General features: G+C 43.9%; 1 long non-coding RNA gene across 3 annotated transcripts; it reads right to left on the bottom strand.

The window, feature by feature from the left end:
- Positions 1–28,529: 28,529 nt before the first annotated feature.
- Positions 28,530–35,594, bottom strand: LOC145721683 (uncharacterized). Of its 3 annotated transcripts, XR_014145522.1 has the most exons (4): positions 34,841–35,594; positions 34,407–34,580; positions 31,444–33,387; positions 28,530–29,978 (listed from the first exon to the last, which is right to left on the bottom strand). It is a non-coding gene; the product is annotated as an uncharacterized LOC145721683 (long non-coding RNA). The 3 variants fall into 3 exon arrangements; XR_014145520.1 differs by having other exon boundaries at positions 34,407–35,594; XR_014145521.1 differs by lacking the exon at positions 34,407–34,580 and having other exon boundaries at positions 31,444–31,608; positions 34,841–35,583.
- Positions 35,595–72,089: the final 36,495 nt, after the last annotated feature.

The following is a 72,089-nucleotide window of genomic DNA, read 5'->3' as shown; positions in this document are numbered from 1 at the left end:
AGTCCGCAGCCAAGGGTGATGGGGGGTCGGGCCCCAGGTGTCTGCTAGCGGGCTCCGTGTTACCAGCACACCCTGTGCTGGCTTCTCTCCCTTCCCAGTCTGACTCGCCCACTTCCCCGTTGGTGCTTCCTGAAATCATTTCTCTGATAAATCAGTCACGCTTCAGTCCTTGTTCCAGGGTCTGCTTGTGGTGAACCCCGCCCACGACACAGGCCCTGGTAGAACAGACTCTCAGCAGCCGAGGAGCGAGACACTGTGTCTTTGGGGCAAAGAAGATACTGAACAGGCTGTAGGAAGCGCCCATGGCCTCCAGCTGCCTCTTAAGAAAAGTTGTCCAAATCGATGCTCTCCTGGATACACGGCTCTGGCTTGTGCTACTCATGATAAGGGACACCACTCCTGCCACCGTCCCCGCAGGTGACAGACCGGGGATTGCTGTCTGAGTCAAAGATGGTGATGGCACGAGTGAGACACCTCAGAAGTGGGTGATGCCAAGCTGCCAAATCAGAACACTCCAGACTGTGTGATGACAGAAGACCACCGTCTCTGGAACATAGTGCCGGGCCGACAAAGAGAAGGCGGGTCACTCCCTGTCTCTCCAACACCACGGCGTTATGGCTCGGATTCTCCATCAGCTCTGCAGCGCACCCCAGGTGGGACGTCCGGCAGTGGGTGTGTGGCTGCTGGGAACCCCTCATTGCGCATAACCTGTCACAGGGGGTGAGCTCGGCATCTGTTGGCCTTGCCCTTTAAAGAGCCCCTGAGATCCCACCACACGGCCTCCTGCAGCACATGAGGGTCATCATGTTCAAACCAAGGTCTGTAGCCAGAGTCCCAAGATTACACGCGCCCCTTGGGTTCACCAGCGTGAAGCACCATTACCTCGTGTTACCTTACTGACCCTAGTGCGGTGGTTCTCAACTCCGGCTGCCTTTGCTCTCACTGAAGAGTTAAAAAAATACATATACACACACACACACACATACACACGTATATATATATGCATATATATATGTATACACACACACATATTTACCTGGTTCCCACCCCTGGAGATTCTAATTCAACATGTTCTGGTTTTTGTTTTTGTTTTAAGGTTTTCTTTATTTGAGAGAGAGCGTGCATGAGAGAGAGAGACAGAGAGAGAGAGAGAGTGCGCTCCTGCGCACACAAGCTGTGGGGGGGGGGGCAGAGGAAGAGGGAGAGGCAGACTCCCTGCTGACCAGAGAGCCACACCGCTGCTCGATCCCAGGACCCCAAGATCATGACCCGAGCCCAAGGCAGATACTTAACTGATTGAGCCTCCCAGGTGCCGCACACACGTTCTGTTCGGAGGCGCAGGCACTGGCCTGTTTTAAAAACTCTTCAGGTGATTTTTTTAAAACACTTTTAATTTTGAAATAATTATAGATTGGCAAAAAACCAAAAAACAAAAAACGCTTTGTGTACCCTCAACCCATCCTTCTCCAGTGGTAACATTTTGTATGACACAGTAGATTATCAAAACCAGGAATCTAACACTAGTACAATACACAAAGGTTATTCAGCTTTCATCAGTTATACCAGCGTTCTATGTGTGTGTGCACATCTATGCGTGTGTACATCTGTGTATGTATGTGTGCACGTGCATGCGTGTGTGTGTGTGTGTGCACGGGCATGCGTGTGTGTGTGCACGTGCATGCGTATGTGTGTGTGTGCACGCATGTGCACGTGCACACATAACATCCACCCCATCTCTTACTTTGGGGCAGACAGCCTTGAACTTTCTGTAACTTATTTCCCTCATTTCTAAAGCCAGGGAGTTGAGTTTTATTATCTCCAAGGTCTCTTCCAGGTCCATCATTGGGAATCAGGCAACTTGGGTTGGGCCTGAGAGGTGAGCTTTGCGCCTTTCAGGAGTTGGGCAGGGTGGAGAGTGAACAAAGCAGGTCCTGGCTGTGGAGGGGCGGGGGGCCTGTGGAGGGGCATCGTGAGTGTCTGGAGGAGTGGGAGTGGCAGATGGGGGCAGACATCGTGCGTGCTCACTTCCCTTCTCATTGCTGCCAGATTTCTCCTCACCCAGGCCTTTCCAAACTATGGAGAATGGCCCATGGTATAGCACTGGCTGATGAACCACGGCCAGAGTCCCTGAGTGGCCCAGCAGCCAGTTTGACATGTATTTCTGAGGCTTAGCTTCTGAGAGAAGATGTTTCCTAAAGCTACCCACCTGCTCCTGGGCAGCACCAGGACTGTGGTTGGGGTGGAGACTGGGGGAACCCTGCTCTGGGTGGGTCTCTGCAGATGCATGGGAGGGAGGGGGCAGGGACATGAAAGAGAGAAGTGGGTGACTGTGAGATCAGTAGTGCCCAGGGCTGAGGACACTCTAAGCCCAGCATGGGGCTGGGGACAGAATCCTAATAGGCTGGTCAACGCTGCTCTGAGTTGCCTGAGTAGAGCAGTGTGTGCAGGGTGGGTGTGGGGTGTGACTATAGGGGATCTTGCTGGGGCCTGGAACTTGGTGATCATGGCCTTAGAAACCTGTGGTCTTGACCGTTTCATTCTCTGCTTGACCAAATGGACTACAACCTCATTGCTCATTGGCTTTGTGGGCAGAGCCCTTGGGTAGAGGTTCAACCCCCTGGTAAGGAACTAGGACCAGAAATCTGAGTTATATGGGTCCCAGGGAGACTAGGTAGTATCCAGATGTTGGAGAACAGGAAAGGGCAGGGAGTACCCAAGCCTTCAAGGCCAAGGGTCAACAACCGTGATATGAGTTACATTCCCTCCTTTGGTAGAATTAATGTTAGAGCTTCTTTGGAAACCACTTAGAAAACTGTTTTGGAGTCAGACCAGATTTCACTATGTACTTGTTCTGTGACATTGGTAAAGTTGCTTCAGTCTCTGGGCCTGTTTCCTCATCTCTTCCTCCTAGCATTGTTGGGGCTTAGGAGACATAAAACCCAAGTACAGTGCCTGGCATACAGCAAATGCCCTGCTGCATTAACCATGTCTTTTTTCCCCCCCCGTAATCTGGTGCTTTGACATCTGGGAGTCTTGCTGATCGGCCTGGCCAATTCTGGCTAGCCAATTCTTAGAGATAGTGAACAACTTGCCGGCAAGCACACCCTACAAATACAAACCAACCAATCCAGAGCCGACACACCCAATCACTTCCTTATCAGGCCCTAATTTCTCTAAGGCCTGGTATTAGGCAATGAAGGACAGCCCCTATGGCTCAGAGCCTGCCGAAAACTAGCCAGTCCTCAACTGCTTACCCCCATCTTCCTGTCCCTTCCAATGAAACCACAATAAGGGCTCTTGCCCACGTTTCCTCTCGCTCCCTCTGCCCCCTGACTGGTGCTTCTTTGTGTGGCTCTCTGAGCCATGCCTCCTCCTCTTGAGAACTGTGACAAACTGTATTTCAATGGCAACCACCTCCTGATCTACTGGCCTCAAATTTTCTACTAATATACTATATTTTATTTGACTTTGCTTTAAGGGCATTTTTAGGCTCGTAGCAAAATTGAGCTGAAGGTATAGAGATTTCCCACATACCCCTTCCCCCCACATGTGTAGCCTCCTAGCAGAGTGGGTACATTTGTTTTATTTCTTTTTTAAGATTTTATTTATTTATTTGAAAGAGAGAGAGATAGAGTGAGAGAGGAGAGGGTCAGAGGGAGAAATAGACTCCCCGCTGAGCAGGGAGCCCAACGTGGGACTCGATCCTGGGACTCCGGGATCATGACCTGAGCCGGAAGCAGTCACTTAACCAACTGAGCCACCCAGGTGCCCCTGGAGTGGGTACATTTGTTATAAGTGATGACCCTACATCGATCCATCATTATCTGTACATTATATTTTAAAACACCTAAATATGCTGAGTACTAATATTATTTATGTAGTACTTTGGGCTTCCTGGTTTGTCCGTGGATTTCTATGACCTTCCTGGGCTGACAGATACCCAAAGCAGAGGTGGTTTCCTTCTGGGTCACCAATATCAGGAAGCGTTAGGGGATGAGGACAAAGTGCTGTTACAGAGACAGGGCATGCTGGCAGCCAGCACAGGGCAGTTCTCCCTCAAAGGAGAGACCATCAGAAAGATCATCCCCCATTGGAAAAGGCTACAGCTTACCAGAAAGATACCACAATTTGGAATCTTTATACATCTATATTCATCTAACCCGTAGCCTTCAGATATCTAAAGCAAAACCTGGCAGAGTCACAGGAAAAGTTGACAGATCCACATTTATAATGGGAGAATTTAAACTTTTTTTTCAAGCACACATGAAACATGATCACATACTGGCCCACCAACACACCCTGAGAAATTACAACACTTCAGTACCATCTAGGCCATGTTCTCTCAATACAGTGCAATGAAATGAGAGAACAAGATGGTAGGGAAAAAATTCCCCAATTTTCCATGTTCTTAGAAATGTTAAAATACTTCTGAATAACTCATGATAGAAGAAGAAATCATCTGGGAAAGGGGCAGTAGAGGGTGAGTGGCGGCAGGGAGTGGAGGCAAGGAGACTGGCGAGGGAACCGTTGGAATGGTCCAGAAAGATGATGGCGGCATGGGTTACAATGGCCATGAATTAAAGAAAGAATTGTGATCTAGATTTGTGATACACTGAGGAAGTAAAATTGTTGGGCAGAAAAAAAAATGCGCTGTGGCTCTCTCTCCCACCACCCTGACTGAAGCATTGATTCTTTATTCCTGCCATCTGCCTCCAGTTTTCACTGCTGGTTGTCAGTGGTATCGCAGTCATGCCCAGGGAGATTCTGGTCCTCTGGCATTGGGTTGGGCAGACCACCCTCTGTCCTCAGCTACTGCAAGCCTTGAGCAGGACCTGGATATCTCTCTTCCCCCTGCCTTGCTGAATGCAGCTCTGGGGTGGGGAGAGGGACACTAGCTCTACTCATTTCCACGGTGCATTCCTGGAAACCAACCCAGAGCTGGTTGCTTAAAGAAAATCTTTTTCCCTGCTGAAACAATGCTGTAATTAAGGGCTACATCCTGTCCAAGGACTTAGCAAATAACTCAGACGTTGATGCCCTCCCCATGTAGATGCTGTGCAATGAATTACAGAACTTAGCTGACCTGATCCAGTCTCCTTATTTTATAATTAGACTAAATGTTCCATAAAGATAACCATGATGGTTTCGCTGACTACATTTTCAGGACCTAGCACAAAGAATAAGAAAGATATAGAAGAGGTTTTAGTTGTGTTTTCTTAGATTTTTTTGTCTATTTGCCATCTATTCATCACTGGGCCAATTTTATTAACTATATTTTCTTTTTTCTCTCAACTTTATTGAGGTATGATTAACAAATAAAAAAATGTACATATTTTCATATACATTGGGAGATGGTGACCATGATCAAGCTATTTATTGCATCCATCACTTCATATAGTTACTGTTTGCATGAGTGTGGTGAGAACACTTAAGATTTACTCTGTTAGCAAATTTCAAGTATGCAATATAGTATTAATAACTATAGTCACCATGCTATGCATGAGATGTCTATTTCATTTATTTCTGCTCTGATCTTTATTATTTCCTTCCTTTTGCTAACTTTGGGCTTAGTTTGTCCTTTTTCTAGTTCCTTGAGGTATAAAATTAGGTTGTTTATCTGCGATCTGTTTTCTTAATATAAGAATTTATTTCTATAAGCTACTGTCTTGGAGCTGATTTTACTATATCTCTTAAGTTTTTGTATTCTGTGCTCTATTTGCATTTGTTTCGAGATAATGTTTATTTTCCTTTTGATTTCTTCTTCATCCCATTGATTGCTCAGGAGTGTGCTGTTAATTTCTACATATTTGTGAATTTTCCAATTTTGCTCCTATTATTGATTTCTAGTTTCAAACATTGTGATATGAAAAAAAAAGATACTTGATATAATCTCAACCTTCTTAAATTTGTTAAGACTTGTTTTGTGGCCTAACATGTGGTCTATCCTGGAGAATGTTCTGTGTGCACTTGAAAAGAATATGCATTCTGCTGCTGGTGTTTGGGATGTTCTGTCTATGCCTCTTAGGTCCATGTGATCTAAAGTGCAGTTCAAGTCCAGTGTTTCTTATTGATTTTCTGTCTGGATGATGTATACATTGTTGAAGTGGGGTACTGAAGTCATCATTTATTATTATATTGCTGTCTATTCTTCTTTTCAATTCTGTTAATATTTGCTTTGTATATTCAGGTACTCCAATGTTGAGTACAGATGTATTTACAATTGTTGTGTTTTCTGGGTGAATTGATCCTTTTATCATTATATAGTGATCTTCTTTATCTCATATGACAGTTTTTAACTTAGTCTATTTTGTCTTGATATAAGGATAGCCACTCCCATTCTGCTTTGGTTACCATTCGCATGGAACATCTTCGGTCCCTTCACTTTCAGCCTGCGAGTGTACTTAAAGCTAAAGTGAATCTCTCATAAGCATATAGTTGAATTGTGTTTTTAATCCATTCAGCCACTCTGTGTCTTCTGATTGGAGAATTTAATCCATTTTCATTTAAGGTAGTTATTGATAGGTAAGGACTTATTATTGCCTTTTTGTTAATTGTGTTTTGATTGCTTTGTAGTTCCTTTCTTCCTCTTTTGCTGTCTTCCTTTGTGATTTGATGATTTTTTCTTTTTTGGTAGTGGTATCCTTTGATTCCTTTCTCTTAGTCTTCTGTGTAGGTTTAGGTTTTTTAATTTGTGATTGCCATGAGGCTCACATAAAATATCTTATAGTTATAAAAGTCCGTTTTAAGCTGATAACAACTTAACTTCAACCACATACAAAAACTACATTTTTACTTCTCCTCCCATATTTTGTGGTTGATGTCACAGTTTACATCTTCTAATATTGTGTATCCATTAATGAGTTGTTGTAGCTATAGCTTTAAAAAAACACTTTGTCTTAACTTTTACACTAGAGTTAAGACTAATTTATGCACCACTATTACAGTACTAAAGTATTTGAATTTGACTATATTCTTCCTTTTACAGTGAGTTTTATACTTTCATATGTTTTTATGTTTACTAGTTAGTATTTTTTCATTTCAACTTGAAGAACTCCCTGTAGTATTTCTTGTAGGGCAGGTCTACTGGTGATGGACTTCCTCAGCTTTTTTTTGTCTGATAGTCTTTATCTCTTCTTCATTTCTGGAGGACAGCTTTGCTGGGTATAGTAATCTTGGTTGGCAATTGTTTTCTTTCAACACTGACTATATCATCCCACTTTCTCCAGACCTGTTTCTGCTGAGAAATCCACTGACAGTATTATGGGGGTTCCCTTGCATGACAAGTCACTTTTTTCCTGCTTCTTTTAAAACTCTGTCTTTGTCTTTTGACTTATGAGAGTTTGATTATAATGTATTTTGGTGATGGTCTCTTTATGTTTATTGTATCAAGAGTTCTTTGGGCTTCATGGATCTGTACCCCTTCAGATTTGGGAGTTTTCCTGTCATTATTTTTTAAAATACATTTTCTGTCCCTTTTTCTTTCCCTGCTCCTGCTGGAACTTTAATAATGTGCATACATCTTCCTTAACTTATGATGGGGTTATGTCCCTATAAACCCATCCTAAGTTGAAAATATTGTAATTAAAAATGCATTTAATACACCTAACCTACCAAGCATTATAGCTTAGCTTAGCCTACCTTAAATATGCTCAGGACACTTATGTTGGTTTGCAGTTGGACAAAATCACCTAACACAAAACTTATCTGATAATACAATGTTGTTCTTCCTTCTGCTTGATTGAGTCTACAGTTGAAACTCTCTTCAATTTTTAAGTTCAGTCATTGTCTCCTTCAGCTCCAAAAATTATTTGGTTCCTTTTTATGGTTTCTGTCTCTTTGTTGAACTTCTCATTTTGTTCATGTATTATTTTCCTGGTTTTGTTTAGTTATTCATCTGTGTTCTCTTGTAGCTCACTGAGTTTCTTTATTTTGACAATTATTTTGAATTCTTTGCCAGGGAGTTTGTAGGTTTCCATTACTTTAGGATCAGTTTCTAGAGCTTTATTTTATTCTTTTGGTGTTGTCATAGTTCTCTGATTATTCGTGATCCTCATTGCCTTGTGTCTGTGCATTTGAAGAAATAGTCACTGGGAGCCTCTGGGAGCTGACCTGGAGCCTAAGTCCATAGGGGCAAGCCAGGGCCTGGGTTTAGGGGTTGGCTTGGCACTTGGGGTGAGCTTGGAGACTGAGGCTGCATAGGCCAGCTTGCTGCCAGGGTTCACTGAGGCAAGCTTAATGCTGTGGTCTATGGTAAAGATGGGTGCTCATGTCACTCTCCTGCCTCCATGAAGTGGGTATCTTTCTCCATGCTGTACTGTAAGGGGTTGGGGAGGGGTGGTGTGGTGTCTCAGTCTGTTCAGGCTGCTATAATAAAATACTACAGACCGAGTGGATTATAGACACAGAAATTTATTTCTTACGGTTCTGGAGACTGGAAGTCCAAGATCAGGGTGCCAGCATGGCCAGGTCCTGGTGGGGACCTCTTCTGCATTGCAGAATTCTGACTTTTCACTGTGTCCTCACATGGTAAGAAGGGCAAGGGAGCTTTTGTGGCCTTCTTTTATAAGGGCACTGATCTGATTCATGAGGGCTCTGCCTCCCAAGGTCCCCCAAAGTCCCCACCTCCTAATGCCATCACAGGGGACATTAGGTTTCAACACATGAATTTTAGGAGGACACAAGCATTCAGGCCATAGCACGTGAATAATGTGAAACTGTCCTTCCTACCCTCTTCAATGCATTTTCTTATTTCTGTGCTCTTCCCGGGTGCTGCAAACTCTCACCTGGATTCCTCAGCTCTTATGAAGGTATTTTCATGTGAATGGTTGTTCAAATTGATGTTTCTGTGAGGGACAAGTCCTGGAAACTCCTATTCTGCCACCTTGCTGGCATCACTCCTATTAACTGTATTTTCTTATTTTCTCCATTCTTGATACTCTGGCATTTGGGAGTCTTGCAGACCCTGGGAGAGATTGCCCTTCCCAGGACTAGCTAATTCTTAGAGCTAGCACATGACTTGGCCAGGAGCATCTTTGTCACATGCAAACCAAACTGTCCCAGGTCTATGGCCTTCACCACCTCCTCATCTAACTCACACAGCTCACCAACTCTTCCTCTGCCCTATATCACCCTAGAGCCAGATACCAGGTAACTAGAGACTATCCCTATTGCCCAAAGCCCCCTGTAATTATTCAATCTAGTCAATCCTAAATTCATTACCCTGCTTTGCCTTTCCTGAGGGAGCCTCAATAGAGACTGACTCAAACTTTCCCCTTGCTTTTGTCTTCTGCCTCTTGGCCAGCCTGATGCTTCCCAGGTGGCCCTGCTTGGGGTGGTGTGTCCCTTTCTCTTGGGAAATAGAATAAATTCTTCTTTCTATAGCATTGGCCTCTCTGTGTCACCTCCATAAATTAAAACTACACAGTATATATTTCAGAACAGAAGAAGCCTAATAAATATTTGACTGTCTTAATGAAAGAATGAATGTACAAATTAAAAATAATAATTAGTGATCTTAAGTGGCTAACCCAAAGTCACCCAGTTAGGCAGCAGTCAAACACTGAAACCCTTAGTCTCTCAACTTTTATTTATTGCTACCTTCCTTTGGGGGTCTCAAAGTACTTGCTGTATTAGTGTATAGGAGCTGGTATATAAACTAAAGAATATAACAGCCAACAAAATACAACTCTGTTGTATCATAAATTTGACCTCCCAAACCATTCTTTCAGGCCATTGAAAATAAAATATATATTTTCTTCATAACTGGATTTGCTTTTTCAGAATTTAAGAGGATTCTAGGGATGATTCCTAATTTTTTTATAGCTGTTTCAGGGAAAGCTGATGAGAGCCCTATTTTCTTGTAGTAAGTTGCCCTACAGGAAGCAGAGCCTTACAGAACAATCTCATCGATCAGTCTTCTCAAGACAGTTATTACATCTTGGGAGTTTTTGAAGGCTTTGCTAAAGGACTTTAGCTGGGAGGCCAAGGAATGATGATAGGCCTTTGGAAACTGCTCTTCTCTGAGATAATTTGTGTTGGAGGATGAGAGTAAGATTGTCTATATACTGTGATGGCCAGACTTGTGTTTGAACTCTACCTGTATAACCTTAAATATGCAGATTAATCCTCGGTAAAATAGAACTAAAAACATCTAAGTTCCCAGATTATTCTTAGAATTGGATGATACAGTCACATAGAATCAATTACGTATTCACCAAAAGGAAGCTGTTGTTGCATTTCATAGGGCAGGTCTATGGAGAGGTGATGATTTCACAGAAAGCCTTGTGTCCATGTTGCTAATGTGAGGGCTGGTACCATCCAAGTGCCCAATCACCCTAAATGCCCAGACTTAGAGACTTCAAGGAGGAGGAAAGACTTGCAAATCTGGACAAACTTGCAGACTCCCTCATTTTTCTAAGCTGGGAGATCTGTCAGTGGAAGCCCAGCAGAGGCTGAACTCATTTGGGTGTTCCCTGTGTACATGCTGGTCACTAGCTAGCACCACAGTGAAAGGGATGTGCTCAGTTCCAGGAACCTGATAGTCAACAAACCAATCAGACAAACAGTGAACAGACTGTACTGATCACCTACTGTGTGGAATGCACTAAGCTTAGAGAATCTATTCTTGTTCTTCCTCATGAAGCAAATGAGAAGCTAAACTTCCCTGGAACTGAATAGGCTGGAAACCACCTGCTCCTGTCAGGGCTTGAGGTTTTCCAGAGCACTGTGGGAAAGAGTCATTGCTGACCTTAAAGTCAGTGACTGTTTTGGAATGACTGTTTTGGACTTTCCAAAACAATTCAACAAAAGCCTAATTGCAAAACTTAGGAAAAGTTAAAACAATGTGATTTTCTTTTTTAATTAAAAAAATTTTTTTAAAGATTTTATTTATTTATTTGAGAGAGAGAGAGAGATTATGAGCAGAGGGGAGGGGCAGAGGGAGAGGGAGAAGCAGGCTCCTTCTCGGGGAAGGGGACTTGGACTTGATCCCAGGATGCTGGGATCATGATCTGAGCTGAAGGCAGACGCTTAACCAACTGAGCCACGCAGGCACCCCAACGATGTGATTTTCAAAGCTATGAGTTTCTATAGCTTTGAACTATAGTAACTATTCAAGGGTAATTTTTGAAAGGTAGCCATATCCTGTTGAATGACCTACAATATTTGAAAATAATTTTATGTCTTTAGTAGCGTCTATTTTTATTGAAGTATGGTTGACATACAATGTTGTATTAGTGTCAGGTATACAACATTGTGATTCAACAACTCTGTATGTTATGCTGTGCTCACCACAAGTGTAGCTACCATCTGTCACCATCAACACTATTACGATATCATTGACTATATTTCCTGTGCTGTACTTTTCATCTCGTGACTTGTTCATTCCATAACTGGAAGCCTGGACCTCCCATTCCCCTTCACCCATTTTACTCATCTTGCCGTCCCCACCCCCCAGCAGCTATCAGTTTGTTCTCCGTATTTATGGGTCTGTTTCTGCTTTTTTTTTTGGTTTGTGTTTTTGTTCATTTGTTTTGTTTTTTAGATTCCACATATAAATGAAATCATATGGCATCTGTCTTTCTCTGTCTGACTTATTGTGAAATTTAGCATAATCCTCTCTAGGTCCACCCATGTTGTCACAAATGACAAGATCTCATTCTTTTTTATGGCTGAGTAACATATGTATATATAAACAGATGTTTATTTTTAAACTTTAAAAGTCATACATGTGATTTTATTTTATATCATATATCAAAAAATATATGATCAAAGACCTACACATAGAGCTAAAATTATAAAAACTCTTAGAAGAAAGAGTGACATTGGATTGGCAATAATTTCTTGGATATGATACCAAAGCTTAGGCTACAAAAGAACAAATCTATAAACGGACTTCTTCAAAATGAAAACTTGTGTATCAAAGGATACAATTAACATAGTGAAAAGACAACCCATGGAATAGGAAAAATACTTGCAAATTGTATATCTCTTAAGAGATTACTATCTAGTTAAAAATCTTTCTGGAAGGTGGGGCTCAATCGCTTAAGCATCAGACTCTTGATTTCAGCTCAGGTCATGATCTCAGGATCATGAGATCAAGCCCCACATCAGGCCCCACAGTGAGCGTGGAGTCTGCTTAAGATTCTCCCCTCCCCTCCTCATGCTAGTTCTGTCTTGGTCTCTGAAAAAAAGAGAGAGAGAGTAATATCTAGAATAAATAAAGAACTCCTGTAATTCAGCAAAAAAAAAAAAAAAAAAAAACCCAACCAAAACTGGATCTAAAAATCAACTTGAAAAAAGGATTTCAATAGACATTTCTCCAAAGAAGATATACAAAGAAGATATAAAAATGGTCAACATGTGTTCAACATGAAAAGATATTTAACATCATTAGTCCTTAAGGCAATGCAAATCAAAATCATGATGAAACAACACTTCACACCCATTAGGATGGCTATTATCAAAAACAAACAAAAACGCAGAAAATAACAGTTGTTGGCAAAGATGTAGAGAAATTGGAACCCTTGTGCATTACCAGCGAAAATGTAAAATGCTGTGGAAAACAGTTTGGTAGTTCCTCAAAAAGTTAAACATAGAATTACCATATGATCCAGCAATTTCACTCCTAGAGATATATCCAAAAGAATTATAAGCAAATATCGAACAGATACTTGTACACCAATGTTAATAACAACATCATTCACAATAACAAAATGGTGGAAGCAGCCCAAATGTCCAACAGACAAATGGATAAAAAACATGTGTTCTATACACACAATGGAATATTATGCAGCTTTAAAAAGAAATGAAATTTTGACACATGCTACAACATGAATGAATCTTGAAGACACCATGCTAAGTGAAATAAGGCAGACACAAAAAGACAAACATTGTATGAGTCTACTGATATGAGGTACCTAGAGTTGTCAGTTTCCTAGGGATAGAAAATGAGATTGTGCTTTGCAGGGGCTGGGAGCAGAGGGAATGGGGAGTTATTGTTTAATGGGTACAGAATTTCTGTTTGAGAAGATGAAAGAGTTCTGGAGATGGAAGTTGGTAAGGGTCGCACCACAATGTGAATGTACTTAATGCCACCGAGCTGCACACTGAAAAATTGTTAAAATGATAAGTTTAATGTATATTTTTCCACAGTAAAAGAGAATGAAATTCTGATACATGGATGAACCTTGAAAATATGCTAAGTAAAATAGCGCAACATTGTGAATGTACCTAATGTTACTGAACCGTACACTTTAAAAATGATTAAAAAGGTAAATTTTATGTTATGTATTTTACCACAATAAAAAAAGTACTATGTGCACAAGTTCAAGGCATCACATAATGTAAAATAGCATAAAATGAGAAGGGAGTCTCTCCTCCTCCTAACAAATACTTGTGTTTCTAGTGGTTACCGCTATAATTCTAAATCACCGATGCGTATCTCTATGCCTTGATCTCCCCACTGTAGATAGTGTCTGGGGCCTCCTCCCAAGGATGGAAGAGGGATTGAGAATACATCCACTAACTGCCATCAACCCTCCCGCTCTGTCTCCTGATCCTCAATATTTCCATGAGACTTTTGGACTTTCTAGTGGTTAATTTTTAGCTTTAAATAACACACAACACTTGATCTTCTGAAATTTTTTTTAATATGGAAATTTTCAAACATATGCAAAAGTAGAGAGAAGAGTATAGTAAGCTGCTGTGTATCTAGCACCTAGCTGCTCCTATGAACCCGTAACCAATCTTGTTTCATCCATGTCCCCACCCACTCCCCTCTACTGATTATTTTGAAACAAATCTTAGACATTGTATCATTTTATCTGTAAATATTTCAGTATATATTTCTTAAAAATAAGAATAAAAAACCCCACAATATAATTGCAATCAATACCCTTACCACACCTAAAAAAAAAGGAACAATAGTTACTGTTGATATTTTAATCTTGGTTTGGTTTTTTTTTTCAGTTTATTCAAATCAGGATCCAAATAAGGTCCTCAGATTGCAATTGGTTGACATGTCTCTTTAGCCTCTCGATCTATTGGTCCCTCACCCCACTTTTTCTTCCCACTGTAATGCAATTTGTTGAAGAAACTGGGTTGTTTGGTTTGTAGAGTTTCCACTGTTTGGATTTCCATGATTACATCTCGATGGTGTCATTCAACATGTTTTCCCTTGCATTCCCTTGTGTTTCCTGTAACTTGGTAATTAGATCAGGAGACTTGCTCAGATTGAGATTTGATTTTATGGCAAGAATACTTCATACATAGTTTTATTAAATTCCTGCCAGGCAGTACATCATGTCTGGTGGTATCTTTTTTAATGATTCCTGCAGCCATTGATGACTATTGCCTGGATCCTTTAATTCGTTAGTGGTAGTGATGGACTCAGTTTTTATTCACTTAATAGTTGGGATGCTTCTAGAAAAGAGATTTCACCTTTGCCTATTTGATAATCCTCAGATATAGGAAAAGTAGAAAGGATTGCTTAACTCTTAATTAGTTTAAAACATGCTTAATTACCAGTTTTGAAAGTGATGAGTTGATTCCCTAACATCCTATAATGGTTAGTGTTGAGTTTCTTTTTCTATTAGTATCATGGTGAACCCATACTTGATGTGTTTCAAATCACTGTATTTCAATTCTTATTGATGTTGAAATTGTCTTGTTTTTCAACATATATTTTTAAAAGATTTTATTTATTTATTTGAGAGGGAGAGAGAGAGAGCTCATACATGAGCAGGGGGAGGGAGAAGCAGAGTCTCTGCTGAGCAGGGAGCCCGATGTAGGCTCTATCCCAGGACCCCGAGATCATGACCTGAGCTGAAGGCAGATGTTTCATTGACTGAGCCACTCAGGTGCCCCGAAATTGTCTGGTTTTTCACCAATGAAAGTCTCTTCAAATTTGCTCCTGAATCCTTTTGATCGGATTCCAAGAGTCTTTGGTACCTTTCTCACTTTCTAGTATGAGTAGGTGTTCCAGGCACATGTGACACATTTGCTGCCCCAGGCCTGGATTAATTATTTCTCTGAGGAGTTCTGGTTGCTTGCAGTAGAAAATGGTATTTGGAGATCATCGTTTGAGCATCTGAGTGTTCGTTGCTACTAGTTTGGTCATTGTTTTGTTGTGTTTTGTTTTTAAATTGATAAGTTAATTTTTTTTGAGAGAGAGTGTGCATGCGTGCATGTGAGAAAGAACATGCAAGAGGGGCAGAGGGAGAGGGAGAGAAAGAATCTTTTTTTTTTTTTAAAGATTTTATTTATTTATTTGAGAGAGAGAGAATGAGAGAGAGCACATGAGAGTGGGGAGGGTCAGAGGGAGGAGCAGACTCCCTGCCGAGCAGGGAGCCCGATGCGGGTCTCGATCCAGGGACTCCAGGATCATGACCTGAGCCGAAGGCAGTCGCCCAACCAACTGAGCCACCCAGGCACCCCGGGAGAGAAAGAATCTTAAGCAGGTTCCATGCTCAGCACAGAGCTCGGGGTGGGGTTCCATCTCAGGACCCTGAGACCATGACCTGAGCAGAAATCAAGAGTTGAATGCTTAACCCACTGAGCCACCCAGGCCCTCCTAGTTTGGTCATTGTTAAATCTTTACTTCTAAATCCATAAAATTCAGACCATATTTCTTAACTCCTTTCCTCAGATAAATGAGAAATTTAGCGCACCTTCATTTTTTTCTTCGACTTTCTCAATTTCTGTCAGCTATAACATTATTTCACACATCTTCAAGACTTATAACCTCGACATTTGGTTCTTTGACTATAATTAATCTTCCTGATTTTGTCTATAGACTGATTATAAAAACCGCAAACCCAAAACCAGAATTTGTAAAGTTACAATTATATAAATATCATCTACTGATGAGCCTCAAAAAAATATGACTAGATCCATGGCAAAGGAAATGTAATCCTATTCCACTACCATGGACCACTGGCAGGACAACTTTGTAAACCTCATGGTTAAATGGATTCTTTTTTATTTACAATTAACAACTATTTGCTCAATGTCATGCCACCTTTTATTCTGCTTTATATTTGTACCATGGTGTTGTATGGCTATTTATTTTCTCTGGAATTTGTAGCTGTTTTATTTATTGTTGTTGCTGTTGACAGAAGCATATGCTTTCATCTGATTAAAAATTTCTAGGTTCCTAATCATAGAATTGTGTAATGGAACCATTTGGATTTTGAAGACATACAGGGGGGAGTCCTTTGATACGTCTCATTTTAATTTTGGCTATTGTTTTCCAGGCCTGTTGCAGCGTTTCAATCTAAGATTTATTTTCATTGCACTCCTGAGTTAATTTCACTTTGCCTGGATCACAGATACTCCTCTTTCTTGGATTCCTATTTGCTCTGATGGAAGATGGAATACATCTTTAAATGGTTTTTTTAATTTTTAGAAAGGTTTATGGGAGATGAACTTTCTGATTCCTCCCTACCTGAAACTGGATTTATTTTATCTCCTATTTGATTGATAGTTTGGCTGACTATACATTTCAGGTTTGAAATATTCTCACCTAGAACTGTAAATGAATTTCTCTCCTGTTTTCCAGCATTTAGTGTTGTCAATTATAAATCTCAAATCCGTCTTAATGACAGCTTTTGGTAGACTACCAACTAACTACCCAGTCTTTTCTTCTTCCTTCTTACCAAACATTGATTTTGTTCAAGTGTCAAGACCATTGTTTAGAAGGAGGAGGCCCTCTTTCCCAGCCCCAGGGAGAAACTAATGATCATTTAAGACAATCACGATAAAGTCATTTCTCATCAGTGATCGATTTAGAAATAGGCTTTTGGATATTTCTGCTTGAGCATTAGTGATGCTAAATTGTTGCAGCCAAGTGACCATAAGGAGAACTGTAAAAGGTCAGAGCTAGCAGAGCATAAAAATGGAAAGAATCCAAGTTATTGATGCTATAATTGCTCAGTTGAATTAACCAACCTTAAAGCTAACTGCTTTACAATGTAAAATTTTCATTTGTAAATAGATTTTAGAGAGTCTTTGGTTGTGGATCACTTTGCTACTTGAAGAGATTACTTTTATTACTATTTACTTATTTATTTAAAAATTTTATTTATTTATTTATTTAGAGAGTGTGAGGGGGGTGGGGGCAGAGAGAGAGAGGGAAAGAGTGAATTTCAAGCAGACTCTGAGCTGAGTGCAGAGCCTGATGCTGGGCTCGATCTCATGACCCTGAGATCATGACCTGAGCCAAAATCAAGAATCGGACAATTAACCAACTGAGTCACTCAGGTGCCCCTTTTTATTACTATTTATAACTCTTAGTTTGAGTCATTGGCACCTAAACATGGATGACTTTTGTGTTAAAATGATTCGGGCCTGATGTTTCTCTAATCTCTTCTTCATGGAGGGATAAGGAATTACAAAAAAAAGGGAAAAAAAGCATCTCTTTTTTTTAAAATTTAATTTATTATGTTATGTTAGTCACCATACAATACATCATTAGTTTTTGATATAGTGATCCACAATTCATTGTTTTCGTATAACACCCAGTGCTCCATGCAGTACGTGCCCTCCTTAATTCCCATCAGTGGGCTAGCCCATCCCCCCACCTCCCTCTCCTCTAAAGCCCTCAGTTTGTTTCTCAGAGTCCATAGTCTCTCATGGTTTGTCTCCCCCTCTGATTTCCGCCCCTTCATTTTTCCCTTCCTTCTCCTAATGTCCTCCATGCTATTCCTTATGTTCCACAAATAAGTGAAACCATATGATAATTGGCTTTCTCTGCTTGACTTATTTCACTTAGCATAATCTCCTCCAGTCCCATCCATGTTGATGTAAAAGTTGGGTATTCATCCTTTCTGATGGTTGAGTAGTATTTCATTGTATATATGGACCACATCTTCTTTATCCATCCAGCTGTTGAAGGCCATCTCAGCTCTTTCCACAGTTTGGCTATTGTGGACATTGCTGCTATGAATATTGGGGTGCATATGGCCCTCCTTTTCACTACATCTGTGTCTTTGGGGTAAATACCCAGGAGTGCAATTGCTGTGTCATAGGGTAGTCTAGTTTTAATTAAAAAAAAAAAAGCATCTCTATAATAAATTTGATTGACTTGCAGAACTGAAAATGCTGTCAAGAGTTAATTTAGTCTATTGCCTTGACTCTAAGCAGGCCCGATGAGAAACTACCCCATAAAATTGTTCATATGCTTTTCATAGACACAGAATGTCATCACCTCCCTTGCTGTGGTGCATTCCAGCACATTGATGCCAAAGAAGGAGGCACAACATCAGAGTTTTATCCTGAAATAAATGTGGTGGCATCTGTCCTGATAGAACCAGTTTTCATTAGTGTGTGGAGGCATTTGTTGCTGCAAGAAAACAAAGTAATGTGCAACTTTATAAAAGAGAAAGATTTCAGGGAAGTGAGAGTTTGAACTGCACAAATAGCTTTGTTTTACAAGAAGCTTCCTAGAGTGTTCTTTTAAATGTAGAGTTCACCAAATGGATTAAAAATACAACAATTTCAAAAATAAAAATCCAAAATACTAAATATCTAATGGACCATTTATTTCAAGTGAAATGCTGTCACATTTACAAACCCCCTCCATTATGTAGTAGCCGTGCAGGAGCCTCTTTGGGAGTGGCATCTGCCTGCTCTCCACTGGGGACTTTCCTAGGGTGGGGTCATGCTCGGCTACCCTAATTCCTTCCACATGGAGGCTATGGACATCTGCAGTTGTAAACCACGATTCTTTGACATGCAAATCCCAGATGGTGCTTTGAATTTAAGACCCATATTGCATGCAGATTTCTACCACATGTGGTTTAATTTTTTCTCTTATTGTTAACTCAGTGCATGCTCACTGTGGGGGGAAAAGTAGATAAACACATAACGGAAAGAATAAAAGCCTCTCATAGCCCCATGATGTTAATATTTTAAAGTTTATCCTTCTAGGTGTTTTCTAGGCTTATTCACTGATAGGTATAACTATATTTTTTTTTAAGATTCATTTATTTATTTTACAGGGAGAGAGAGAGAGAGAGAGAGTGTGTGTGTGTGTGTGTGCAAGCGCTGGGGGGAGGGACAGAGGGAGAGGGAAAGAGAATCCTCAAGCAGACTCCCCACTGAGCATGGAGTCCAATGGAGAACTGAATCTCACAACCCTGAGATCATGACGTGAGCCAAAATCAAGAGTTGGACTGAGCCCCACTCAGGCACCCCTAACTATTTTTCCTTACAGAAGTGATATTGTGCCCTGCCCAGCTCTGGGCTGCTCCCATCCTGTATATTCATGCTGTGAAAGCCATGGTCACAGGTGACCTGGACGTACCCCCATGAGCTATTGCTCAAGAGCCCATGGACCTAATATTATAGTTCATTGCTGTTCACCAACATGAAAGGAAGAACAAGGGGGCCAGTGGACCCCAGAGCTTCCATGTAATGAGTGCCTATTGTTTGCTAGCTGAGATTCTACATGCATTATTTCAACTTCTCATACTTTCCTCGCCTTGCAGGTGAGGAAACTGACACTTGGCTGAGTCAGGATTCCAACTCTGATTGATTTGGCTGCAAAGCCAGTATCTCCTATGGCACCAGCATGCTCCCAGCAAGGGAGCTGCGATTTCCTTCAGACCAGAGGGATCTGGGGTGAAGACAGCAGGGAGGGAGAGATGCTGCTCATGGAGGAAGATGGAGAGAGCGCTGACCTGGAGTTACCTGTGATGGACTGAGAGCGGTGCCCAGGGGCTGCTTTCTGCACAGTCTGGAGGGGATGCCAGTGGCCAGGATCAAGTCTCCATGGGAGAGGCAGGGTCTAGGGTGCATGAGTCAGGAGGCAGAATGAGTCGCTTTGGGCAAGGCTGGCCTGGCGGAAGCCATGAGGCGGAGAAAGTTGGTTTTCACCCATCAACAAAGTCCCTCAAGCTCACCAGGTGCCTGCACCCCCTCAAGGCCCCGGACCCGATGCCCACATCCCAGGCCTCCTTCCCATCCCATCTAAACTCCCACATGCAGTTCTTGAGCTCTCAGAAGTCTTCCTCGGCTAGAGCTCACTAGAGAGCAGCGTTCTTGTTGTTAGGTTAGTGGTTGTCAGCTGATTGTAGTGGGGAGACACACACTTGAATAAATGAACACGATGCAAGAGGGTGTGCTAAAGGTGTGTGCGGGGTCATGCTGTACTTCCCCCCAACCCCCGAGGGAGGGGGTCGGGTGTAGTCCTGGAGAACATGTTTGATTGGGGCTTGGGGGGATGACTAGGGGACGGATAGCAGGCAGGGTCGGGGAGGTCACTGAGCAGGGGGAGCAGCAGAATGACGCAGGTGGCCTCTATTCGGGCTGCATAAAGCAGGCAGAGGCCAGTGGGCTGGGCTGCACTGCGGAGGGCCCCCCATGATATCATAAGACACCAGGGCTGTATTCTATGGATAGCTGGCCTCATCAGATTTAAAACGGTTTTAATCAGGGGAAAGACTTCATCTGATTTGTGTTCTGGAAAGATATTCTTGGTAACAATGAGGAGGCTGGATGAGTCACTTGGAGAAAGGGAGACCGTATTCCAGAGAATTCAGTAATATGGACTTTTCCAGCAGATGGTGAGGGTGAGTTGGGTCAAGGAGGCCTTTTCCCAAGGCCCCAGTGAGGGAAAGACTAGCTCTGTCCTCAAAAAATGTGGGGGCTGCTATCTGGTCTCCAGTGAGGGGAGAGGAACAATCCCCACCACCTTGCTCCTGGCCCTCACTCTGAGGGGCTTCAGGGACCTGATGCTCGGCCCGGGAGGGGGGTGGGGATGGCCCTTGCCTTGCCTTTAAAGAAATGAAGACTTCAGTTATTCATGAGTTGCCATAAATCCTGGGACTGGCCTGTGGGAGGCCCTGGATACCTTGCCTGTGTTCACTTTTTCCCCCCACTAGTTCGCTTTTTAACGGCGATCAAGTTTTGCACAACTCTTCTGCTTCTGGAGGTGGGGACAACGCAGTGAATGGGTTCTAGATGATTTGTCGGACCTGTGGCTTCGAAGTGGTGTCCAGCGGGTGGGAGGGCTCCCACCTGGAGAGAAAGCCGGTCACAGGCTTTGGGAACCTTCCAGGGGGTGAGAGCCAGCGCAGCAGGGTGTGGTCTGCCTCTTGGCAGAATAGTTGGTTTTCAAATTCCCTTAAGGACACAATGGAGCGTCCTGGTTAAGAGCAGGACCTCTGGAGCCAGACTGTGGGTTCAACTCAGGGTGGCCTGAGTTCCCAGCAAGTAAAGCAGTGCAGACTCTCCCTGGCCGAAGACTCTTCCTTCCCCGCCGGGTTGGAGGCAGCAGCTGCACCCCGAGACCCCACCCGCCTCTCCTCCCCACTTCCTGCAGATCCAAGGACCAACTGATGCCCAGACACACCCAGTGAGAGGGCAGGGGAAGGACGGTGTGGCTCTCCCACCTGTCCGGAGCCCAGCACGGCCAGGGCAGGAAGCCTCCCCGCCCGGACTGCCCAGCTGTACCTGGACCTCGCCCTGCCAGATCGCCCCTTGCCTGAAACTTCAAAGTGGTTTATTTTTTCCTTTTGCATTTGGATTCCAGGAATATTTAATGGGGCGTGTTAGAGCAAAACAGCCGTAACTCGCAATCTTTCTCTCAAGATTAAACAGGTGCATAATCCTTCTTTAGCCAAGCTCGTCAGCTGCAGCAGCTGGGAGCTCCCCAGCTCTGTGGGCCTCTGTGGCTGTGCCTTCCTCCGGTCTTTGGGGCTCCCCAAATGCTCCTCTGTTCAGGGCCTTCCCAACATGCCCCAGCTGTCCTGGCCCGGGGCAAGGTATTGTGCTCCCTCACCATGCTGAGCAAAGCCATCTTAGCTGTGAGAGCCTGAAGCAAAAATGAGAAATATTTTTCTGTCAGCAGGTGCCTTTGGCTGAATTCACATGATTTTGGAGGTGGGGGGGTGCGAAGCCCCGCGGAAACCACACCGTGACCGGCATGCGGAGCCGTTGAGGGGCGCGGCTTCCCCACGCTCCTTCCCCTCTGAGGTGGTTCTGGCTCCCACGTTAGGGAAAGTTCCCGGCATCTCCGCAGGGACAGCCTGGCAGGGACCGGGCTCGGCCCACGACCCACAGGGCCTTGGAGCCGCTCTGCCTCCCCGCGGGCGAGGCGGCTCAGCTGGCCCGATGGCGTGCTTTCCGCCACCCCTCTTCTTTCTGGAAGTTCCCCAGTCGTGTTCTAATGTAAACAATATTGTCGGAGAGTCCAGTGGCCCCTCGGGAATTCCACTGAGCCGTGACTGATGGGCCCGAGGAGGGAGCCGTGGGCCCACATCAGTCACACCTCTCGCCTGGCTCCAGAACTGGCCTGTTACCACAGCCTGACTTGGATCATTTGTCTCCAAGTACCAGGGGATTTTCAAACAGCTGTGGAGCCAACCATTTCAAAAAGGAACATAGTTCTGGTTTGTGGTAAGAATAACACACACCGCATGGGCTCCAGGATCCAGGCGTCCGAATTCCTGGAGCGCGGGATGTGACGGCCTTTCCTCTTTGGGCCTGATGTGTCACCGCTTCACCTCAGCGCGCAGATGGTTCTGCCATTTAGAGCCACCGTGGGACTCAAACTCAGGGCATGCTGAGGTGGAGGACATTTCCCTCTCTTCTCCTTTCCCCGTGACCTCCTTTCTGCCGAACTCTGGGCCGGCAGGGGGGTGGGGGAGGTGGGGGGGAGGCGCTTGGTGCCAAAACCTGGGCCAGGAAGGACATTTCTTTCCCCAGATGCAAAATCGTGCTCCCTTCTTCCTCTGTCCTCTCCTTGTCCCTTATCCCTTAGCTGGCGGTGTTAGTATGAAGCGAAGAAGCAAGTGCAGGGAGTCAGCAGGGTGTGAGAGGCCATTTCCCCTCCTCTTCCCCTGCAGCCTAACAAGGGAGCCACACAGGAGGGAGTCCTTGTTCTTCTGCTTGGAAGCAGGCCTCTCTCCTGCTGCAAGAGGCAGGAGGGCAGCAGCATGGTCCTCGGTCCACGGAGCGTGGGTTAGACCTGTCTGCTCAGGAGGGCAGCGCCGGGCTCCCAAGGGGATGACGGACTGAGGCTGGCAGGAGACACATGGTCAAGACACGAAGAGGGACAAAGGGAGACCAAGAGAGTGAAGACAGGGTGTCAGAGGCTGATAATCAGCATGACCTGAGGGGGGAGAACGGAGAGGGAAGTGAGAGCAAGAGCAGAGGCACGCAGCTGCCCTGGGCAGGAGGGAAAGGAAGGCCATGAGGGCTCCAGGGCCCCACCACCTGTCCCACAGCCTGAGCCAACCTCCTGGCTGCTTGCTGGGGCAGGGTCTCCCGGCAGGACCTGGAGACTGGGACCCTCCCCCTTATCTCTTCCAGAACTGCCAACCCAAGTTGAAGCGAAGGGAAGAGAGCCTTCCCAATCCATCCCGCCCACCCCAGGGCTGGCAGGCAGAAAGGGTGCCTCTGAGAGCTGATGCCGCCTCCTGGGCCTCCCCAGTTGTGTCCAGGTGAGCAGGAAAATTCTGGAGCCCCGTAGACTGAGCCAAGGGATCAGCCAGCAAGCAGACCAATGTCTTCCAAAGATTCCCTCTTCTTCCTGCCTGGTCTGGGGCCAAAGATTGGGACACTGTTGGACACTCAAGGCCATGGGAAATCAGGACTCGTAGGTCCCAGCAGTGTCTGTGACATTGGAGTGGCTTTTCTACTGGGGGTCATGGAGCCCAGCTGGGGAAGAGGTTCTTTGTCCACCTCAGAGCTATCTCTAGAGGGGAAAAAAATTTCAGTCTTGGGGATGTCAGCCCAGGCATGATCCTCATGACATAAGCAGGCTACCTGGGGACAAAGGTGACCCTTCCTTGACTCTACTGCTCACTTTCCCCACTAAGTGACGAGCATTTGCTAAGCCCCGACGGTCCCTTCCCTTCTCCCATTCCTCCACCTCGATTCCTACAATGTGTGAAGCAAGGATGCGGCACAGAAATATCCTACTTACACACGCACGCACACCCGGGCATGTATGCACTCGGACATACTCACTATGAAAGTAATCATAGCCCCATTTCAGAACATTTTGAAAAAAGGGAAGGAAAGAAAAATCCCGCCATGATCTTGCTTAACATAGCAGCTGTGACAATTTGAGGATTATTTCTATTTACACTTTTTCATACGAAAATGCTAATTTAAACACAGTAGTAGTTTCATTCTCATACAATTTTGTGCCCTCCTTTTCTCACTTAATATTCTAAGAATTTTATTGTATTTTATTTTTTTCATAAGAATCTTAGATGTTGTTGTATAGTCTTAACAGTTATCAGTGAAAATGAGAGATTAATATTCCAGGAAATGGATGTACAAGGGACAATAGTCCCATGTTTTGTTTTGGACATTTAGGTGATTTCTGTGTTTTCTCTTCTCGGCAATGTAGCTTTTTTCACAGTTAGAATTCGTCTCTGGGAGAGATGAACCACCAGTTGCACATTCCTTACATTGGTCCAGCACCACACATAGACAAGGGCCACCATCTTTCCACCCTGTGCAGTTCACCACGAGGGAAACTGTGTAAGAGTGTGGGTGAGTTGGGGGGCCTGGTGGCTCACTCAGGTAAGTGTCTGACTCTTGATTTCAGCTCAGGTCATGATCTCAGCCCTTGGTTGGGTTCCACGCTGAGCTTGGAGCCTGCTTGGGATTCTCTCTCCATCCCCCTCCGCCCACCCTAACTCACACACTCTCTCTCTAAAAAAAAAAAAAAAAGAGTTTGGGTGAGTCAGGGCACATCCTCTGGGTTTGCTCAGCCCCTTCTGGGGGAGGGGTGTCACAGGTTACTATGTCATAGTTTCTAAGTCAACAGATTAATTGTTGGAGTAAAGCAAGTTACAGGTCCACCATTCCCAGTTGGCTGGGCTTTGGAGAAGTGGCCTTGGCTGGGAGTGCTGAAACAGTTTTTAAGGGACATTTGTGGCACTTTTGAAATACGTCAAGTGCCTCTCAGGGTGGGCCACCTGTCCACCTCCCTGCATTCCTGAGCAGGAAGCCAAGTTCCCACGACAAAGGTACGACCAACTCTTCCATCCACATGGGAAGTATTTATTGCTTCTCATCTACCTGAAACTCCGGGATCCCAGGCAATGTCCCCCCAGGAGTAGTGAGGGCACGAGTTGGGGGCGGGTAGGGCTGGCTGAGCCGAGCATTTCTCAGGGCCACCTTTTGCTTTAATTGAATTAAATTCAACAAGGAGCTGCAGTTCCCAGCAATTTTCCTCGTGAATGTGGAAAATTTGAAATACACAACAGAGGACACTCTTTGAAACATTTTATTGATACAGGATGCTATTTGTAATGCATATTTGTGGGGAAAGTAGGATCCCAGTTTTTACTGTAAAAAAAAAAATGACACACACACAAGTCTGGGAAGCTAAAAATATACACTTGAATGTTCAAATGTTATTTCTGGATAGTGAAATGATGGGTGAGCTTTATTGCCCTCATTTTTGCTTCATTATATTTTCTACTTTAATATAGTTAGCACACAATAGTGGGGTAATTGTTAAAAGGTGCTCCTTATGGTACAAAAATATCTTTCATCCACATTTCTTTTCACTTCACAAAGCCTTCCATAAACACTATGGTATTTGGTCATCACAGCAACACAGGAATAAGTCAAGGAGGCTATTAAATAAAATGTATTTAATAAAAAATTTTGTAAAATAAAATAAAGCAAATCTCACACCCCATTTTACAGATGAAGAAATAGATGCTCTGGGGGTTCTCCTTCGGGATGGAGGTCCCTCCATTCTAGATCTTCAGCTCCCTGGTTCCAACAGCCATCCCCAAGCTACATTCCAGTTTAAAAAAAAAAAAAATTAGTTTCCTAACTCCGTCAGTACAGATGAGGGAGCTAGGAACACATCTCTAATCATTTCACCACCCTGCCTAGAGCTTTCAGTGGCTCCTCATGCCTCTAGGCTAGGGGTTTCTCAATTCTGGACATTCCGAGCCGGTTAATTCTCTGTTGTGGGAGCATCGGGTGCACTGAAGGGTGATTAGCAGCATCTCTAGCCTCTTGGTAGATGCCGGTAGCACCCTCCCCACCCTCAGCACACACCCAGTTGCATCAACCAAAAATGCCTGCAGACATTTTGTCTCTAGACAAAATTGTGCCCAGTTGGGAACCAGCCCACACCCCTGAGCCGCCACCCAGGCCTCTGGTTACCTCTGCGGCATCCCCCTTGCCAGGGCCTGTCACACAGATTAACCTCAGCATCCGTATCAGCCTTCGCCTCCACCTTCTTCACGTGTGACTTCTCAGGCAGCCGACACCGGCTCTCCATACTCCCACGGCCCCCAGGGAGGTGGGGGGCTTCCTCTCGGCCCCCCAGCACCCTGCGCGAGCCCCTCCTGCCCGGGAGTGGAAATGCCCACCTGCTCAGCAGAGTGTGAGCTCCTGAGCCAAGGGCCTGTGTTCTGTCCCCCTTGGAGCTCCTCGTGCCGGGGAAGGCAACACTGCAAGTACTTTATAAAATACTTGGGCAGGAAGGAAGGAGGGAAGGTAAAAGGCGGCGAAGTGACTGCATTTTTGTGTACCAGCTATCTAGGGTTGTTTTGTTTTGTTTTTGTTTTTAAAGGTCTGTTTAGGCCTTGTCTTGTTTTGAATTGGAAGAGGACCGTCCAAAGGAGTCGCAGCCCAACTTGTCTTTACCAGCCCGGGAAAGGGGGAGATCTGATGAGGGTCTGCTTGTATGAGGGTCACAGAGTCGTGTCTCCCGAGAGCAGCAGGAGAGACGACCTGGGAGGTGACAACCGGTGCAGGCGGATGACAAACAGGCCAGCCTGGGAGTTGAGAGCGGGGACGCGCTGAGCTGGAGAGTGCGGCTCACCCTGCGGACCTCAGTGCCTAAAAACGGCTCAGCCCCTGTTAATCGAATCCAAGTTATCATCTGACGTGTAGCGTCTGTAGGACCCCGTCCAGCAGCCAAGGAAAACAGGCCACAATCTGACCATGGAGCCGCCACTGAGGGATCACCTTTGGGCTCCAGGCCTCCCGCAGGGAGCTGAGTGGACAGCCCTTCGCTGGCGGCTGTCCTGCCATGGCATTTTCTACCTGTTGCCTGAGGGTTTATACCCTGGCGGTCAGGGCTTCCTCCCAGGTTACCGAATCCTTCCTGTCGCTGGGCTGGGGTTTGGCCACTCGGGCGGTGGGCCAGGTGCAGCTACCTGCCTGGAGCAAGGCTTCCGAGACAGGTGCTCCCTGGGCGGCCTTCTGAAGCCCCCAGCCGCTCCTCTGGCTCAGGGCTTTGGCTCCAAGGAAGCGGCAGTCGCAGCCGGTAGCAAGGAAGGCGCTGTCCCTGCAGCAGGGGCTGAGACGCCTTGGCCTTCGTGCCCTGAGGGGCTGCTGCTGCAGGTTTGCAGTGGTGAGCATGGCGTCCAGGCACAAGCACGAGACCTGCTGGTTGCATCATCATTGCAGGGCCCTGTTGTGCACGCTGCCAAGACAAAAAGATCTGGGGCTCCAGGGGCGCCTGGGTGGTTCAGTCGATTAAGCATCTGACTCTTGGTTTCGGCTCAGGTCGTGATCTCAGGGTCATGATCTCAGGGGTCGTGAGACTGAGCCTCCCCTCGGGCTCTGTGCTGAGCACAGAGTCTGCTAAAGTTTCTGTCTCCCTCTGCCCCTCCCCTCCTCGTTCTTTGTCTCTCTCTGTCTCAAATAAATAAATGAAATAAAAAAAAAATATATCTGAGCTTTCAGCATCAGAAAAAGCTGTGCTTCCTCGGAACCATGAGTTTATTTTTGTCCCATGGATACCATGGTCCTTGCAGTCGATTATTTCCCTCATTGCTTAGGCTGCTAAGGCGCTCAGAGTTCAAATTGTGTCCTGCTGCTCTGCACCTGAGGCAGATCATGCCATGTGCACATCTGTGAGGTCATCCGACTTATTTTCTCATTCATGTTTCCCTTCAGTCCCTCAGTGGTTTTTATTGTTCTTATTCTGAATAAAACCTGCTTGTATGAGGGTCACAGAGTCATGTCTCCCAACAACCAGCAAGCCGGACAGTGAGCACACCAGCACCCTCTGTCCCACTGTCTCCGTGCAGTGGCCAAAGGCTGCAGGAGTCAGGAGCCCAAAGAGCCAGGGTTGCGAGAGTCCTATTCTCTATGTTCACTTAAAATCCTGCCCTGTTGGCTTATTTTCTTTCAGTCCCACATGAGGCTGTGCTAGTTTTCACAGCTCTTCACAGGACTCAACACCAGGTACTAAAGAGGAATTAAAGTGGATCCGCGTGCCAGGCACTTTTTTGCTAAGTCAAATGATTTTCAAAAGAAATTCTCTGAGACTTCTCACAGCCTTTCTTAAGATGTTCCTTTCACCCTCCCCGTTCCTCTCTTGCTCCTTCTCTCTCCCTCCCCCTGTCCCTCTCTCTCTCTCTCCCTCTCCCCCTCCCTCTCTCTTTCCGCTCCCTCCCCCTTGCTCTTCTTTCCTTGCATCCAACACACAGTCACTTACTGGCTAAACAAGTTACTTCACTTATTTGAGACTTGTGTTTTTTTTTTTTTTTTTAAGATCCCTAAAAGAGGAATTGAAAAACACCACATAGGAAGATTGTGTGAATTACATTAAATTTATTTGTGTAAAGCACTTAGCATATTGCCTGACACAGGAAAAGTGTAACTAATGCTAGCTATTTGTGTTCATTCGTTCAAGAAACATTTATGATATACACATATGTTACATGCTGGACCTACACAACCAAACACTTCTCCAGGAAAAATAATTCTCGTTATTTTGACTTACCTACCCCATAGTACTTTGGGGGCAGAGAGGTCCTGAGACGCCACTAATGGGGCACTCTGTTGGAGTCCTAGGAAAGGTTAGAATGGCACATTACCTCATCTTCCTCTGGAAGCCTCCATGGTGTTGCTCTCAGTAGTTCTTGTCTCCTTGTCTTGCTCCTCCCCGCCCCCCCCACCTTTCCTTCTGAGACCCTCCTTCTCTGGTGTGGGGTTACCTTTGGGGTCCAGGCCTTGGCCCCACTGGAGGCAGGCAGTTCCTGTAACAGAACCCCACTATCCATCCCTAGTCCCTACCAGGGCTACTTCCATTGTCACTACCTCTATGCAAATTCGTCTAAAAAAGATGAGCCTCGGTGTTAGATTTGCTTCCTCCCCTTTTCTTGGTAATTGTGCCCTGATTGCTTTCCTTTTCCCTCTCTGCTTTTGTGAACCTGTTGTCCCCAGGGCTCTTGCAGGCTCTAAACACCCTCCGTTCAGTGATGCCACGAGTGATTAATCTGTGGCTCGTTTCCTCCCATCTTCCCCAGAGCGTGTGCCATGCCCATTCATCAAGATGCCCAGATAATTGAAGCTATCCACCTTCATTCGGGGCCATGCTCTGGGCAGTGATGCTGGCCCCGAGGTCTGTTGTGCTCAATGTTAATTACTCTTGCTGAGTGAATCCCTGGGGCCCTTCTCCGCCTCCTGCAGATCCCCATCACCTTGAGCGGTGTTTCTGCACACGCCTCCCCCCCTCCCCACCAGGGCCTTCTGTGGGCTCTCCCCCTGGGTTGGCTCTCACCACAGTCCTACCCTGGCCCTGACAGGAGCTGTTGGCTTCAAAGGAGCGGGCAGAGGGATGCACTAAGACCGCAGTTTGAGGGAGCTGCGTTGGCCATTGGGAAGAATGGTGCTGAAGCTTGGAGAGGCAGAGATCCCCTGCTGCAGAGGTGGTGCGATGTTTCTCAGAGAGCTCGAGGGAAAAGACAGAAAGAGGCTCTCTCCTGAGAGACAAGTGGAGGACTGAATAACCCCGCTGACCTGTGCCGGGGAAGGAGAGCTCCGAGGCTCGGAGGAGGCCTTCGTCGTTGTCTGCTCCAGCTGCTTTCCCAATGCCAATGTTGGGATGCCTCTTCTTAGCACGGGTCCTCTTTAATTTTTCACTCATTCACTCATTTCACAGATACCTGTGACTCAAGGCATTACGATGCCATGTCTTCACTGTCCCAAGCACCACGTGGGTGAAGGTGACAACAACAACGTGGTGTCCCGGTAACCTGGTGGAATGAAAAAGTTGTATGAATATCATCAATATTGTCTCCAGACTGTCAATAAGAGCAATAAACATCACCAGTTGTTTTAGGGGATATTCTGCAAGGGACGCCTTGCATTCAAGAGGATATGATTTCCTCCAACCAATGCCAATCAACAATGGCAATAAAATGAAGAAGCATAAATCACTGAAATAAAGAAAACCCTTCCGTGTGTGGCCTTGTACACTGTGCAGTGAAGGATCTGAAACCCAGTGTTAGACTAGGGGTGGAACCTCCCGGACCCAGAGAGTGTGAGATTGTCAGTGCCCTTGAAGACCTTTGCACAGCAAGGTGGGCGGGGTCTGACTGACTCACTTGGAATTCAAGTTTGAATATGGCCCCAACTTGATCTTCTCCTAACAGGCTAAATTAGACCTTTTGAGGAACAAGCACTGATACGATTGTGGTGTCTCACCTCTGTCTCCACAGAAGTGAATATACACTATTAAAAACCATAATGTAAGTGTAAAGAAGCCCAATTCTGTTCTAATTTTCCTCATAATGACTTCTGGATACTTTTTCAAAAATATCAAGGAACAAAATCTTAAGCAAACCTTGTTGGTGTCCTTGCTGTGTTGATGTCCTGAGTATGTACTCAGTTTGATGGAGGGGAACCCACATTGTCCACTTTGTCCCCAAGAGAACCCTCCATTCAGTCCACTGTGATCTCCATCCCAAGCTCAGGACTTTGTTGTTTCGTGAACTTCCTTCATGCCTAGAATCTCTTTCTTCTCTGGCTACTTAATTCTTACTTTTCATCTATATATAGCCCTGCTCAGTTCCCTGACCGGCATCCAGCCAGACCCTCCCCAGACCAAGAAGGCTCCATGATCATTCCCACGAAGGGAAAGCTCTCTTGCATCTGACCTCTGAACAAAGTGTTGTCCACATCACTTAGTAACATACCACTTTGTGACATGTCTCACATTGTGATTTCGTGCTTGTATTTCATTTTTTAAGGGTTCCAGTGTCATCTTCCTAATGAGCCTATGAATTTTTGAGGGCAAGACTCAGGTGTTACATTTCTGTCTCTCCCTGTGGTGCTGCTAGGAACATAGACAGCACTCACATTTCAAGGAAGCTTACTCCTTGAGTCAGTACTTCCCAATCTGAGGAGCAAAGAGACTCACTTTAGAAGTAGAAATTCTCTGAGAATATATTCCACTTTGAAAACATTGCACTATAAGTTGGCAATCCCTTGATGCCAATGGAACGGTAAATTAAAATGCACAGTCGAGCGTTGATTAACATGAAGTGAAAATACAAAACTTAAATGTCATAAAAACTCTCAGACCCTCAATAATATATCCCTAACACCCTCTTCCATCGCTATCCTTGCTCTCCACCTTCTCCTTCCACTCTAATCCATGTCTGAGAGACACTGAGCTAAGTCTATGAGAGCTATTATCAAAATAGTGAAATAACTCACCCGTTAACACCTTAGCTTCTATGACTTCATTAGATAAGTTAGTCCTCACTTCGTGGGGTCCCCAGGAGAGCCGGCACAGGCCAGTTGCATTTCTATGAGGTGAGAAGAAGTTTGGAAAAGCCTAGAGCCATAGATCCTTTGTATATTTAGATTCTGGTACAGCTTCTAAGCAAGAACCAGAAGGAAAACCATCAAGAGGAGTGCAAGATTCAAGATTGAGACAGTGGTTGTGGATACCAGATGCTGCAGACAACTAGCATGAATGCTAGGAAGTGGGCATAGTTTACACTGCACTGCACATAAGGAGAGAGGTGGAGACGGATTTCCATCTAAAATGGAACCAGAGGATATGGAATAAAGAATCTCACACATATGCCCTCAGAAGAATGGAATTTAAGAACCAAGAAACTGATTTCCTATAAATGCCTGATTTATAGAAGAGTAAGACTTATCTCCTGACCAATGAACATCTGTCAGGAATCATTCCCTATCTTCAAGCCCATGAACTTCCTACTTGGACACTGGCTGGACATCTCCCTCTTTGCACAACTTGCCCATAAATCTAGCCTGCCCCAAACTCTCAACGGACTCGCCTGTTGCTGCTATAGCATACATCGACGTGAATTGCAGTTGCTCTGTTATTCCCAAATAAACCCAATTTCTGGTGATTTGAGCTTGCCTCAGTTTACCTCTTTATTTAGGTTGACAGAGGGAAGAGGAGAGGGAGCCAGATGGTAGCAGTAGATGGGTATTGTAGGAGGTAAGAAAATGGAGGTAGGAGGTAAGGGGCTGGAAACTGGAGGAGGGACAGAGATGAAAGAAAGTCTTTGTTTTATTATTTAGTTGTTGGATACAGAGATGAACATATTTATATCCCCTGTAGGTCCTCAGCTTCTTCAGTCTGATGGGGATACAAGACAGACAGCTGCAGCCACAGGAGACAGACTGGACTGACCCAAAATTCTATAGAAAGGTTCTCATTGGTCCATCTCAAGTCTTTAGGAGCCCAACTGTGGGTCAACAAATTGTGGCAAGGTTGTGAGGAGGAGGTCCTATGTAAGTATATGCCAGCAACCACAGGGGCCACACAGATGGAGCAGAAAGGAGGGCAGTTTTTATTGAAGAGGGGTGTTCATGAATATACGTAGTTTGGAGGTGGAAGAGAGTTTAGAAAGTTCGAGAGTTATTTTGTTTTTGGTTTTTGTTCTTGGAGAAGTTAGGGCCACTGCCAAGAGTTAGGGGGTAGATGGAGATTTGGGTTACTGAAGGCTTGGAAGGAGAAAGCCAGAAGAGCAACTGAGCAAGGGTGGGAAGCATATTTGTGTCACGGTTGTCAATCCTGATTTATTCACTTAAAGAACATTACTGATGACAATCTCTATTATCTCAGCATCCTAGACATAGACAGCATCAATAAAAGCAGATAGTTGGGCTGATCCAGGGTCAGAGAGTGGAAATATAGGGGCTTCAGGAAATGGGGCAAACCAGTGGAGGGGAGGGGAAGGGCTGAAGTAGGTGTCCACAGAAGAGGACCAGGACTGGGGTTGTTTGTTTGTTTTCATTTTAAAAGTGAATATTTCATTCAACATTGCAATAAGAACTGAACAGTATTAAAAACAGGAATGGCTTAAAAATGCATATTAATCTTTAGTTTCCTTTGGAGGAGTTTGCCAGTTCTCTACAGCAAAGTGATCCTAGGGAAATGTCTTTAGAAGACAGAAATTCTCTCAGAATGCCCATTAAAATTCTTAAAAGGGATTAAAGATTCAAGAAGGAGCTAACCCACTGTCGTGTTTCAGTGGCGTCTCCTAGCATGGCCCTTGCAAACGTAAGGCGAACACACCCTGGTCTGCTCAGGAAAGTTCCATGTAATTATCGATGGCGCCTCTGTCACCCAGGGACAGGGAGACTCCCAGAAGTCACCAGTGCCCGCTGAGTTGGGGTCTAAAAAGAAAGGATCAGGATGGAAACAAAGCTACCCTGTCGTGCTGGTTCCCTATAGGGGAGAAGCCACAGAGGCGAAGGCTACAGAAACAGCTCCGTTCCTTGTTGGCTTAGAAAATCCTGCCCGGCCCAAAATGGATTCCCCCTAGACCATTGGAGACACCCAGGGCGCCTCAGGGCAGAAAGTCCCAGAAACCACAGGCAGGTTCGGACCGCCCACTTCAGCTTTCCTCAGCAGGAAAAAGCCACGGCCGCTTAGGAGTCATATTTGCTTCTGCCACAGTGAAGACCAGCGAGGTTTCGCCGAAAGCAGATTCCCAATACATACTCACGTGATTGGATGGGCGTCCTCTGCAGAACAGACTGGAGCTGTTCTGTCTCAGAAGCGCCTCCATTGGCGGCCTTCAACTTGGTCTACAGACCTAAATGCGCAACAACGCAACACAAAGGCGGGGCAGGTGAGGATGGGGAGGAGCCTGGCAGGAGCCGGGATAGAATTTTTTCCCTGAGCCCAGCTGGTGATCAGCTTATACCCTAAAGCAGAAGGATTAATAACCAGAGTAATTTTATCCCCATCAGAATGTAACTACAGATGTGGGCTTATTGGGTGAAACAGCTAATCCTTTCTACATTTGGCTCACTCATGAAATACGATGCCTCGGCTTGTCAAAAGCACTGTTTCCACATGGGCCTGCTGCTCTTCGGCTGCGTGGACACCTGTCCACGGCCTGTGCTCTCGCCACTGTGTGAGCTAACTTCTCACTGGCCTGACGGAGGGGAAGAGAAGAGGCCTGCGCGGGCGCGGGCGTGCGTGCGCGTGCGCGGGTGCGTGGACACTGAAGGGAGGAACGGTGTAGCTGAAGGAAAATGTCAGGTGTTGGAGAAGGTGGGTGCACAGAGGGGCTGGAAGGAACAAGACTCCTGGAAAAACCTAAGGTTCATTGCCACCACAAGTCCTAAGGCTTCAGGGATAGGGAGGCAGCAGGAAGAGGGAAGAAGGCTGAAGAAAGGGGGTGCACCTGGGTGTACACGTGCCCCAGATCTGAGCCGGCGGGCACCCAGGGATTTACAGCGTGGCCATGGTTGGAGGCTCCAGTGGCAGTTAATCAAAGAGCTGCTGCGGATGGAGCAGAGATGAAAGGGTTTCCAGCAGGCCAGTCAGTGATACGCTTGCTTTTCCCTGGGCAGCCACCCTGGGGTGAGTAACAGGAGACAGGGTTTTTTCTGAGAGCTAAGGTCTGGGCGTTCCGCGCAGCCAACGGGGGAGGTACCTAGGCAGCCCGGGGGCTCTAAGGGGTGGGCGTGGCCTGGGCGACGGGGCGTGGCCCCAGCCCTCGGGCGGCGCGCGTGACCGCCCCCCCTCCCGCGCCCGCTCTGCGCGCCACCTCCCGCTGGGCGTGGCGGCGGGGGGCGGGGGACGCGCGGTGGTCCCGGCGGGCCGCGTGCCTCCTACCTGACCCCGGCCGCTCTCGGCGCGGTGGCCCCGGGCACGGTCAGGGCGGTGCAGCGCCGGGCGCAGAAAGCGTCGCCTCCCTTCCACCCACGGTCGCAGGGCTCGGCTGGTCGCTCCGACCCGCTCGCTCCCGCTCCCCCTACTTCTTTTCAGTCCCCGGCTGGAGGGGCAGGAGAGGTTAAAGCTTCATTCCAGTGTGCTACGTTCCAGAAACTAAAAAAAAAAAAAAAATGCCCCGGGGTTCCTGGAAGACGTTGAGAGGAAAGCAGAGTGTCCGACGTCCCCAGCCAAATGCTCCACAACCAGGGAGACAGCATTTGACTGAGGAGTCCCGGTGGGTGGGAGGAAAGGGCCGAGTGGCCAAGGGGCTTGTAAAGAAAACCTCATCCATGTTTCTTCCTTCCCCTTCCCTCTTACCTTGCGTTCCTAATTAATGTGCCCTCCTTCCCTCAAGCCCAAAGAATCTGGAGCCTAAAACCCTTCTCCCACAGGGCAGGGCGGGCCCACCGTGGCTGTCCCGAGCCAGGGAGGCCGGGCGGGGCTGCGCCGGGAAGGATCGGGCCTCCGGGGCAGGTCTCAGGGTTGGGAGGCTCACATCGCCATGGCAACGAGTTCTTCCTCCTTCCCGTGGGAATAACGAACTCCCGAAAGTGCAGCAAATTGGAAAGGGACCTGCTGAGTGCCAGCTGGGGCTCTTGGCCGGAGGGGGAAGGGGGTGGAGGTCTGCAGAGGGAGGGGGCTGCGACCAGCCCGACAAGCGACCCCAAGCACGGATGTGGGGCTGCGCGTGTTTCCTTGGAGTCAGATGGGGGCCACACAGGACACACGTGACACGCCGTGGTTTCCCGTGGCTGCCGGTTAGCAGATGTAGTTGCTGACTCGCTTAGAACAGCCACTGCCGAGCTCGGGCTCCCGCTAAGTGGGATGCTTCCCTTCTGTTCTCTTCTCACAAGTTTTAGCTGTGGAATTCAGTTCTATGTGGCTGAGGCCATTACTTTCTTTTCTTTTCTTTACAGTTTTTTTGGGGGGAGTTTTTAGAGTGGTTTTCGGGGTAAAAAGAAAAAAAATATGTTTTTTTTTCCAGTTCGTAAAGGTGTAAAGAAGGAAATGAAAATGATCCACAATTCCCAATTCTTATGCCCAAAGATAACTACTGTTAACATTTTGTTGTCATCCTTCCAGATTCTTCCTTGCACACGTTCGCACATGAATGTAGTATTTACAAAAGTAGATTATGCTGCACACGATGCTTTGTCACCTGCATTTTCACTTAACTTACCATAGACATGGGAAGATGTAGAAAAATCGATTTATTATTTCTTTTCTTTTTCTTTTCTTTGTTTTGAGATTTTACCCATCTATTTGGGGGTGAGGGGCAAAGGGAGAGAGGGAGAAGCGACTCTGCTGAGCAGGGAGCCCTCATGCTGGGCTCCATCCCAGGACCCGGAGCTCATGACCTGAGCCAAAGGCAGATGCTAAACTGACTGAGCCACTCAGGTGCCCCAATTTATTATTTCTCATGGCAGCATAAGATTAACCAAGTTGCTACTGCTGGAAATTTAAGTTGCTTCCCAATTTTTACTCTTCTACATGGTAATAAACATCCTCACACATACATTTTTTGCACACAGTCTGTTAGTTTTCTTAAGTGAAACTTCTAGAAGTAGAATTACTGGGCCAAAGGATATGGACATTTAAAATTTTGATGTATATGTCTAAATTCTTGGTCTGTGGGTTGTTTGTGAAGCAAGTGGGCTTTTTCCCCTCCTCAGTGTGAGGAACAACAGGGAAAGTCCATTGTATATGGACTTTCAAAACAAAATCTGAGACAAGAATTTGGGTGTGAGTAGTTTTTTTCAGAGGTGAGCCCAGAAGCACTCTGAAAGGTGAGCAATAAAAGGTGCACTGATGAAGGGATTATTACTGCGGGCAACAGGGAGCCAGTTAGGCTGGTGACCCTTGGAACGACTGGACCCCCATTTGTTTCTGCAGGACATTAACTCTCCACATATCTGAATTTCCCGGCTGTTATTTGGAAAATTTCTTCAGGTGAGTTCTAAGGTAGGCCAAGGGGATATGGCTGGAGCATCTACAGCCTCGGCTACAAATGAATTATTACAACTCCACTGAACCCAAGCCAAGGGATGAGGTTAATGCAGGACATAATTGCGTAATGGGCTACAGTTCTCGTCAGCCGCTCCACCTTCCCTTTCTTCTGTTCCCTAAACCATCTCTTGGTGCCAACTCCAGCTGTCCGGGGCTCCCAAAGTATATAGTCTAAGACACGCCAAAGAAGTCTTCTCAGTGATTTGCTCTAGAGTGTTCCAGACAAACTCTGTTACTTGTCCAGGTACATTTATATTTTCAGACAGCAACCAGAGGAGAGACGAATTCTTCACCTGAGGAATTGATGAGAAGGCTGGTGTTTCGGGGCCGGGGGTGGGGGATGGCAGCTGGAAGCTTCTCAGGCAGAGGTGCCGGGGCGCCAGGCCGTCCTGCAGAGGAATTCTGCTTGTCCTCTCTTGACCTGCAGCTGGTGAGGGGCGGAAGTAGAACAGGAGAGAAGAGTCCAGAGCCTTGTTTCTCTCCTAAGGACGACATTCACTGGCCTGCGAATTCAGAAAACGAGGCAGGAAGGAGGAAATAAGGCTGAATCTGCTGGAGGGGCTGGGAAGGCTGTGAGCCACCAAGGCAAGTGTAGAGAGAGGAGGAGGCACCTCGGGGCTCTGGGTCAAAGGAGGCACTTGAATGAGGGACTCAGCCTCAGCTCACCTCTCCCCTACCTGGAGTCTTGTCTGTCCTCCTTCCCTCTGGCTACTCTTTCCCAGCGTCATTTCCCACTTGTTTCTGCCTATCCTGGACATGCTGATGCTACTTAGGGCTCCGTCCTGTACCCTGTTTTCTCCCCCAGCGGCACACGCTGTGGGGGAGGTCATGGGTTACATACAGATGCCGCCCGGAGGGCTGGCCTAGTCTCTCTCAGGAGCTCGGGTACCCCCCCGCCCCAGAAGTTGACAGAAGTCACGGCAATGGGAGGAGTCTTGGGGCAGACACGTGCTCCCGTCCGGCAGTGTGTTCTCTGGTTGTTACATTTGGAAGCAAGTGTCCCTAATGAAGTCGTGAGCTGCGTGAGGCTGAGTGCTTTGGCTTTTACTTCCCCGATTAGCTACGTGAAGCGGCCAGCAGGCCTCCTGAAGGAGCTTCTCCACCAGCCCCAGAGCAGGAGCATGGGAGGATGCGGGACTACTCCTCTGTGGGCACCTTGGTTTTTACTGACACAGGCCACGCCGCCCGGCCCCCCCCCCCCCCCGCCTTCACTGTCTGCTGTTTGGAGAACCCTCTGCTCACCAAATCAGTAGTGATTCTCAGCCCTCATCCTTACTGTCTGCAGTCTGGGGCACTGCTTGCCAGTTCCACAGTCTGGAAACTCTATCCTTTCTCGGCCTCCATACGTCACACCCTCTCAACAGTCCTCTGTCCAGTGGGCTGTTTCCCCTTGTCCCCTAAGACACCATGCTTGGGAGCAGCATGAGGTAGTGGAAAGAATGTAGGTTTGGGAGCCAGAGGGTCTGTGTCTGACTCTGAGCTGCATCATTTATTAGTTGGGGGACCTTTCTGGCCTCCATTTGCTCAACTGTAAAGTGTAGATAATCATGGGGCTTGCAGATATCATAGGTAAAGGGCCCGACACCAAGTACTTGCTGAATGCATAGCAGTTAGGGGTGTTCTTCTGTGGCGTTGCCGAGCATTACACAACCCGGTGTTGACTCATGCTCACCTCTGGGTTGAGGAACGACAGCAGTCTCTCGCCATCCCCGATTGCTCTCCTGCGTCTGGTCCCTGTCTCCCCATATCTGCTAAGTATTCCCACTTTTGATGTCCCGCCATGACTTCAGTATCAGCTGGCACGAACCAATCTTGTCCCTTCTCCACAGCTTTTCCTGTCAGGATTTCCCCGATTCAGTCATCCACACAACTATTTCGCAGACTCTTGGGCTTGAAAAGCTTGGAGGTGTCTTCCTTTGCCTTTCTTATTTGGAAATAATGGTTATTATTGGTAGAGTGCCTTCACATGCATTTCTGACTTACCCTCAGCAGTATTTTGAAGTAGGCTACCATAGAAATGACGCCTGGAGAGGCAAAATAATCTGCCTGAGGGGGGTGGCAGAGCAGGACTCAGACTGGAATCCTGGCCTTATCCCATGTCTCGGAGATGTCCCTCCCCTGACTGGTAGCCAGGCTGGTCCCAAGTCTCACTGACCCACAATGCTGAAGTCTCTCCATCCTAAAGACAAGTTGACAAACCTTTCCTAACGTCTCCCTTCAGCTCCCAATTTTCTCTCACTTCCCCTTTAGAGACAAACTCCTTTAAAAACTTACACACATCTACTAGCTTGATTTGGGTCCTCAGTAACTGTAGTCGGGCTTCCACCACCCCTGGACCCTCACCAGGGTCATTAGGTCACTTTGCCCTATTTAATCCTTTCAAAACACACACCTTACCCTACTCACCTCCCGGCCCCCCCACCCCCAACTTTCCTTTTAGGTTCTCCTCTGAATTCCCTTGCTTTTCTCTGGCCACTCTGCCCTAGTTGTCTTTGACTCAGCGGATCTCTCTCTCTCTCTCTTTTTTCTTAAAGATTATATTTATTTAAGCTGGGGGGGGAAGGGCAGAGGGACAGGAAGAAGCAGACTCTTCACTGAGCAGGAAGCCCGATGTGGGGCTCGATCCCAGGACCCCAAGATCATGACCTGAGCCGAAGCCAGACGTTTAACCAACTGAGCCACCCAGGCAGCCCAAGATGATTATTAATTCTATTTGAAACTCTCGTAGACACATCTAGTCAGTGTGTTGTAAGCTGAGCTCATTTCTATTTCTGTCTTAGACTGGGTTCCTTAGAAGTTCAGGGGAATCTGGCTTCTCTAACACATCTCCCCAGAAACATCCATCCACGTCTCAATCCCACTCAGTCCTTTCCAACCTGTATCAGGCCCTGACTTGGATGTAACAAGTTTGCTTTACAAGTCTTGAGTTTGGTTTTGGTTTACAGCTTGGTTACTTTCTGGCTATAGGAGATTTTTTTTTTTTTTATTAGTGCATTTGTTTGTTTGTTTAACATTGACAAGGAAGCCTCTGTCTTTCACCGTTTGCTTTGAATTGATAATTGATTGCCTAAGCCTGTCATGTTTTCTCTTTAGTGCATTAATGATGATCAGCAGTAACCACCAATCCCACAGTCCTTTAATTACTATTTGTCCCATACCTCTCAAGTGCCAGAGATATTACACAGACCGGTGCATCTCCTTCAATTTGTATCCCTTTCAGCGGGCCCACAGGTGAGCAATTGCACTCCTACATCAGGGCATGGTCTTTCAAATCTCCCACTCTACCACCACCAGCAATGTCCTCATTGCCAGCTAGTTGGCAAGCGATCAACTCCAGAATCTCATCTTTAGAATTTGCTCTGAAGAGTATTCTTTGTACCAACTATCTTAGGGTGGGTTTCCTAAAAGTAGAGTCTGAGACAGGGATTTGGGCTGCTGTGGTTTACTGAAGGAGTGGTCTTAGGAGAAAGGAAGTAAGAGAAGTAGAATAGGCCAGAGGAAGGACCTCCGCATAGAGCTGGAGTCCAGATATAGCTTCATTTCTCAGGTAGCCCTGGAGCATGAAGGGTCCCCCAAAACCAGTCCCACCTTGAAGCAAAAGAGCCAGCCTTTTGTACCTCTATGCCAGTTGGTCATTAGCTGCAGGATTCTGGGGGTGTGACCTCCTGCCTGAGGCAGCTCCTGGATTCTATTTGGCTGAAGGTAATTTTCTGTTCTTTGGCAGATGGGTGTAGTGGCCTGTAAAGTGATCCGGGCAGGACACCAACAACTTCTAAGACTATTTCAGTAAATAGCTCCTCAGTCCACCAGTTGCTCAAGCTAGAAACCTGGGAATCATGCTTGTCCCCTTTCTTTCTTTCAATTCTCAATCCAATCCAATCAATCTCCAGAATATGTATTTAATCTCTTAATCATTCCACTTAGTTTTTCCGTTTTCACGCTCACTACATACTAGACATCTCCATCATCTACTGTCCTTAGTACTGCAAAGCTCCTAACAAACCACCCTTGTTTATGACCTGTAAGACAATCAGAGTAATCTTTCTAAATCTCATCTTTTCACATGACTTCTGTTATTAACTGTTCAACCATTTTCCATTGCTCTTATGATAATTTCAAACTGCTTTATATGACTTAAAATATCCTGCATGACCTTGGTCCTACTCATATTTCCTGGCTCGTCTCGCACTACTTACAACCTCAAATAGCTGGCCCAAATGGGCTTCTTTTAGTTACTTGAATATACCATAGTCTCTCTTGATTCTATGTCTTCCCACATATTTTGTCCTCTGCCAGGACACCTGTGCCACCTCTCACCTAGTTACCTCTTGTTCATCTTTAAGGATCTGCCTAGTTATACTTACCTTGCAAAGACCTCCTTGCTCCTGGCCTCTAGACTCCCACAACACCTTGCGCTTCCCCACCGTGTTACTTATCACATGGCACAGCGATTGCCTCTTTGGTTGCTTATGTCTCCTCATGACAGTGCTATTTCCCTACCAATTTCCTCATTCTGTTCTCACCCTTCTTCCTTGCCTATATTTTTTAAGACAAATTTCCTTCCATTTTCTCTCCTCTAGTAATTTGGCAGTAATACATCTAATTTTTACACTTTAATGGTTTAGCATGAACTAATCTCTACTTAAATTAAATTCTAAGCTCTGTGGGTGCAGGGATGGTGCTTGCATTATTTATCACTCTATTAACAGTGCATGGTGTGTGGATGGAACTCAATAAATGTTTATTATATGAACTAATGCATGCATAAAAATATTTCATTTCTGTTTTTATTGCTGGTCTAGGTGCCAGCACCTATAACCATGCCTTGCATATAGTAAGTGTTTAATAAATATTTGTTAAATTCAATAATGAGCTGAGCCTTTCCTTCCAATTTGCATGACAGCCATCCTGCCTGATTTAGTTCCTCAGCACCTGTGTTCAGAGTCATGCAGTAGAGACTGACACCAGCAAAGTGGCAGACTACAAAGCTCCTAGTTCTTATTTTCCTAAACAAATATAAAAACAAAAACCCAAGGTGTCTTAAATAACTTTGTAGGAGCTCTGGAAAATGGTTAAAGGTTTATAGCAACCAAGTAATGCCCAATCATGAAAAACTCATTTTCAAAATGGTAGGAAATTTTGCAGTGTTTTCACTCACCCTTGATTCAGCCCACTTCACCTTTCCCAAGAGAGTGGTGATTTTGGTTTTGAGAAGGTAGCAGCCCAGCTTCCAGTTCTCCCCCACCAGAGGGAGCAGAGCAGACCTTATTTTCAAATTACTATGTTATGTCTGTTCTAAATTGTCTGGGGGTACCTGAAGGACTGATGCAAGGCAATAGCTCTGTCCCACATAACTTGGAATGCAAGTAGGAAAAGCAGTGGGCGCTGCTTGTAAAAGCTACAAGGTGGCTGCAGAACTAAAGACAGCTGCAGCAAGAGATTCTGAGTGGAGACATACAATAGACCATCTAAGGCCAGGAGGGTAAACTGAGGTGAGATGCTTTGGGGAATGAGGACATTCAAAAGTAGCCATGTATACAGGTGAATTTATGAACACATGTGCATGCCCAGGGAAGATGCATGCTACTAAGAAAAATCCTGTGAACTTAATCTTCCACATTGGGCTACCCTAGCCTCAGAGTAAGACTATCTAAATGGTGAAGGAATGACCCCAGGACCAAACCATTCCACAAAGACTAGAAGTGGTGGATGTTCTCTTGTTTTGTTTTGGTTTGGGTATTTTGTGTGTGTGTGTGTGTGTGTGTGTGTGTGTGTTTATTTGTTTGTTTTAGTTCCTAGCATTTCAGGAAACCTCTCTCCAAATACTAGCTGAACACAAGCTAAAGGAATAGAAACCTCAGTGATTACACATGACAAGATATATTGTCTTTGCAAAAATATTTGGAAAAATTTTGAAATAAATGTGTTGGTGCGGTTTCAATGGCCACCACCACCAGGAGAAAGGAAAGAAAGAAAGAGAGAAAGAGAGAAAGAAGAGAAAGAAAGAAAGAAAGAAGAAAGAGAAAGAGAGAAAGAAAGAAAGAAAAAGAAAGAAAGAAAGAAAGGAGAAAGAAGAAGGAAGGAAGGGAGGAAGGAAAGGAAGAGAAAAGAAGAAAGAAAAGAAAGAGAGAGAGAAAAAACTAGCAAACCCTGAGGTAGAGGGAGAAGGAGAATCTGATTTCCAGAGTTACTACTAAGGCATACAAAGAAACAGGAACACAAGGTTAATTCAAAGGAACAAAATTAACTGACAGAAGCTGTCCCTGAGGAAACCCAGATATCAGAATTACTAGAAAAAGACTTCAGGCCAACCATATTAGATATATGTTTTACCCTTATATACTAAGGGGAAACATGGGCAAATAACTAAATGAAATCACGAAAACAATATATGAACAAAAAGAATATCAACAAAGAGATAGAAATTATAAAAAGGAACTAAACAGAAATTCTGGAGCTGAAAAGCATAATAACTTAAATATTCATTAGAGAGGTTTGGCATCAAATTGGAGCAAAAAGAAAGAATCAGAGAATTTTAAGATAAAATGATTGAAAGTATTGAGTCTAAGGAGTGGGCGGTGGGGAGAAAGAGTAAAGAAAAGTGAACAGATCATAAAGGACTTATGGAACACTATTAAATGGACAAACTTATGCATTATGGGAATTCCAGAAGGAGAAGAGAGCAAAGGAGGTAGAATAATTATATGGAGAAAAAAATGACTGAAAATTTCTCAAATTTGAGGAAAGACATGAATCTACAAATCCAAAAAACTCAATAAATTCCAAATAGGATTAACCTAAAGAGACTGATAAGGAGGCATATAATTAACTTGTCAACATCCAAAGACAAAGAGAAAAATCTTGAAAATAGCAAAGAGAAAAGTAACTTGTCACATATAAGGGATTTTCAGCTGATTTCTCATCAGAAGCCATGGAGACCAGAAAGCAATGGAATGATTTATTTAAAACACTGAAAGAAAAACACCTGTCAACCAAAATTCTATATCTGGTAAAACTGTCTTTCAAAAAATGAGAAATTAAGACATTCTCAAAATAAATAAACAAAAATAAACAAAGGCTGCAAGTTTATTACCATTACTCTTGCTCTCCAAGAAATTCTAAAGAGGGTTCCTTCATTATGAAATGAGAGATTTTAGATAGTAGCTTGATGTTATATGAGATCTCTAGTAAAGGGAAATATAGGGACAAATATGAAATCCAGTATTGGGGCACCTGGGTGGTTCAATCAGTTAGGTGTCTGCCTTCAGCTCAGGTCATGATCTCAGGGTCCTGGGATTGAGCCCTGTGTAGGGCTCTCTGCTTCTCCTTCTCCCTGTCCCCCACCTCTGTCTCAAATAAATAAATAAAATCTTTAAATAAAATAAAATCCAGTATTATTGCAGTTTTGGTTTGTAATTCCACTTTGAATTTTCTATTATATCTAAAAGACAAGTGTATAAAAATGATTATAAATCTGTTTTGGGGGACACAATATATAAAGAGGTAATTTGTGACATCAGTAACATAAGGAGGAGTGATGAAGCTGGATCGGAGTAGTTTTTTTTTTTTTTTAAGATTTTATTTTTATTTATTTGAGAGAGAGAGAGACACAGCAGAAGAGGGAACACAAGCAGGGGGAGGGGGAGAGGGAGAAGCAGGCTTCCTGCAGAGCAGGGAGCCCGATGCGGGGCTCGATCCCAGGACCCTGAGATCATGACCTGAGCCGAAGGCAGACGTTTAACAACTGAGCCACCCAAGCGCCCTTGGATCAGAGGTAGTTTTGTATGTGGTTGAAATTGACATCAGTTCAAATTAGATTGTTGTAACTGCAGCATGCCATAACTTATCCCCATAGTAATTACAAACAAAATATAAACATACACAAAGGAAATGAGAAGGGATTCAAAACACATCATTACAAAAAAAAAAAAAAATCAAGTAAACACAGAAGAAGGCCTTAACAGAAGAAATGAGGCGGAAAAGACCTATAAGACATACAGGAAAAAAAAAATGGCAGAATTATTCTTTGTTGATAATTTTTTTTTAAAGGTTTCATTTATCTATTTGACAGAGAGAGAGTGAACAAGCACAAGCAGAGGGAGAGAAAGAAGCAGGATCTCCACTGAGTAGGGAACCCCATGCAGCGGGACTCGATCCCAGGACCCTGGGATTATGACCCAAGCTGAAGGCAGCCACTTAACTGACTGCCACCCAGGCGCCCCTCCTTGTTGGTAGTTACTTTATGTGTAAATGGATTAAATTCTCCAAAGGCATACATTGTGCTACGCAATAAAGAAGGACTGGATAAAAAATCTGCCATTCACTTATTGCAGTATGTCTCCAGTCTTACACTGCAAAGATCCTAAGAAAGAAAATAAAATGTAACTATCAGAAATGTGATAAAACATTAAAATTAAAGATATATGTTTTAGAAAATGCATAGGTTGACAGATTGGACAAAATAGATACAAACTATATGCTATCTACAAGGTACTCACTTTAGATTTAAAGAGGCAAATAGGTTGAAAGTGAAAGAATGGAAACAAATTTCCCATGCAAATAGTAAACAGAAGAGAACTGGGGTGACCATACTATGATTATACAAAGTAAACTTTAAGTCAAAAACTGTTATAAGAGACAAAAAAATGTCAGTTCACAAAGATGATATGCAATTATAAATATATATGAACCAAGCACCAGAGCCCCAAAATACATAAAGCAAATATTGACATATTGAAGAATAGAAAGCTCTACAGTAACAGATTTTAATATCCCATTTTCAATAATAGATGGAGCAACCAGACAGAAGATCAATAAGGAAATATAGGAATTAAACATCAGAATAGACCAACCAGATCTAACAGCTATGTACAGAACACTCCACTAAGTAACAGCAGAATACACATTTTTCTTAAGTGTACATGGAACATTCTCCAGGATGGGCCATGTGTTAAACCATAAAATAAGTATTAATGAATTTTAAAAGACTGAAATCATACAAAGTACCTTTTCTGATCATAATGGAATAGAACTAAAACTCAGTGACAGAAGGAAAACTGAAAAATCTGCAAATATATGGAAACTAAATAACATACTCTTAAACAATCAATGGATCAAGAAAGAAATCACAAAGGAAACTAGAAAATACCCTGAGATGAATGAAAACAAAAACACAATACTCTGAAACTTATGGGATGCAGTGAAAGAAGTACTTAAAGTGAAATTTATACAGGGTGCCCGGGTGGCTCAGTCGGTTGTGTCTGCCTTCTGCTCAGGTCATGATCTCAGGGTGCTGGGATTGAGCACCACATTGGACTCCTCGCTCAGTGGGGAATCTGCTTCTCTCTCTCTCCCTCTGCCCCTCCCCTTCTCTCTCTCTCTTTCTCTCACTCTCTCTCTCAAACAAATAAAATCTTTAAAATAATAAAAGGGAAATTTATAACATTAAACATATAAATCAGAAAAGAAGACAGATCTCAAATCAATAACCTAACTGCACACCATAAGGAACTGGAAAAAAAGAAGAGCAAACTAACCCCAAAACTAGCAGAAGGAAAGAAATAATAAAGATTAGATCAGAGGTAAATAAAATAGAGAATAAGAAAAACAATGGAGAAAATCAGCAAAATCAAAGTTTGGGTATTTGAAAAGATCAACAACATTGCCAAGGTTTTAGCTAGACTGACTAAGAAGAAAAAGAAAGTAGATCCCAATTATAAAAATCAAAAATGAAAGTGGGAATATTACTACTGGTTTTACAGAAATAAAAAGAATTATAAGAGAATACCACGAATAATCATAAACCAACAAACTTGGATAACCTAGATGAATTGGACAAATTTTTAGAAACACGTATATACCAAAATGGAATCATGAAAAAATAAAAAATCTGATTAGACCTGTAACTAGTTGGAGACGCAATCAGTAATCAGAACCTCCCAACAGATAAAAGCCCTGGACCAGAGGGCTTCACTGGTGCATTATGTCAAACATTAAAAGAAGAATTAACACCAATCCTTCTCAAACTCTTCCAAAAACTGAAGCGGAGGGAACATTTCCGAAGTCATTCTATAAGGTCAGCACTACCCTGACACCAAAGCTAGACAGAGATACTACAATAAAAGAAACCTACAAACCAGTATCTTTTATAAATATGGATGCAAAATCTTCAACAAAATACTGGCAAACTGAATTCAACAACATATTAAAAGGGTTACACACCATGACTATGTAAGATTTATTCTCAGATTACAAGGATGTTACAATCTATGAAAATCAATCAATGTAATGCACTATATAAATACAATAAAGGGGGAAAAACACAATCATTTCAATCGAGGCAGAAAAAGTATTTGACAAAATGCAAAATCCTTTCATGATAAAAATACTCAATAAACTGTGACTAGAAAGAAACTTCCTCAACATGACAAAGGCCATATATGAAAAACCATCAGCTAACATTATGGTGAGAGACTGAAAGCATTCCTCTAAGATCAAGAGGAAAGCAAGAATGTCTACTTTCACCACTTCTATTCAACATCTTATTGGAAGTTCCAGAAGAGCAATTAGCCAAGAAGAAAAAAGGGCATTTAAACTGGAAAGTAAAAAGTACAATTATCTCTATTTCAGATGACTTGATTTTACATGTAGAAAACTCTAAAGATTACACACACACATGAACTGTTAGAGCTAATAAATAAATTCAGCAAAGTTACAAGAAAGAAAATTACCACTAAAAAAATCAGTTGCCTTTCTGTTCACCAACAATGAGCAATCCAAAAAGGATATTAGAAAAACAATTGTGCTTATAAAAATATAAAATATAATAAAATACATAGAAATACATTTAACCAAGGAGGCAAGAAAACATTTTGCACCGAAAATTACAAAACATTGCTAAGAGAAATAAGCAAAGACAAATAAATGGAAAGCTATCCCATATTTATGGGTTGGAAGACAATATTGACAAGATGAAAATACTACCCAAAGGAAATTACAGATTCAATAGCAATCGCTATCAAGATTTCAACAGTTTTCAACAGTTTTTTTACAGAAATAGAAAAACCTATCCTAAAATTAATACAGAATCTCAGGGAGCCCCAAATGTCAAAACAACCCGAAAAAGAACTAAGTCGGATGACTCACACTTCCTGATTTCAAAACTTTCTATAAAGCTACTGAAATGACCACAGTGAAACATCAGCATAAGGACAGATATATAGACCAAGGGAATAGAAAGGAAGGTGGAAATAAATCCTTGCATGTATGGTCACTTGATTTTCAGCAACGGTGCTGAGACCATTCACTGGGGTAAGGGACAGTCTTTCAACATACAGGGCTGGGAAAACTGGATATCCACATGCAAAAGAGAGAAGCTGGACCCTTACCTTACACCACATACAAAAATTAACTCAGAATGGATCAAGGACCTAAATGTAAGATCTAAAACAATAAAACTCTTAGAAGAAAACATGGAGCAAAGTCTTCACCATATTGGATTTGACAACGATTTCTTGGGTATGACATCAAAAGCACAGGCCACAAAAACAAAGTAGACAAATGGAGCTACATTAAACTTACAAACTTCTCCTTGTTAAAGGAAACAATCAACAGAGTGAAAAGACAACCCACAGAATGGGAGAAAGTATTTCCAGATTATCTATCTGATTAGGAATTTACGTGCAAAATATAGAAAGAACTTGTACAACATAACAACAAGAACACAACACCACTGAACAGAATACTTACAGTGGTTAAAACAATAAACTTTATGTTTTGTATATTTCACTACAATGAAAAGTCATGTAGCAGCTTCTTCACCGCTTCCCCGACTTTTGGGGACTTTCTTCCTCCCTCTTTAGTGCAACTTAAATGCCTTGATTTGTGTTTGGAATGAGGCAGCTTATAAATTAGGAAATAAATAATAGTTCTGTCTACATGGCCAGATTAACTGTCCCAAAGTAAAGCCTTGATAATGTTGTTATACTAGTTATGATATTTCAGTGGTTCCCCACTGCCTACAGGGTAAAATCTAAGTTCTTTCTGATTTGTAATCTGATTTCTATTTATCCTTTCTCCACAACCCCCCACTGTTTCCGCTGCGGCCAGATAATGTCCACAACATACACCCCCATGTTGCTGTCCTTCTACTCCCTCCTGTCTCAATCCCAATCCAGCCTCTTGGGCTATCTTGCACTCCATCTCCTTCAAGAAGCTCTCCCTGAAATTCCTCGCACTGACAAGTCATTTCTTTCCCCAAGAGCACAAGTGTGCTCTGTCTGCATAGCCATGGTTTAGTCCTTCACGCAGACTTCCTGGCTGGACTTTGAGCACTGTGCCCTGTACATTTGTATTTCCTACACTTCCTAACTTGGTATCTTGTTATCTGACCACCTGGCTTCCAGGGAAGTTTTTTCAGTGGCTTTTCTGGGAATGTCATTTGCAAAATTTCAAAATGAGAAGACTGAAGTAGATGATAATGAAGGTCTCTTGAGCTTTAAGGGTCCCTGCTTGTTTGCATGAAAAACAGGTCAAAGCCTTAATCCACCCGAGCCACTTGTCTTCATTTAAACCAGAGTGTCCTGAGTGGGGCTGGCTTGGAGGTGAGTTCTTGGGGTCTTGCAGGCTACCGCTTAGCCCAGAGCCTATGGATTAATAATATCTTCTCACTGGACCCTGCCTCTTTTTTTCCTAGTGTAATCTTTTTCCAAAATGCTATAGGAGTATTTCTGTAGAGATTGCTCAAAAACAAATTCTAAAGACTGTATGGTGGAGACTTTAGGGTGGCCTTTGTGACTCCTGCATCCTGGTGTCCCTGACCTTGCATAATATCCCATAAGTGCAAGTGGTACTGTGCTTCTGTTAGAATATGACAAAGGTAATGGATGGTCACTCCCATGATTAGATTACATTACATAAGACTCAACAAACTGGGGCTAGAGACTCTCCTTATGAGCTTAAGGAATGATGCAGCCATGTTGGAGAAGCTCACATGGGGAACTGTGGGTAGCCTCTAGGACCCAGGGGTGGCCTCCAGCCAGCAACCAGCATGGAGCTGTTGGCTATCCAGTCACGGAAAGTGCCTTCTGCCAACAACCTGAATGAGCATGGAAGCAGAGTCTTCCCCACTTGAGCCTTCTGATGAGAATGTGGCTCAGCCACCACCTTAACTGCAGCCTTGTGAAACAGAGCACTCAGTTCAGACTTGGGACCAACAGAAACCGACATAATAAATGTGTATTGTTTTAAGCCATTAAGCTTGTGATAATTTGGTGTACAGCATAGGAAACCAATACAGAGTGGGTTTGGCTAATACACAGTAGCTGAGAAATGGAATGTTCTTAAAGAAATCTGACTGGACTTTCCAGCTTTACCTTTGTACCCAAGAACCCTGAGCAGGTGGGTTGTAGTGGGCCATGTTCTCATGGTGTTTGCTTTCTATTTTTTTTTTTTGGTGTTTGCTTTCTAATCATGAACTCATCTATCTAAGAGTCAAGTGTGTGAATACATAGGAAGACAGACTGTGTTGATAGGTAGAACCCAGCACGGCAGTTCCTGTAGAATGGGATATGATGAAAATCCAGATTTGGTCCTCCCTTCCCACCCACAAACATGCTCAGGCACCAGTTTTCCAATGGAGTCTCTAGGGATGATGTTATTGAGAAACAGTCTTAATTTCAGTCTCAAATCAGTGATAAAACCAAATAAAAAAAATTCAAAATAAGTTGTCTTAATACCTTTAAGCAATTAAAACAAGATATAATGTTTAATGAATTCTTGTTAAACTTGCTTTTATGATTAGATAAGCACACTTTGTAATTAGCACAGTACTTACTGATATTCAAATGGGAGCCTGGAGATTTTCGGTTTTTTTTAAAAATAGACTACACATTATCACAGTTTCCTTTAAAATTATTAGTTTGTGTTTCAAGAGACAGATATGGCCCAATGGCGGACCCTCTCTAAATAGTGACAAATGTCAAAGAAGTTGAATACAAATGATGAGACTTTTACTGTGTGCTGGAAGGACAGACATGAACCCCACTGTGCCTCCCGGCAGCCCTCCGCAATTCTGCCAGAGGTCACAGAAGAGGGAAGGGCATGAGTGTGTTCTCTGGAGCCAGGAGGGAGCAATGCCAGCCTTGGGCTGCCTGCCTTGATAGAATCTAACATTTCCTCTTTCTTCCCTTAGAAAGCCTTCCACAAGCAGCCCCACAGTCCACGTGGGGTAGAGGTAGGACTGGGGGGGTACCAAATGGCCTTAGGTTAATCAGATCCTTTCCAAGAGAGTCTTGACGTTTGACACAAAACCAAAGTCCCTCAGAAAATGTTGGCAGTTGGAGTTACGAGGTCACGTTCCTTGACTAAGACAGTGAGGGAGTGGAATGCTGGGCTCTGGGTCTTGGTTTGTTTGTCTGTTGGATGAGGATGCTTCCCTTCCCTTCTTTCACTATCACTCCAGAAACCACAAAGACAATGCAGAGTGCCCCACACTGTCGCTCTCGAGCAGGGAGCCAAACTGTTCCCTGCAACATCAGGTCAGCACCTTTCCTTGGAAGAGTCCATGTCTTACCCACGGCAGGGGTGAATTACAGCCGAGAGAGGAGCTAAAGCTCAGTTTCTGCCAAAACTCACTGCAGGACTGCCTTTCCTTCCAGAAGGTCTGACCTCCAAGGCCAAGGCCATGAAGGGTTGGTTTGGTAAAATGCCGCATTCTGGGGAGCAAGGGAAGGGAATGGCCACCCCATCTAGACTCACATTGGGAGGGCAGAGCAGCCCATTCCCGCCCAGGATGCTTCCAGAGCCTGTTCTTGGCCCCCAGGCATTCCTGAGGTCACCAAGCCTCTATTCCAAGGAGGTCCCGCAGCGGGAAATGAAGCCAGCACAGCTCAGAGCCAGGCACTACTCCAGCAGAGAGAATCCTGCATCCTGGGCCCCACTGCTAGCCGTGGGACCCGGTAGTGGATCTCTGAGCAGCTCCGGGCTGCAGGCTTCTCTCTGTTCCCCGCCGGCATGTCAAGTTCCTGGATGTGTCCCCGTGTGTCCCCGAGTGTGGCATCACGGCAGGATCTCTGATGATAAGGATAGGAGTCTAGTTTTTCCATTTCTTATATTCGGGAGGATTTATTTGGCTGCATGTGAAAGAGATCCCAAATAACAATGGCTGAAACAAGATCAGGTTTCTTTCCCTCTGCTGTAAAAGTCTGGATGAAGGCACTTGAGGGCAGTATGGATGGTCCACTCAGGCTCTCCGGGCCAACTGCTCAGCCACTGGGGGGGGCGCGGTTCTGCAACTCCAGGTCCAAGGTGAGTCAATGTCCCCAGAGCAGGATGGAGGACACCGGGAGGAGGGGCATGACTCTTTCTTTAAGGGATCTTGTCCCAGATGTTGCACACATCCCTTCTTCACACTCCATTGGCTACAGGAAGGCAGAGAAATGTGGCCACAAACCCAGGTGAATATCGACAGATCTGTTACTGTGGAATAAAGAGTGAATGATTAGTGAGGGGACAGCAGTCAGCCTCCGCCACATTTGTTTTTTCATAAAATTTTCTACTCTATCAATTTCATAAAATTTCAGAATTCTTGCTAATAACAAATTAAGTGATACAAAGATATGTAAAGAAAGACTTCTATGCGCACCCCCCCCAACACCTGGAACTCATATTAACAGTTTGATGTACATTCTTTCACGTCTTTCTTGAGAGTCATTAAAAAATATGCAAAGTTTTCTGTCTCCCTGCCCACTCTTAATTTTTTTAATGAGATCATTCTATACACAATATTTTCTACTATTTGCTTATTTCCAATACATAATGAATCTGTTTATTGGTAACTACATGTGGCTCTAAACTGTTATTTTTAATAACTGCACATCTCATAATATGGATTTCTTAGTTGGAGGCACTAAGATTTCTTCTACCACTCCCCAGTGAGATATATAGCTTATTTCCTTTTATTGTCACTGTAAATAATGTTGCAAGAAACAAACTTGTCCACACACCCTTAGGTAGTTCTTTTTGTAAGATACTTAATTAAAGGATATGTACAACTAAAATTGCGAGAGATTCTACCCGGTCACTTTACGGAAAGATTGTCATTTTAATTTGCAGGCTGGTGGGTCGCAGATGAGAATGAAGGGGGCCCTTGACGGCATTCCCCCTTGCTGTTGGAAGGAAGCGGGGGGAAGGATGTAGAGCAGACAGCATGATTTCCAGGAGCGGGTTGCCTGGTCTAGTAGCCAAGAAAGTGCTTCATTCCACCTGCTCTTGGAGAAGCGAGGAGGGCCCCTCCGCTTTTGCCGAGAAGCAGGTAGAATCAGTGCCTGCCGCACAGCAAGCCACCTTGGCCTGGGGAGGACTGTAATGAAGAGTAATAGGGTGAGGAGAATGAGCTGGGAACTGACTTACCAAACCCTTGCCTTACCCCCCCCCCGCCCAGTGCCACGGGTGCCCCCGTTTCCCCTTCACAGAAACCTGGTGCTCACCCCCACCTGTATTCCTTCTGTCTCAGCAGGGAAAGGGGAAGGATGTTGGGGAAGACAGTCTAATTCTTGTCCGTGCTCAGCACTTTGCAGGGCATCCTGTTTTTCTGTTGGGGGTGTTCAGCCCAGGGGCCAGGAGGGTTGGTGCATAACAATGTCAGATCAGCCCCTGGCAGGCAGCCACCCCTCCTCCAGAAATCACTTTGCTTCCTGGATTCCTGGAATCTCCACTTCCGAGGTTCCTACCTCCTGGAAGGAGGCAATGCACCACCCCGCCCCGCCCCCCATCCCGCCTCCCCCACGCTTACCATTGCATCCTGGACATATGGCACAAACTGACCACTATCCAAGCAATTTTATTCACAGTCAACAAGAGAAATGACCCCCACAGTTGGAGAGAGGAGAGTAGTTTCTTTCATCTCGAGGGATCCTGTGCATCTCGTGCCTTCTAGTGAAATGGTTGCTGTCATTGTGCACAGACAAATCAAAGTTATTAATTCTAAATAACCTCAGTTCAAGAGCCTGCCTTCCTCACTTGGGCCTGTCAGCTCTAACTGGTTGCTGGGAAGATCATCAGCCTTGTTCAGGCTGGGTGTACCAGCCTGCAGAGCCAGGACCAGGAGGCGGCCCCAAAGCTCTTGTGTCTCACCTTTTTATCTGCCTGTGACTTGCACTGCCTGGGGATACCTTATTCCCATCGACCTAGTCTTTGTTACTCGGGAGCTTATATTCAGCTGTTGTTTTTCTCACATTTTGGGAAGTGCTGACTTGGTGCCCGTCAGGGTGAAGCCAGAGGCCAGAAGCTGTCTTGGATGTTTGGCTGAGCAACTCAGAAAGCTGTTGTACCTAAGGATATTCTGAATTTGGAAGAAGAAGGAGACAAAGCCCTCCCCGGTAGTCCTGGATCGTTGTGGGGCGAGAGCAGCAGGTATCTTGTCCTTCTGGGTAATTGGAGTCTGAGCTCCCCGAAGGGTAGCGACTGTGTCTTCTTATGTCTGAACCCCCCCCGCCCCCGCACCTATCAGGGGCTGGCCCAGAAAGTGCTAGATAAATATTGCTGGGCAAATGTAGAGACACTGTGAGCTCAGAGACAGGCCACAGGCCAGAAATAACTGTGCCCAAGAACCCAATGTCTTCTGTGATCAGGGATCCAAGAGTGGCAACAGCTCAAGCAGAAGGGGTCCCCAGGGCACCGCATCTGCCCTTGGGGCAGGATTTGGAGGACTTAGGGGCATGAGCTGCATGTTTGCCCCCTGGCTTCCGGGGCGAGGCCAGGAGGAATGAGAAGCCTGTGGATTGTCCCAGGGGAACAGCTGCAGCCTGTGGAAGTCCCATGTGCTCTGGGGCAGTGGGCTAGGCGGGGAGCCCTGCATCCTGGGAGCGCTCTGGGGCTCTTCATTTCTGCAACATCATGGTTCTGCTCCAGGCGGTCATCCCAAGCCACTAGTGGGCCCTAGCAACCGTTACCAAGATAAACAAACAGCAGAGGACGCCTGGATCACAGCCCTTTCCCTTTTGGGGATGGCCCTGAGGGAGACATGTCCGCCCCCCAGATGGTCTCATGGGGGTGGGTGGAGGCAGGGAGCCCACAAAGGACTCTCGGGATTGCTGCACACCACGGAGATGAGCACAGCCATTTGTTATGTATAATTAAATTGAGCTAATTTCATTCTGTGGCACAGAGCCGGAGAATCAGAGTTCTCAAAAAATGTTATTATCTTATCTCATTTTGTGTAAATGTCATCATGGCACAGCTGCAACGGGAAGAAAGGACATTTTTGAGATGTTCCTGGTCCCCTAAATGGATTGTGTTCTGTTCCTTCAGCATTAAAGTCAATCTGATGCCAAAGCCTCCAGGAGCTGATGTAGATGAAATGTTACGTTTATATAATCATTCCACAGACGGACAGGAAAGTGCTTTTTCTGGATAAATCTCAGAACTGAGTGAGGGAGGCTGAGAGATCAGAGGATAGCAAGCCCCCTGGGGCCCCTGGCATCTCTGCTCACGACCAGCTACAGCCACTCGTTTTTTTCTAGGTTTGCCCCAGAGGGGAAATGACTGAAAAAAATGGAGAAATAGACCCAGGCAGCCAAGTTCCCCTTTTAGTCATCATTCTCCAGCGGCTCTGTGAAAGTCGGCAGCCCTCAGGGACATGGTTGGAAAAAAGTCAGTGAGCAAAAATGAATAAACCACACGATTCTTTTCAACATAAAGATATGACCAAACTTATGGCAAGTGCCGTGAGAGGTCATGACTGGACAGATTGAGTCAACTCGCTCAAAGAGCTCGAGGGAAAAGGCCCATGTAAACAAAAACAAGATGGAGAGTCTCTTTCCAGGGGGCTAAGAACCTTTTGGGCCTTCCTGCCTCACAGCCCTGGCAGGGGGGATATGGGCAGGTGTCCACAGCCTCCCTGCCTTCCCTCGTTGACCACACCCTCGGCCTCAACCCCTTTTAGAAGTTTCTCTTCTCCACCTGAAAGCACTCACTGTCCCACTGCTGTCTTCATGGAGGGAATGGCCATTGAAGACGCCGCCTTGTCTGTCCCTTGCTGGCCCTGCCACCTCAGCCGGAGCTCAGCCAGACCCCTGTGACGGCCTCCTCAGAGCCTCCCGTTCTTGGCTTGTCTGCCCTCAGGCTCTCCACAGCGATGCCCTTCCCTCAGTGCTGGGGAGTTGGGAGCTCAGTCCCCTTGGTGGTGGTCTCGCTGTGAGAGACGGACAAGCCGAGTGTGTGCTGTGTTCTGGCGCTCCGAGCGTGGTGGTCGCCCTGCAGTCCTCCGTGGCTTCTGGACGCCATGATGGCAGCAGCCATGATGGACTGGTTTCTGATGTTGCTGTGCCCAGAAGATCAATGATGGGTTCGGATCTGAGGGGTAAACGAGCCATCAGGAAAATATCCCCGGCTCCTTAAGGAGGCGTCTCAGATGCTGAGGACCACCCGTGTCCTTTTCGTGATGTGCTTCCATTTCTCCACAGTGCCACATCAGCCCTCGGGATGGCCACGTGCTTGTGTCAGTGGGAAGACGGCCTGTCGACACCCAGCTCCTTCCGCCCGCTGAGCTGTCCACTCCTCCTCTGCCCGGTCACCAAGCTGCTGGCCCTTCTGAGTCTGGATTTTGCAGAAACATACAGCATGGGTCTGGAAGGGACCTCAGAAAATAGTTTATATTTCTGTCATGCTACTAATTTTAATTGCTTTTAGATACATGTTCTCATTTCCTCATAAAGACTGTCCTCCCCATGCAGAGCACAGATGAGGACACCGAGTTCTGGAGAGGTTGAGTGGCTTGTTGAAGGTCATGCTGTCCCTACTCTGTGCCCACCTTGGAGTTTAAAATCCTGGTGCCTCCTCATCCACTTCCTGCTTGGACTCCCCACAGCCTCTGGCGTTGAGTGGACCACATCACAGTGTGGTCTGGCCATGGCCATCTTAGTGGACAGGGTTGCTGGGGGCAGCAATCTGCCCCAAAGCCTCCGAGTCATGAAGAAAGGAGTCCCTTCCCAGATGGCAAGTCTTGAGGCCCTTGCCTAAATGCACCACCATGGGGGGCCAGGATGGGTTAGGCCAAACACAGATGTACTAAAGTCACGCTTTGACACGGGTCACCTGTGGCAAAGCTGGAAGCCTGCCACAGCACAAGCAGAACCCTTGTTATAACCCTAAGTGTGGTGTTAGGTCTCTGCACGATTTCATTTCCAATCCCCAGTAGCTCTTTTGGGCCATGTGTACAGAGGCCCCAGTGCCCAGGGCCCTTCAAACCCTCTCCCATAGATGGACCCTCCTGCAGAGCTGTGGTCCCTCATCTCAGTAAGCTGTGTGCTCTGGACTTCCTCCCGCAACAGTGTGCAGTCAGGAGGATGAGATGCTCAGGACTGGGCCGCTAAGTGAGAATCTAAGGGGAAAGGAAGTTCCTGGGGATTCTCCACTCTGGTGTCCACAAACTCCAGATTAGGCTTGCTGCTCCAAGCCAGATCATGGCAGACTGTCTGCTGCTGGTGGTCTGACCTGCATTTAGTTCAGCCTCCACGAGTGTCTCAGCTGCCCCTGCCTTCAGGTAGGCTACTCCTGAGTCATCACAGGCAGGTGGATCTGACCTATCTTTTAAGACCTGTTCAGTGAGGCGGTCCTTCCATCTAAGGACATGGACCAAAGACGCTGGTTTGTGGCACTGCTTCCAAACGCCATTCAGAGCAAGCAGTCCAGGGAAGGGACAGAGAATAAGTCCAGCCTCGGTATGTCGTGCCCACTTCCTAAGGTGGCACTGGATGGAGTAGCAACGTTGAGCCCAGCCTTGGGGGAAAAGGGGAGCATCTGCCAGGGTGGGAGGAGGTGGGGGATGAAGAGGGGCATTTTAGGCCAGGGGATGAGGACATTTGGGGCCTGCCATGCTGGCCAGAGGCTGCAGATCCTGGAGAGGGGCAGGCAGGAGAGCCAGCCGGAGCCTCAGACATGGCTTGAAGGTTTGCACTTCATCCCGAAGGCCCCAGGGAACCCCTGAGCAGTGACCTCCAGGCCATTTGTCCTTCACATTGAGCTGTGGTTCAGCAGGGGTGAGGGTCCTGTGACAGATCTCTGGCAGAGTGCTGAAACACAATCCTTAACTGTAGATTTAAAACACGTGAGAAGCCATTGTTCCTCCAATGCAAGACTCCTTTGCCCATAAGAAACCTCCCCCGCCTCTTCCCCACCTAAATCCCACCCCTGCAATTTGTGACCTGAGAGCCTTCGACTTGAGCTCAGACTTCTTTCCCTAGTAAAGAGTGGGTTCAGGAGAAGCCCCTTCACTCTCATGAGGCTCTGCCACTTGGTATGGAGGAGTTGGCCTGAGACTTTGCAGGAGAGGTCCCACACGATGAGTGTAGGAAAGCACCAGCGTGCTGGATACCCTAGGGCCGAGGTGGGGTGTTGCCACAGGGTGTGGAATAGTGGAAAGAAAGGGCCTTAAGCTCCATCAGCTTCTCAGTCTGTCTGGGCAGATGCTCAGGGTGGGGTGCCTCTTGTTAGGCTCAGCAGAGGTGGGATGGGATGATGCCGGGCCTTCTGCTAGACCTGCCTACAGCCCTGGCCTGGCTTGAAACCCCAAAGAGAAGAAGTTGTTCCAAGCAAACGGTACAGACAGTCCTCAGCTTAGAACCAGGGTATGCTCTGAACATTCAGTATTAATTTGGTTATTTCCCGGTGGGAACAGTGTCCTGCTTGGTAGTAATTTAGGGTCTTGGGTCGGCCTACAAAAGTTGGTGGCTGGGTATGGTACCAATAGTGGTCTTGGTTCCCAAGTTTTCCTTAGGAGCTTAGCTCTGATTGGCTCTGAGAGAAGGGGGATGGAGAGGGAGAAAGGGCAGCCTCTTGTAGTACAAGTATGAGTGTGTGTGAGTGTGTGTGCATGTGTGTGTGGTGTGTGCATATTAGGGAGTGGGTTGAAGGGGTGTGGGGATGAGGGAAGCCATGTTGTCACAGCAATCTTTGGGGCATGCTCCGGGGGGGACAGGACTCAGTGGGTGGGGCAGAGATGGACACCAATCAGAAGGCACAGGGCAGCACCCGGATCCACTGGAGACATGCATGTGCCCTTCAGTGTTTCAGGATTTGATGTCCCTTCAAGGCCTGATGAGTTTTTCTACTTTTTTTTAATTGAGGTACAATTCACATATAGTAAAATCAACTCATTCAGTGCGCAGTTCTGTGAGCTTTGGCATAATGTATTTACTTGTGGAACCACCATCCCAATCAAGACATAGAACATTCTGTCACCCCCTCTCCAACCTCAACATTTCCCTGAGCCCTTTCTCCCCACCATCACCTCCTGGAAACTACTGATTCATTTCTGTCTCTATTCTCTCAATATCTCCTCTAGGAGGTCATATAAATGGAATCATCAGCTTTTGAGTCTGGCCTCGTTCAGTTAGCAGAAAGCATTTGAGATTCATTTGCATTGTTCCCTTTTCTTGTTTATCTTTTCCACCATTGAGAGATTTTTGGCAATCACTGGTAAAGTTTCTAGAAAAGTTTGCATACAAGATTTTAGTTTTCATTTCATTTGAGTAAGTGCTCGGGAGTGAGAACACTGGGTGTTACTGGTAAGAGCATGTGTAACTTCTTGAGAAACTGCCAAACTGTTTTCCAAGGTAGCTGGGCCATCTTGCATGCCCACAGCGGTGTGAGATTTCCAGCTGCTCTCTCTCCTTGTCAACACTTGGTATTGTCGAATCTTGGCTTTTCCCTCCATTCTAATAAGTATGTAGTGTTACTTCAGCATTTTGTCATGACTTTGGCATCTCCCTAACGATTAGTGATGTTAAGCATGTTGGCATGTGCTCATTTGCCATCTGTATATTTCCTCTGGTAAAGCCTCTGTTTGGATATGTTCTCTATACTTGTAAGTTGGGTTGTTTTGTGAATTTTGAGTTCTTCAAATATTTTCTGCACCAGTCCTTTATCAGATACATGATTTGTAAGTATTTTCTCCCAGTTCATGTCTTGTCCTCTCATTTTCTTAGTGATGTCTTTTAAAGAGCAAGTTTTAATTTTGACCAAGTCAATTTACTCATTCTTTCATCTTTAGATTGCCTTTTATTATCATCTCAGAGACATTTTGATTTGCGCCAACATCACAAATATTTCTGCCTGTGTTTCCTTCTGGAAGGTTTTACCCCTTAGGCCCTGATGATCTTTCAGATGCATTGAACAATTATTTAGTGAAGATGGAGGGAGATCTACTTTCTTTTAACAAAAATTGTTTACAGTAACAATCATTTAAAAAACATTGTACACCAAAGGGCTCAAGCTTGTGTCCTGTAATGTCAGGGCAAGTTCACTTTCAGCATACCTGTCACATTTGGCTGCTACCAGGCTTCAGGCTCGCAGACAGAAGGTTGAGTTGATCACGTTCAGTTTATGGCACACTTTCCTCATCAGTCCATGCGAAAGCCTCTTGTTTGGCTTTTCTCCTCCTTCATCCACCATCCTAACTCCCAATCTTGCAATCATCATAGACATGCACTCTACTGTATTTGATATGTCCACAGACATACAGTGTGTCTATAAAGTCTGGGCACATCATTAAATTCACATGATAAATGGTTTTTTGATATTAAAAATGCATGGTATGCTCGGTGTGTGACCCCTCCTTAGCAAATGCATAGTTCAAAGCAGAATCTCAAGGAATGCATCAACGCAGCATTTTATCCATCCTTGCACATGTGTCTATCATGTGCTGGTTCTGATGACTTGTGCCTCTGATTTATACTAAGTAAACTTGTGCCTTTATTATACTCCGGGAGAAATAATCAAGGGGGTTCAATATGCAGAAAAATAAAATATTATTCATGTTTTCAGATTTTAGGGCCACTGTATATATGCATCTTTATAAAATGTATGATATTGTGTGTATTTCTGATTCTATTTCTTTTTCTTTTTTTCCCCACTCAACGCTGTTTTTAAGACCTCTTCTGGTTGTGGTAGGCAGATCGATTTTGTAGCTTCTCCTACTACACAGCATTAAACAATATGCCTTCCACATAGTTTCTTGCTTATTCTCATAGAAATCAACACAGATTTCTGAGCTTCCTGAGACCATAAACAACACTGTGAACTGCCTCCTACCCGCCACCAGGAAAGACCTCTATGGGAATTTCTCTGGGTTATATACTCAGAGGTGGGACTGCTGGGTGAGTAATATGGGCATACTTAACCCGACTACATATTGGCAAGATGGTTGGACTGGTTTACTTTCCCATTAGCAGTATATGAGGGATGGGGCGCCTGGGTGGCTCAGTTGTTAAGCGTCTGCCTTCGGCTCAGGTCATGATCCCAGGGTCCTAGGATCGAGCACCGCATCGGGCTCCTTGCTTGGTGGGAGGCCTGCTTCTCCTTCTCCCACTCCCCCTGCTTGTGTTCCCTCTCTCGCTGTGTCTCTCTCTGTCAAAAAAAAAAAAAAAAAGCAGTATATGAGCGTTCCTGTTTTTGCATTTTGTTTTCTTCATGTTCTTACTCTCATGAGGAATGCTCTTTTTGTTTACATTTGCATTTTTTTTATTGTAAGTTTGTGCATCTCTTCATATTTTTCCTAGTCATTTGGATTTCCCATTTATAAAGTGCCCCTTCATATCCATTTCCAAACTTTTCTACAGGATTTTCTGTTGTTTTTTTCTTGTTGTTGTTGTTGTTCCCAGGGATTTCTTGCATATTCAGGACATTAATCCCCTATCATTTTAGATAGAGAAAATATCTTTACCTAGTCTGTTATATGTTAATTAACTCTGATTAGGTTAACTCTTATGATAAAGAACTCTTTAATTCTGTGTAGTCGAATATTTTAATTTTTTAACTTTATGCTTCATTCTTTTCGGGTCTTGTTTAAGAAGTCCTTTTCTGCCCCTAAATCAGAGATACTCTCCTGCATTTTCTTCCATTAGCCTTATAGTTTTTCCCACAAAATTCAATGGTCTTTAATTCCTCTGGATCAATTTTTATAAATCATATAAATAGGAATTTACTTTTATTTTTCCATATGGTGATTCAGTTTACTCAGCACCACCTACTAAATAATCTGCCCTCTTCCCATTCACTTGTGGTGCCAACTTTATTATATATCAAACGCACACATATACACACTACTAAAAGAAAACTAAGGCATATTAAAATTTTTAAGTTTATTTGAGCAAAAAATCGATTTGAATAGGGCAACACTAAGCCAGAAGAGGTTAGGGGCACTCTCCTGATAGGAGCTGGGAGAAGGGCATAGGTTCAGAAGCGAAGAATGGAAATTATTTGATTGGTTGTAGCTTAAAGCCTAGTTGGCTCTTTGTGATTGGTTGTCCCTAGCATTTCAATTTCATGACCTTGAGGTATTTATAGGCTTAGGTTTTGGTTGCTTAAGTAGGGTGCTAGGGCATCAGATTCACCTCAGCCTAATGGACTCCCTGTTTAATTAATATAACAACACACACAGTCAATTCTCATTACTCACTATAGTTATCTTCTGCTGTTGAATTAGTGAATAGTGCTAAACTGATACAAAATTGGTGAATGGGGAACCATTGTTCCTAGGGGAATACAAGGTCAAGTTTCTTTGCGCCTCTGATCACAAGGTTTTCATCAACCAATCCACAGAGAACCTTGTTTTGTAGGTGTTTCTGTTTAAAAACAACTTGTTTAAGATATATTTCTCACAAATAATTAAATTCGCTTTGAATGATTTAAAACCAGGGGCTTGGAGGCCACTCACATTCTATAAGTTCATTTGCCAACATCCTCGTAAAACAGGACTGTCTCATCAGCGTTGAGAACCTGCTGTTCCACGTAGAACACTTTTCCTGCAAAACACTTAGCAGGTATTTTAAAAATTCTTCTGCCACCTCTTGGTCTATGGAACCTCCCCTCCTGCAAGTTTAACATTTTTCAGACTGTATTGCTTTTTGAAATTTGCAAGCCAGCCAGCACCCACCCAGAAGGATTTAGCATCTCCATCCTCTGGGTAAAATGTGATAGTAAACGTCTTTGGCTTTAATGGCTCACAACAGTGCTGTCTACTATGGTTTTCTTACAGGTGGTCATCTAGCGAGTCCACAAATGTAGCTGCCTTCCCCTCCGCCATCGCTTCATCATGCACTCTGGATGTTACTATAGCACATTCCTGAGCAGGCTCATGTATAGGTTAGCAAATTTCCTTGTCCTTTTTGTGGATATATTGTATTGTTGGATCCTTAACTTTGAACTCATCATGGCCAACAGCACCCTCACATATACCTAAAAAAATTTATCAAAAAGATATATTTTTTCCTGTAAAGCACATCACAACTTTCTTGCTTAGGAACACTAGACAGTACTTTAGCACTATGCCTGTGGACCATTTTAAACTTTGAAATCAACAAAAAAACCCTCACAGAAATGTGAAAAATGTGGCACTGAGTAGACCACAAAACACTTGTTTACAATATGAAAGCTGAAACAAGAAGACAGAGTGTTGCCTTGTTTGCCTCAGTTACCAACTTGTATATCCAATGACTCAAATTTTTCACCACTCTGTGCATGTTCTCAAATGACCCCTAAGACATTGTGAATATTGATTTTGGGTTTACAAATAAATTTTAGTGAGTGGGCAGATTTAAAAATATGGAATCCACAATTAATGAGGATCAATTATATTTGTTTCTGAGCCACTTTTCTGCTCTCTTTGTCTATTGGCATGTACCTCTACCACTGCCAAAGTTTTATTAGTTGTTTTGGATTGTGTCAGTGTCCAATAGAATGGATTTCTCAACTCTTTGTTTTTCTTTTTCAAAATTGACTTTTCTTTCTGTGCACTTTAATTTTTCTGTGAACAATTTATAGTAGAATCTTTGAACCTCTCAAATAATCCAGCTGGAATTTTATTAGACATTCAATTTATAGATTAATTAGAGAATAATTGATTTTAATGTTAACTCATCCATCCATGAACATAGTATATCTCACCATTTATTTGGATTTTCTTTTGTATCAATTAATAATATTTTTTTACATTATTTACTATTTTAGTTCCTATGTACATTATAATCTTTGTAACTATTGTGAATTCTATCTTCTTTTTTATTTCTAAGTTGGCTATCATAGATGAAGAACAAAATTCTTTTTTGTGAGTTGATATTTTACCTTACAATATTGATAAACTCCCTTATTATGATTCATCTAATGGTCCTGTTGGGTTTTCTATGTAGATTATCAAATTTGCAAACAAAGACTGTTTTTATCTCTCCTCTTTGAATTCTTTTAGTTCTTATTTCTTTTATTTATTTTTTTGTCTCAGAATGATTGCCAGTAACTGAGGATTTATATTAGGTAGTAAGGATGATGGTAGGCATTTCCAATCTTTAAGGGAATATTTAGGCTTTCCTATTATGTGAGATGTTTTTGTTGACTAAGTATGTCTTTTTTTTTTCTATTTAGATTTTGTCAAAATAAGAAAATATTCTTATATTAATAGCATTTTTTAAATAAAAATCAATGACAGGTGTTGAATGTTACCTAGTAATTTTCTGCACATATTTTTATAATAATACGATTTTTTTTTTGTAGTCCTTAGTACCTTAGCCCGTAATGTGGCTGCTTTCTTGATGCTAACTCATGCTTAAAGTTACAGGATAACCTTTTCTTGATGCTGTCACATTGCCAATACCCATTGGACTTGGTTAGCTAATATTTTGGTCAGAGTTCATGGAAAGAAAGAACTGTTATTTTTCTTGTACTCTCCTTATTCAATTTCAAAATCAAGCATACAGGAGGGATTTCCTTTGGTAGAATGAACCCATAATACCTTAGTTCAGGTTGCTGTAATAAAAATACCATAGACTGCGTGGCATAAACAACAAACACTTATTTCTCACAATGCTGGAGGCTGGGAAGTCCAAGATCAAGGTGCCAGTAGATTCACTGTCTGATTAAGATCTGCTTCCTGCTTCATGAACAGCAATTTTCATGCTGTACTCCCCACATGGAAGGAAGAGAGTAAGGGAGCTCTCTGGGAGTCTTTTTTTTGTAAGGACACTAATCTCATCATGAAGGCTCCAACCTCATGATCTACCACCTTCCAAAGACTCCCACCTCCAAATACCATCACACTGGGGATAAGGCTTCAACATATGAATTTTGGGAGGATACAAACATTCAATCCATAGCAATACCCTATGGGTCTGGGTACTTTTTGGCAACTTTAATTTCCCTAATAATTATTGATATACTCAATACTTCTTTCTTCTTGCACTTTTTTTTTTTTTGTATTTTATATCTTTCCAGAATTTATTCACTTTGTCTAGATTTTCTACACTTGTTACGGCTGGGTTCTTAATATTTTTACTTCTGTTATATCTCTGTTGTGTCATAGTTAATCCTCCTTTAATTCAGGATTTGATTTACATCATCTCTTTTTAATCTTGGATAGTTGTGCCAGAGGTATGTCTACCTGATTAGGCAGATTCATCTTCTAATTTGTTTGTATTGGTGAAAGGAGATCCAATTTTCTTTAAAAATCAGCAAAACCTTTCTCACTTTTTGGTAATTCTTGTCCTCTTTTCAATTTTCCTTGGGACTTTTCTAAACCAGACAACTTCTTGGGAGTCATATTAAGGGGTTTAGAGTATATAAGTTAAATGTAACTTCATGTCATATATGATAGAAGAGAGGGACCAGATTCCTTTATCTCAGGGAGATTAGGATCTAGGGGAAATCAGGCTACTATCAATTGATCACACAAAAACAAAAATTACACCTGTGGTGAGTTCTAAGGAGTGGAGAAAGCCTATGAGAGGTGATACAAGGAACACTGACCCAGTGATGGCAGTCAAGGAAGGTTTCTCTCTGCAAATGATGAGACTTAATCTGGTGAGGAGGAGAAAGAATAGCATTTTATACGGTGGTGGGAGGGAGGGGGGTGCAGCACGAACAAAGGTCCTAGCGCAGGGAGCCAGTGTGACTGGGTGACGAGAAAGAAAAATAAATACATCCAAGGATTTCTGTAGTCAAGTCTGAAGCAGTGCGGTTGGTTGTACGTTTAGACAGAGTAGTGCTGAGAATGAGCACTAGGTTATAAACTAAAAGGGGTATGAATTACAGTTAGAAAAAAACAAAAGACAAATTGCAAGATACAGATCTTCTTTGCATCTGGAGAAGAACTACAGAGACAGGTGTCAATAAGTGAACATACCCTCAGGAAACACTTCTCCCTCACTGCAAGCGCCATAACAAATATTGTTTTTGGAAGAGTTTGAAATTGTTCCTACACTGATTTGAAATAATTAAAACTCAAAATGTTGCAGTTTAAAATAAAAAAATAATTTAAATTCAAGATGATTCTTAGGGTGAAGGGGGTCAAACGGCACAAACTTCTAGTTATAAGCTAAATGCCATGGAGATGTGATGTATATAGCATTGTGATTATAGTTAATAGTACTGTATTATATATTTGAAACTTGATAAGAGAGTAAATCTTTGTGTGTGCATGAATAAACACTTTATTTTATTTTTATGAGATTATTTTGTAATGTTATGTTAAATTCCAGGACAATTAATGCCCTGTGTTTTATTAGTTTCAGGTGTACAATATAGTGATTCAACAATTTCGTACATCAGCCAGTGCTCATTACAAGTGCACTCCTTAATCCCATCATTTATTACCTATCTCCCCAGCCACCTCCCTGCTGGTAACCAAGAGAGTAAGTCTTAAAAGTTCTTATCATAAGAAAAAAAAAATGGTTCTTTGGGATGATATAATCCAAGGGAACATGTTAGATCTGGAGTAAAATTTGTTCAACTTTCCTGTTATTTAATATTGAAGATTAATACATTTTCAACTTATAAAATAGCATTTGCCTTTCATTTAATTTGAGTGAAAGGTGCTGATTAGGACATTTCCAATCTGCAACAACCAGTCTTTCCTAAGAGCACAAACTCAGCAGCAATTCATGGTGATATTGCATCTTGATTTATGGAGGAAGTGGTGTGCATGCATCGCGCTTCTGTCTACGCGTGCCATATACCAGCTTTTGGTTGAGAGATGATATCCACAAGCACTAAATCGCTCTTGAAGTGAATACGTTTCAGGTTTGCTTAAAGGATACAAACTTCAGCTGCCCCAAATATGTGAATGTAGGCTGCAAATCTGAGCCAAGAAATTGGGAGGATGTGATTTATAGCTTCTGTTCTGAAGAAGTTGAAAAAAATAATTTGTTCATCCTAATAGGGTTTTAATAGATTCTTTCACATGACACTTATTGCAAACTAGAACACTAAGCATGACAGAAACCTTATTATGACTATGGATTTAGTAATGTGACCAACAAATCGCCTTGTTTATAAAACCTGAGATTGCTTCATTTCGTTTTGCAGCATATGGACTTCTTCCTGGCAAACCATTACACATGTAGTATGCCTTTCTAATTAAAACCAGTGATTCCTTTGTCACCATTTATTCCATTAGTTCTGGGTGCAGAAACCTTCATAGCATCATATGATAAAGGCCAAATATCCCAGTCTGCAGTGCAACATTCCCACAACCTTCCTTCCTGGCCCTGTCACCCTTCAGGCTCTTAGAGGAACCTTAGAGATAAACAGTTTTCATGCTTTTCCCTGAATGTGACGTGTACCTTCCTGCCTCTGTAGTTTATGAAATGCTATCTGGAAAGTTCTTTTTCTTTCTTCCATCTTGGTCTACTGAAATCCTTGCAATTCTTTTAGAATCAGCTCATATGCACCATGCCTCCTGGAAACTTTATGTGCTCTTCATAATTAGTTTCCCAACATCAGAACACCAATCTTGGGATCATAAGGACTCTATGTTTATAAGGACTCTGCTTTTTGGAGAATCACAAAACAAAAGTAACACTTTAAATGCTCTGAGAAGTCATACATTAAAGACAACTGTTAATTTTTGTTTGGCTCAGCAGTTCCTAAACTTACTTGTCCATGGATTTCCTCCCCTTTCCCCCACACAACATACATTAATATCCCAGAGAGCACACTTTGAGAAATGTGCTATACTGTATTCCCTGTTCTCACATCCTTATTTATTCATTCATTCAGTTAAGATGATCAAACATGAATGGATCAAACATGGAATCAGGGTTGTCCTTAAGAAAGATTAACAGGGCAGCATGTGAAGATGAATAGTCAAAAGAAGAAATCTATTTACTAAGCGTCTACTATATGCAGCACATGCTCAAAACACTTGTACACATTTTCTCATTTAATTCTCATGACAGAGCATATTAAATACATTTTACGAATGAAGAATCTGAGGAGTGATTCCTCACATTCCAAGAGTTAAAACTAGGCTTATCCGACTGGGAGAAACCAAAGGTTTCTTTGTGATAGGATAAGAGGTAACAAAGAAATTGGATTGTAAGACTGGAGAAAAAGACCCAAATGATAGAGAAGCATGGGGGGAAAGGAATGGTCCTATGCTCCGTAGGTTTCCTTGTGTTCTCCTGTATGTTCTTTTGTGTATGACTGTATCCTGTGGTATACTAAGGTATTCCACAGATGCTTCACCTTCACAATACATACCTCATCATAGATAATCACAGCTAACGTTCAGCAGTTAACAAAGTGCCTAGCACCGTTCTAAGTGCTTTCAATGTATGAACTCATGTAATCATCACAACAACCTTTTGAAGTGGGTTCTTTTAACACCATCTCCATTTTACCAGGAAGGAAACGGGCTCTGAGATGTTAGGTAACTTGCCAAGGATCATGGAGCTGTCAGGTGCATCACTGTCTAAGTTGGGATGTGAACATGGCAGTCTGGTCTGTCCTTAATATTGTGCATACTGCCTTACAACTCAATTTCAATACATACTGAGTGAATTAACCATTCATCTATCGATAGACATCTGGGCTCTTTCCATAGTTTGGCTATTGTGGACCTTGCTGCTATAAACACTGGGGTGCATGTGCCCCTTCAAATCACTATGTTTGTATCCTTTGTGTAAATACCCAGTAGTACATTGTTGGGTTGTAGAGTAGTTCTATTTTTAACTTTTTGAGAAACTCCATACTGTTTTCCAGAGTGGCTGCACCAGCTTGCATTCCCACCAACAGTGTAAGAGGGTTCCCCTTCCTCTGCATCCTCACCAACATCTGTTGTTTCCTAAATATGTGGTATATATATACAATGGAATAGTAGTCATCAAAAAGAATGAAATCTTGCCATTTGCAATGACGTGACGGAACTAGAGGGTATTATGCTAAGCAAAATAAGTCAGTCAGAGAAAGACAAATGCCATATGATTTCATTCATACGTGGAATTTAAGAAACAAAACAGATGAACATAAGGGAAGGGAAGGAAAACTAAAATAAGATAGAAACAGAGAGGGAGACAAACCATAGAGACTCTTAACTATGGGAAACAAACAGGGTTGCTGGAGGGGAGATCGGTAGGGGGTGAGGTAACTGGGTGATGGGCATTAAGGAGGGCACTTGATGTGGTGTTGTGTGCAACTGATGAATCACTGAATTCTACCCCTGAAACTAATAATAAAAAAAAAGAGGGCGCCTGGGTGGCTCAGTTGGTTAAGCAACTGCCTTAGGCTCAGGTCATGATCCTGGTGTCCCGGGATCGAGTCCCGCATCGGGCTCCCTGCTCGGGGAGGAGCCTGCTTCTCCCTCTGACCCTCCCCCCTCTCATGTACTCTCTCTCATTCTCGCTCTCTCAAATGAATAAATAAATCTTTAAAAAAAAAAAAAGAAGAAAAATACTGAATGAATTAAAAGACAGCTATTCCTTCTCATAGATCTTGATTTTTATCTTGTTTTTTACCTTGCTAAATGTTTATGTCTGCAACCAAAATAATGGTGCCTATGGCAATCAGAAAAATAAAACTGCTGTTTTCGTTTTCAAAAGGGAGAATAAGAGATCAGTTTCTTCCGGAGATACTCCACAGGAGAGAAGCTCCCTCCTTCATGCCTTCTTCTTGATTCTAAAATGTGGCCTGAGCCTCTGGGTGGGTGCCAGTGGTTTTTATTGGGATGGGGATGGATGGGGGGAGAAGTATGTTGTTGGTAACGGCAGGGAAGTCAAGAGTCAGTGCAAATCAAAACCACCATCAGATACCATCTCACGCCCATTAGAATGGCTATTACCAAAGAGATAAAACAGAAATAAGTGTTGGCAAGGATGTGGAGCAATTGGAATGCTTGTGCATGGCTAGCAGAATACAAAATGGCTTCCACTGTGGAAGACAGTTGGGCAACTCTTCAAAAGGTTTAACATAGAATCACCGTATGATCCAGCAAGTCCACTTGTAGGTATACACCTCAAAGAATTGAAAGCAGGGACTCCAATACTTGTACACCAATGTTCACAGAAGCATTATTCACAGTAATCAAAGATAGAACAACCCAATGTCCATCAACAGATGAGTGGATAAACATGTGGCATAAATATACAATAGAATATTTAGCTTTAGAAAGAAATGAAATTCTGATACGAACTACAGCGGGGATGGACTTTGAGGACTTTATACTAAGTGAAACAAGCCAGACACAAAAGGACAAATATTGCATGATTCCACTTATATGAGGTGCCTAGAATCGACAAATTCATAAAGACACAAAATATAATAAATGGTTAACAGGGGCTGGAGAGAAGGAGGTGATGGGGGTTATTGTTTAATGGGGACAGAGTTTCTGTTCAGGATGATGAAAAATAGATAATGGTGATGGCCACACAACACTGTGAATGTCCTTAATGTCACTGAACTGTACACTGAATAGTGGTTAAAGAGGTAAATTTTATATTTCATGTAGTATATTTGACCACAAAAAGGAATATACAAGTCCAAGAAATAATAGAAAACAATATTTTATGAAGATCCAGATGACCTGAAAACAAATCTAAGTTGTAATTTGTCTTGAATATATCTGCCATTTCAGAGATATTTCTTCCCACCTTCCAGGATTCGAAGACTAAAAGAAAAAGAAACTCAATCCAATAACAGAAATATTGAGTCACTGCACAAAAACAAGGGCAACACCACCCAAATATATACTTAGCACACAAAACCAGTGCTTATTACCTGTTGTTTTGATCTTCTTTTAATTAATAAAGGAAATGGAGGTTATGTGAGGTTGACATCAGAAAGGATAATTTTTACAATTTCTACAAGTGTATGTATCTGTGTAGCCAACACACAATCATGTTATACTTAGCATATCTGCTTTTGCAATTCATCCATGTTGTTATGTGTTTGTTGTTATATTTGTTGCTGAGCGGTATTCCATTGTATGAAAATACTGCAATTTGTTATTAATTTAATGTTTTATAGACATTTGGGTTATTGTCAGTGTGGCTATTATGACTCAAACTGCTATGAACATCTTAATATGAGTCTTTGAACGTATGTTTTCATTTAACTTGTGTAAATACCAAGGAAGGGGTTTCTGGGTATGTTAAGCATGTGTTTAACTTTATAAAACACTGACAAACCATTTTTAAAAGGGGTTGTACTATTTTAAATTCCCACCACCAATGCCTGGAAATTCTAGTTGCTCTACATCTTGGCCAACATTTGGTATTACTGGATTTTAGTAATTATGAATGTTAGCCTTCTATTGGGTGTGTAGCGATACACATTGTGGTTTTAATTTGCCTTTCTCTAATTACTAATGATGTTGATCATTGTTTCATGTGCTTTTTTCCCATCTCTAGACCTTCCTTGGTAAAGTTATCTTTTCAAATATTTTGCTTACTTAAAAAAATTGGGTTGTCTTATTATTGAGTTGTATTGTTCTTTATATATTCAAAAGTTATATACACATATTTTTAACGGTTTTGTTGAGATGTAATTCATGTACCATGAAGTTACCCATTTGAAGTGTACAGTTCCATAGTTTTTAGTATCTTCACAGACTTGTGCAAATATCACCACAATCTAACTTAGAACACTTTCATTATACCGAAAAGAAACCCATATCCATTAGCAGTCACTATCCATTCTTTCCCTACTCCTAGCCCTAGACAACCACTAATCTATTTGCCTATTTTGGACATTTCATAGCGTGGAATAATAGAACATGTAGTATTTTGTGACTAGCTACTTTCACTTAGCATAAAGTTTTCAAGGTGCATCAATACTTCATTCCTTTTGTTGTCAAATACTATTTTATTCTATGGGGATACCATAT

Source organism: Leptonychotes weddellii, chromosome 5, assembly GCF_054177405.1.
Source record: "Leptonychotes weddellii isolate Sample4059 chromosome 5, ASM5417740v2, whole genome shotgun sequence".
Taxonomy (NCBI): Eukaryota; Metazoa; Chordata; class Mammalia; order Carnivora; family Phocidae; genus Leptonychotes; species Leptonychotes weddellii.
This window is presented reverse-complemented; position numbering and strand designations above follow the sequence as displayed.